This window comes from Acomys minous (genome assembly GCF_964271855.1).
Source record: "Acomys minous genome assembly, chromosome: 13".
In the NCBI taxonomy this organism is placed as follows: Eukaryota; Metazoa; Chordata; class Mammalia; order Rodentia; family Muridae; genus Acomys; species Acomys minous.
The window spans coordinates 85,234,284-85,306,372 of NC_140495.1; the positions used below are offsets into that span (position 1 = coordinate 85,234,284).

Genomic DNA, 72,089 nt, shown 5'->3' on the forward strand with positions numbered 1-72,089 from the left:
ATTATTATTATTATTATTATTATTATTATTATTATTACTCTGTAATGTGTCTTGAAGTCTTGATTAGTACGTCCTCCAGCACTGTTATTTTTCTCAGGATTGCCTTGGCTTTCTGGGGTCATTTTTGGTTCCATATGAATTTTAGAATTTTTTTATATTTCTGTGACAAAATTTTTGAGTAGGTAGATTGAGATTGTACTGAATTTATAATTGGCTGGATGTCCATTCTCACAATATTTTTTCTTCTACTTGCTGGTGCCTTTTTCACTCTCCTTACGTGTTTGAAGTTTATATTGTACAGGTCTATTGTCTTTGATGCAGTTGTAAATGTGAGTGTATTTATGATCTCTTAGTATATTTGTTGGTGGTGTATACAAAGGCTACTGGGTTTCATAGTTGACTTTGTGTCCTGCCACTTTGCTGAAATTGTTTATGATCTAGAAGTTTTCTGGTGGAATACTTAGGATCTCTTCTGTGTAATATCATATCATCTGCAAATCAAGATCATTTGACTTCTCTTCCTATGTCTACTTCTTTTTTTTTTTTAAATTTTTTTCTATGTCTACTTCTTTCTTTCCCCCTTTTCTTTATGATATTGTTCTGCCTGGTGAGAAACACAATATCTTTAATTTTGGTCAATCTGTATTTTTCCAAGTAATTCTTCTTTTTCTGTCTTCCAAGGCTTTCAAGTTTCTAGTTGTGAAGCTATGGCCTCACTTTCCTTTGTAATATGTTCGCATGCATCCTGTCTCCTTTTTGTTTGTTTGTTTATTTTCACTTCACTTTTAAGGCTTATGGCTGAAAAATCACTCAGCCTATCTCATCGAGAGCATTTGTGTTTTCTCAAGACTATGTCTGCTAGAGAAATGCTCAGTGGTTAAGGGCACTTGTTTCTCCTCTAGAGTCCCTAGGTTCATTCAGCTCCCAGCACCTACATGCTAACACACAACTAAAACAGGGGCAAACAGATCTAAGTTCAAGGTCAGCCTGGTATAGAGAAAGTTACAGGTAAAGGCTTAGATCCCGGCTTGGTGGTGCACACCTTTAATCCCAAACAATGCAGGTAAAGTTAGTTTGTATAAGGAAGCATCCCTGTTTGAAAGTGATGTGTAATTGAGCAGCAGAAAAAGAAGTGATGAATTAGAGATTTGACAGAATAGGATACTCTCACGAGAAGAGAGAAGCTACTTAGGGGACAATGCAGAGAGAGAGAGAGGAGGCCTCGTTACTGGGAGAGTAGCAGAGAGACAGGTTGCAGAAAGAGAACAAGCTAGACTTAGGGGTAGACCAGATGAGCCAGAGAGTGAGATTGGGTCAGGAGATTAGAGCACATTTCCAGAGTTAGTTGGAGGCCAAGAGGAGCAATCAGAGGCTGAGAGAAGAGCCAGATTAAATAAGTTAGCCGTCAAAGGAGTTTGAGCCAGAATGACTGAATTGAACCAGCCAGACCAGAGTTCAGAAACAAGAAGTGAGGATGTGCTTATGAAGCAGTAAATCTCAGAGGCTGAGAACATTCTAGACCCAGGTTAGATCGTACGGAAGCCAGAAACCTCCTGGACTAGGCATAGGTTAGCAGGCAGATGCAGTAAGCCTTGGAGCCGACAGTTATTTCTGGTGAATAAAAGTTTCCTTTACACATATAAAACAAAAGATAAACAAAATCAAGAAAACAAAACAAGGCTGTGGCTACAAAGGTGTACAGACTTTGATCAGTTCTGGGCCCTCACCTCCTCTACCTATATAAAAGAAGTCAAAGCTTTAGACTCTGCCTTTCTTCCAGTGATGTGTTCTGAATAATCTTCTAATGATATCACTAGCAGAAATATGTCAGCACTTTAGGAGATAATGATTATAATGTATCATTTTAAGGAACTTTACTTTTTAAAGTTACTATTCTCTCTCTCTCTGTCTCTCTCTGTCTCTCTCTGTCTCTCTCTCTCTCTCTCTCTCTCTCTCTCTCTCTCTCTCTCTCTCTCTCTCTCTCTCTCTCTCTGTGATGTGGATGTGCAAGCATGCATACGTATGCTATGTTGACTAGCTTGCAAAGGTTAATAAGATTGTACTTGTCTGTGCTCTTATGGGTCTTTCAATTATATAGGTTTAAAATATGTTATAAAGGTGGTACATAGAGGCAGGTGATTATGTATTAGAGGTTCTTGATAATAAATAGCATTAATGGAAATACTGAGGTATTTCTATTCTATATTACTGAGGAATCTTTGTATTTTAAGTTATAGAAAGGAACCTGAATCTTCACATTGTCAAGTAGCTCAGAACATCACACTGCTAACAGTTTGTTTGTTCTTAGTTAGCTTTTAACCAAGATGTAACACAGATGGGCACTCAGGAGGAATGCAAGACTCAGCAGCCTTGGACATGTGAATCATCCACTATACAGAGGATGGAACATAGCAGAAAAGCAATAATACAATGAATGTCAGAGTCAAGGCTGGTCATCTGACTCGAGGGACAAGACTAACCTTTGGAGTGAATTCTTGCCTTGTTTCTGGTTCGCTGTCAAGTGTGCTAGCTGGAGTTGATCCACACAAGGGAAATTTAGGGACAATGCTTTACTGGTTTCCCAGAATGCTGGATCTTTGAATGAAGTGCAGTTTAAAGAATCATTTTCTGTCTTTGTTCATTGGTTTCTATAGTAGCAGGCAAGACTGATCACTGTATGCCAGTATAATAGCAGCCATAAGGGAATGGGATTGCTCATAGAACTGAGAGAGAGAGAGAGAGAGAGAGAGAGAAAAAAAACAAGGTCAATGAAAGAGGCAGTTGTGGGAACCCCTAAAGGCCATCGCCAACGCACTTCTCATGAGTTGAGTGGATACTAAATATATTTAGTTTTCTTATAATTAAAATCTGAGAGCTGCCTGTGAGGGTATATGCATGCAGGTATCCATCAGTATCAGTGCCTGCCTGAGATAGAATTACATTCCTGTTCTGTATGAGGAGGAAGGTGTATAAAGCAACATAAAACAGCCCTCATTTTGTTTTAAATAAGACTAATGTTAATTGTTCTCAGAACTGGACCTTTTCCCTCAAAATTAAAGCTATTCTTTTTCTTTTGGATTTAATAAAGTCTTGCTGGCTGAAGCCGGTTGACATGTGAGAGAGATGCTAGACTTATGGAAGGCGTGTAGCCTGATCTAAAACCAAACCCTGAACCCTTTTAAAAACAATAAAACATATTTTACAAAAAAAATCTGAGAGCTGAGTATCTGGCCTGCCTAGCTTAGGCCATGTGTGTACACCTTTGGTCCAGAAAGAGTGGCACCCTTGATTGATAGTCTTATAAATCTGTGTACATTTAGGGAGTGATACTTCCCCAAAGGAAGTATTGTGGATAGCAGAAGGGTGAATTGGATTTTGAAAGGTAAAAATATATAAGAACATGAAAAGAAGATGAATGCATGACTAGAAATGATGGGAGGAGACATGCATAAGGACAGTAACAGGGATATTAATAAAGCAATTTGAAGGTTGTAAAGGAAAATAGAAAGAGGGAGGGAGTGGCGGAGAGGAGGGAAGTCATAATGTCTTATTTAAAACCACAAAAAGGAAATGACATCTAACTTTCTTCTTCTAGGGAGATAATATCTTTTAACATGGATTATGTGAACAATGAATATGAGGCAGAAGAATATCAGATAATTAGGATACCAGGTAAAGTTAGGAGTTAGATAAAGGATATCAGATAAAGTTAGGAGACTGGATTTTTGGACAACATACACTATAAAATATATATTTTTTCTATCCAAATAATCACATAGAGACCTATTACATTTACTAATAACCTTCAAAGCACTACAGCTAGGAGGCTGTCACCGTCTATACTCATCTGGACTATTTCCCAGTCATGTTCCCTGTAATCTGCCATCCAGTCTCTCCCTGGTTGCTCCTGCTCCATCTGTGTCCTCATCATGGCTCTCCAGAGGCAACCTCCTCATGCCGCCTCTTCATGGACACCTTCTCTTTGACCTTCTGCTCAAATCTCTTGTTCTCTTTCTTTTCCACCTGGAACGCATCACTGGGATTCAAAGTCCTTCCCGAACTTCCCGCTCCTGCCCAGCTACTGGCTCTTCAGCTATTTATTCACCCATGAGAGGTGATGGAGAACAAGTTTTGTTTTGCACAATATTGGGACAGGAGATTCTTCAACAGTAATGACATTGCCCATGTTCGGATACAACCAGATCTCTGGGCACAGAAATCAGCATTCAAATGCACACTGCACAAAGCCATGCCCCAACAACACACTCATTTTGTTTGATTTAAAGATTGGACAGCAGTTTCCAAATTATCCTTTGACAATCTTTGTCGAAACTGAGATCCCATGAAAGTTTCTACAAAGGTAAAAACATTTTCCTAATAGTGAAATGATACTTATTTCTCATATTAATTCTCTGGGGAGTACAAGGTGGGCTCCTCCATCACGTATCTCATCATCCAGACATTATTTTGATGCCAAGTGGAACTAGTAAAGCTTAGTCTTGAGCTTAGCAGTTTCTCAGTTTTAATTTACAATATAGAAAAGTTATAACCCACACAAACAAAATCTCTTTAGGACTCTGTGACTCTAATATTTGAATATTTGAAAATCACTTGTGTTTAAAATACGTAGTATAAAGGTGGTCATAATACCATGCATCAATCTAGCCACGTGTTAAGGTCTGTATCGTTATCTGATAGTGATCTTCAAAGGGTTTTGGGCATGAGAATGTCATACATGGTGCTGCTTTTCAAGAATAATCTGGAAGTAGAGAACAATAAAGGTTAAAGAAACAGGAGAAGACAGTGGGCAACGGATTACAGGGCTCCTATACAGTCCTAGCTGAGGGAAATTGTTGTATGACACTTTTCACAGGGAGTACTGAACAAATGTCTATTCACTCTATATCAGGAACCAATAACAGATCAAAGTAGTAACAACAACAATGTCCAACTTGGTGAAACAGTAAGTTTATTGGATTTACTTATAGAAACATAAACAACCCAAAGACAGCGACATCATTAAAGTCTACAACAGTATGTATGACAATGCATGAAAACTGCAACCCAGATGGTCTCTGGATTCTTGTAGGCATTTTGACACATTGAGGGAATGTCCTCAGTGTTTTTATTGTTTATGTATCCCTGAAGAAAGAGGATCTTTGTACATCTGCTATGTTTCATGGACTTCCTGAGCCTTTGAGTTGTTACGTCTTCTGTCTTAATGTCTTTCTCACCAGTATGGAGTGTTCTACATGGAGCAAATAGCTATAGAACAAGCACATATTTCTAAAGAAAGAAAGAGGCTAGAAAAGGTCAAAGAGGCACCCAAACTCTTCTGGACGTGGTTCTTACTTACCACATGATCATGGAAGTTTCTGGAATGTAAGGTATTACCCTTGAGTGGTTTTGACATTTAAGCTTTGCTGCTTATTATAATTATTTTTCTATGGCAAATTGACTGGGCCATGGAGTGCCTAAATATTTGGTTAAACATTACTTTGGCAATTTCTGTGAAGATTGATTCTGGATATGATTAATATTTAAACTGGTAGATTGAATAAAAAGATTATGTTCTGTAATGTATATGTATGGGCCTTATCCAATCAGCTGAATCCCTGAAATAATTAGCTATTGTGAGAGACTAATACTCTCTTGATTAACTTTTACTTGATTTTTGAGTGATCAGGATCAGACACAGGACCCTATGCCTGCTACACAAGTGCTATATAGTGAGACACTTCACAGCACACTGCTTCCCACAGCCTTTCACTCTTTTTTCTATGAAGTCTGCTGGCCTTTAAACTAAAGGTGGGACATAAACTCTGTAAATGTTGCACTTTCTCCCTTCTGTGATTGTGTGAGCTATTGTGTTCCTAGGTGTACATATGTGCGTGTACATAGTACATGTAAATGCACTATTGCTTCTACTTTTTAAGATAGTAGTTAAAAAATCTTAAGAAGAAATTTTCTGATTGAGTCATTTGTCAGGAATCAACTCTTTAATATAGTTAGTCATAAGAGATCCATGATTTTATTTATAATAGTAAAAAGAGCAGCAGTAGTACATGGCTGGATCTGGCAGTAGAATAGCATAGCCCCTATCTGTGTTAATCAAACATTTGCATTTTATATACAGTATAAGTTTACCTGCTTGCTGATAACATGAGTTCCAAGACATAAACTCCCTCCTCAAAATTCACATTATTTAACCTGAAAGCCATGTTTGCGTGGGAGCGATTCTCTTACCTGTGCGGTGCGATTGTAGAAAACCGAATACATAATTTATTTGTTCAAATGTTCAATGATAATGAACTTCAAGCCTGAAGTGGTGTCTACTGTTAAAGTAAGGACAGCAACTCAGAAGGAACAGACACTGTAAATTGAATTTGAGATAATGTATAGTGATTGATGGAGATGGGGGCATTGACTACTTAAATTCTGATGTACATATTGCCTAAAGTTTATCTAACCGTTTGGAAAAATTAACCCTGCCTTGCTTGAACAAAAACGATAGCCCCACATTACTAAGGGCATGCTCTTTCAGGACAGCTCCAGCTCAGACCTTCTGGTTTGTATGTATGGTCCAAAGTGCATGGTGGCACCAGAAATAGGGACTTGGCCTTTTGCCTTTGGGAGGCAACTGAGGGTAACTGTTTTAGAGTTCTCTCAGACAACCTTGAGAATTCAAAAAGCAAAGTTTTATGCCTGGTGTTGGGGTTTTTGTGTCTATGGCTCTTGGAGTGGGGAGTTTCATTCTTGAACCACTGCTGAGGTTTGAACATCTAGCAGTGTTCACGTATTGGAAACTGAGTCACCAGGGCAGTGGAGTTAGGCATAAGCACATCATCGTGGGAATGAGTTATTTATCACAGGTTCTTGGCAAAATCATGAATTTGACCCCCTTCCAAACCCCTCTTTACCTTCCAGATTCCATCATGGGAGGAGGCAATAAGAAGGCTCTTGCCAGGTTGTTGAGATGCCTCAATGGCTAAGAATACTGGCTGCTCCTCCAGGGAGGGGTCTTAGATTCAATTTCTAGAAACCACATGGTAGCTTATGACCATCTATTAAGGGATCTGGTGCCCTCTTCTGGCATACAGGTGTTCAATCAGACAGAGAACCTCTACATTAGAAAAAGAGGGAGTCTTGCCAATGTGGTCCCTTTTCTTTAGTTACTCAGCCTTCAAAATAGTAAGAAATATACTTTTTACTCTGTATAAACTAACTAGGTGTTTTGTTATAATATCATACAATTGACAACAACAGTTGTTAAGGAAGCCAGCTATCCTATTATGCTCAGTGCTCACTTCTTATTCTCTGCCTTTTAAATGTGCTTTCTTATGTTGAAATCCTGTTCTCCTGTGTGGTGCTCTATTCATGAGTTTTGCCTCTAAGAGACAACTGTAGGGTATGGTGTTCCATTTCCCCCCTAATGTGCAGGAAAGTACATGGTTGTGGGGTAGGTATCAATGGGAATAATCATACAATGTAACTGAAATCATACTGTACAGAGTCCGATAACATTTTGATGAAATAGGATATAGGACCCACAGAACCATGCAACAGCCCGGCAATGGAATTAAGATGTTAAATATACTTTAACATGAGGCTCATTTGGCTAAAGAGTAGTCAGGAAATCTAGGGCGCCCCCTCTACCCCATTTGCTCTCAGATCTCTGTGCGGAAAGTGAGAGTACTCCCTGCCATCTTCTTCTTGTAGTCTTCATCAAAAGCCTCACTTTGGGCAACAGTAAAGTAGTTCTTCCAGTCTCCAGGCATTCCTGAAACAAAGTGAAATCTCAGGGATTGCTGCAGGTGCAGGGGGAGGAGTGATCATTCACCACTAGGACCTGCACCAAGATGGACAGGTACGCAAGCCACCTCTCCAACTCTACAGCTGTTAGCTAAGTCAGGTAGCATGGGACATCGGTGGAAAATATTAGTAGGCTATAGGACCACAAGACTTATTTGACACCCCAGGATGCCAGTCTTACCTACCTTTCCTCATGAAAGGGGAGATGGAGTGGTCCATGATGTTGGAGGGTAGAGTGGTGTAGTTGGCCATTGGATTTTGCTTCATTACATCAAAAGAGGTATGATAGATGATTTTATTTAGAACATCCTGTGATATGTCTTTTTCCAGAAATTTTATTATCTTCACAATTTCCCGCTTAGGGTCCTGTATATGAAACAGTTACACAAAATAAATCATTTTGGTCTTCCTTCAGAGATGCTGTTTAGTCAGTATTGACGAACAGTATTTGGAAAAGGACGTATCAAGGGGCTGGCTGAAATTTATTTTAAGTAGTTTCAGTGCAGGGCACTGACTATCTCAAGTTCAAATTCTGCCTTCCAGGAGATTCACTTGTAGCAGGGGGTCAAATGTCCCCAGAGATAGGACCTGAAACCTTGGGAGGGAAGCTATGCTGTATCCTGGGTGTCAGGGATTGTATGGAAATCACAGGAAGCAGCGGCTCTGGCGACTTGTGTGACTAATGTTGGAATATAACAGACAGCAAAAAGAGGTTGTGAGTTATGAGACATCTAATAAGAGAATAAATAAAAGCGTTATTAAGTTGGCTCAGACAAGGTTGTAAAGGCTTACAGCTTGCCTCATTGTGATAAAAGATAAGGAACGAAAGCTTCTGGTAAACACATGCTGGACTTCTTAGCTCTGGTATAGATGGGGTATTGTAACACAATATACCAATCCACAGGCCTGTGAGTATAGGTCTGTACTCTGTTAATTCTGAGATTTGCCAGGAAAAAAAAAACCCAAACAACTCTACCTTTTTAGGCCAAATTTTAAGCAAGCTTCATTAAATATTAAATACTGACCAAGAGATGGACTTTGGTCAGGACAATTCTCAGGAATTTCCTAGCTGGAATGGCCCCAAGCCTTGCGTTTCAGAGCTTTATAAGTATAAACTAATAGGCCACTTTATTTTGCCATGAGGCTATGTTATTTTCTAAGAACTACAATTCCGTGGGCACGTGGGGCTTCCACTTTGCTCATTCACACTGAAGCAAGCAGAGAGGTCACTCCAGTGTCCCACTGTGCGTGTCTTTACTACTAGTATTCACATGGACTAGAGTTTAGTTAATGTTGGACTGTAGGGGTGTGGAAGATGGAGAAAGAAGCTAACCATTTTGTACTCAGCAACTATGACTGAATAAATCGCTACCATTGCTTTATGAAATAGACAACATATTTTTTAAGATAATGAAACATGGCTTAACAGTGTCTGTAAACTTGATTTGACTGCAAAATTTGTTCTGTTTTCTGAGGAGGAAAGATACTGTGAAAACTAGGAGTAGAAAGAAAAACAAAACAAAACAAAACTTAGAAGCCAAACAAGTAGTTACAGCTTCTAAAGAAAAATTGAGTTGCGGAGTTTCTAGGGGAAAACTGAATTGCAGAGTGTCATGGACATGAGGATGTCCTTAAAAGTATTCTGCAACTGTGTGGGACATTCTCCACAGCTGAGTGTAGAGTGGGGTCTGACTTTCACACGTACTCTTGTGCCCCATATTTGACCACTTCCCCTGGATGGGGAGGCCTGGTGGCACTCAGAGGAAGGATAGCAGGCTACCAAGAAGAGACTTGATACCCTATGAGCATATACAGGAAGAGGAAATCCCCCTTAGTCACAGTCATAGGGGAGGGGAGTAGGGGGAAAATGGGAGGGAGAGAAGAATGGGAGGATACAAGAGATGAGATAATCATTGAGATGTAATATGAATAAATTAAAAAATATATTAAAAAAAGAGTATTCTGCAAGGGTGGTGGTGGGTCCCTGTGGTGTCTGCGCAGTTCAAAAAATGAGGTCCTCATTACATTCTGAGGAGGGTGATTGTGTTCCAGAGCTACACAGAAATGTTTACCCCTGAGAGTGGCCTCATTGGGAGGAAACACTTAATGCAATGTATTAGAAATACCCAAGCTGAGATCATCCAAGATGGCATCGATTTCACACTGTGTCTGATCCGCAGAACAGCAGTGACTGCACAGCCACCTGAGGACCATACTGAGAGCTTCAAACCACAGTGGTGGTATTTCTCAGAAAGAAGGAAATCCTGTCATGTGGATCGTCCTGTGCCCTCCCACCACAGGAACATGGAACCACGCTTCAGTGAGCTCCCAGGGACCCCAGGGCACAGCAGCTTTTCAGGTTGCAGCCCAGTGCAGTGCAGCCAAGAAGATGACATTCGAGGACAGGGTGCTGTTCGAATGGAGCCTGAGCAAAGACTGTACCACTCATACCACAGGCCTCACAGATCTCCTCTCACAGGCCTTGGGGCCATGCTCAGTGAAGAGAACTGGATCATGCAGAGGTGGTTACTAGGGGCAGCTCTGAGGCAGGGCCCATGGTGGATGGAGCACGCTATGGAACCAGAGACTCACTCTGGAGGTGCAAATCAACAGAGCCACAGGTTCCCCAGGACAGGAAGCTGAGCTGGGCCAACATCAGTGGTTTCTGCGAGCTACTGAACGAAGACTTTGAGGGCCACCATTTGCCACCTGCTTGATGGCCCACAAGATCCAGTACCCACAGGAGTAGGAGGCCATCCAGGCCTTGATGGCCAGCAACAATCTAGCAAATTGAACAGGAGCAGGAGAGCTGGCCCTGAGGACATGGAAACAGGAGAGCTGACACTGAGGACACAAGAACAGGAGAGCTGGCCCTGAGGACGCAGGAGCAGGTGAGCCAACCCTGGGGACATGGGAGCCTGAGAGCTGGCCCTGCCTTGAGGACACAGGAGTTGGAGTGCTGGCCCTACCCTGATGATATGGAAGTGGTGAGCTAGCCCTTCTCTGATGGCATGGGAGCAGATTAGCTGGCCCTACCCTGAGGACACATGAGCAAGTGAGCTGGCCCTGTCATGATGACATGGGAGTGGATGAACTGGCCCTGCCCTAAGGACATGGGAGCAGGAGAGCCGGCCCTGCCATGATAACAGCTGGCCCTGCCAAGATGACACTGGAGCAGGAGAGTGGGTCCTGCCCTGAGGACATGGGAGTGGGTGAGCCATCCCTGCCCTGAGGACATGGGAGCAGGTGAGCCAGCCCTGCCCTGATGACTCAGGAGCAAGTGAACTGGCCCTGTCCTGTGGACATGGGAGCAGGAGAGCAGACCCTGCCCTGAGGACATGGGAGCAGGAGAGCCAGCACTGGCATGATAACAGCTGGCCCTGCCATGATGACACTGGAGCAGGAGAGCAGGTCCTGCCTTGAGGACATGGGAGCAGGAGAGCTGGCCCTGCCACGATGACATAAGAATAAGAGAGTGGTCCCTGCCCTGAGGACAAGGGAGCTGGCCATGATCCAGGGCTCTGAGTGGATCCCACCCCAACATCTACCCTATGTATGACCTGCTGGAACACATGAAGGGATCTGCAGATTCAAAGATTAAGAATTTCTTTGGCACACCAACAATGGGATATCTGACAGCAATCTCAGTGAGGATCTGGTAATGATAGTGTAGGACTCAAACCAGACCCATGACTTGTAGCAATGAACATTTGAAAGTAAACATGTGGACAAAAAGCTATTCTGCATGATACGCTTCTGTGACAAGATTTTTTGTTTTCTTGTTTGTTTATTTTACTGGAGGAGGAGAGGGACTTGGGTGCATGATGTGTAAATCATAGACATTCAATAACAGAAAAAAAAAGTATTCTGCAAACAATCTTACATCCCAGGGTGTCACTGAGATATTTGAATATGAGACTGTGGGAAAATGCAGTGGAGATGACTCTGTCCTCACCTCTTTCATGTCTTCATAGAAGAGGTACAGAATACGACGTTGGTCTTTCACATCCCACCATCCCTTTACATGGTCATACCAGGAGCCCCACAGCACTGAGGAGGAAAGAGAGGGTGTCACTGTCACCTTAAAATGTATCAAGTGAGGATGGCTGTGTCAAATAAGAGGAAAATTAATAAATACAAACAAAATGCAAAGTTCCTGAATAGAATTCTAACTTTCATAAGATAGATTTACACACACACACACACACACACACACACACACACACACACATACACACACACACACACATGCATACGCACACACACACACATGCAGGCACACAGACACATACACACATAGACATACACACACACACACACACACACACACACATGCAGGCACACAGACACACGAAAAATTTTCAGTCCAGTCCTCTTCCCCAAGTCTTACCAGATGTAGAACTCCTTCTCTTCCCACCCAACTTTGTGTCTTTTTATTCCCACCAAGGAAAATTTGTACTCCCCAAATGTTCTTGGATATAGTGTCTTCCATTGGATTATAGAGAAAACTGATTCATTATTTTCCAGCCAGTAGCTCATTTGTTAGGTGAGGAATTCTATATTCAATTTCTCTCTTAATGTTAAGATTTTGCATGGGTTGGACTTTCACTGCACTTATGAATAGTCTCACAATTGCTGTGTCCAGAAGTTAGTTTCCTTGTAATCATTCAGTGTCCTTGGCTCTTAGATGCTTTTGATGCCTCTTCCTTTTGTAAGAGTTTTGAGGGAGATGACAAGGTACATTCTTAATTCCTTGTTCCTTATTCCCATCCTTTAACTCTCTCTGATGTGCAGGGTTGTTTTATGACTGAGTTCAACACCTTTTTCTTGCCTCATCCGTGGCACGTGGGCAATTATAATAATTATTTATATATAATATTATTTTTAATGTAATATATATTATCTCCTAGCAGGATGATTTTGAAAAAAACTTGAGGAAATATCTTACTACCAGGTATATGGACAACTTCGCTCTCTGTGATGGTGAGTGGTAAGATGTATGCTAGACATTTTTTTTTGAGACAGGGTTGGCTTGACTGTCCTAGACTCGCTTTGTAGATCAGGCTGGCCTTGAATTTGCAGAGATCTGCCTGCCTGTGCCTCCTGAGTGCTGAGATTAAAGGTGTAGGCCACCTCACGTGGCACTGGTCATTTTTTACTGGCTCTGTCAACCTTGTCCAAAATGTGGAACTTAGCTTATGGTTGGACTTCATTCAAATAGACATTGTGAAGTTTTTTGAGGATGGTGCATTTATTTCCTTGGTGTACTTCCTGTTGGTCACTGTGGTTGACTCTTGCCACTGTCAAAGCTCTCAGTTACTAGTGAGGGTCCCTCTGATAACTACAGGGGCTAGTGTACCCCAGAAACCCCAAGATCTCTTGCTGACTTTCACAAATTCTGCTCACATCTGTCAATAGTCTCTTTACTAAAGTAATTATAGATGACCTTGACAGAGTATACCATGTACTTCCTTGAATGACCTTGAGGGATGCAAATATCTACTGAAAATCTTGTCTGTTGTCATCAAATGGGATAGGAAATAGGATACCTTCATTTTCTTTCACTCACCTTTTCCATCTTTGAATGTTTCAATGTATTCTTCCAGGGTACCTGGGTCAGGCAGCATTTTATTCATTCTTGAGAAATGATAGTAGGATACCAGGCAGTCCTTGGCATTTCTGGCCACATAGATAATCTAGATTTGTCAAGTAAAGGGAATCAGAAAGAAAGAGGAAACAAGAGAGAAAATTATCCTTATTCAGTATGGACACTCATGTTCTTTGTAACAGTTGTATACAACAGGTTAATATGTTGGAGGAATTGGGTATGTATGTGTTCTTATCATCAACATGACTACCTTTTATAATTTGCTCAAATCATTCCAATTTATAGCTGTAGTCTTTTCTTAAAGGATTTTTTTTATTGTATATACAGTGCTTTGCCTGAATGTATACCTGCATGCCGGAAGGGGCCACCAGATTCCATTACAGATGGTTGTGAGCCTTCATGTGGTTGCTGGGAATTGAACTCAGGACCTTTGGAAGAGTAACCAGTGCTATTAACTTCTAAGCCATCTCTCCAGCCCTATAGCTGTAGTCTTTTGTTTTTGTTTTTGTTTTTTGAGACAGGGTCTCTCTGTGTAGCCTTGGCTGTCCTGGACTCACTTTGTAGACCAGGCTGGCCTCGAACTCACAGTGATCCACCTGCCTCTGCCTCCCGAGTGCTGGGACTAAAGGCGTGCGCCACCACGCCCGGCTCTATAGCTGTAGTCTTAACATTATTACTAACTATATTCCTTTTTAATCTTAAAGGTGTTGTGGTTTGTGAGATAAACGGTACTGTTCCCCTAAACTAACTTGGAGAATAAGGAAGCTACCTGTGTAGCCTTACTTAAGTCATACTGCTGCAAGAAAATTCTGCAGACTGGGCGCCTTATACACAACAGAAAGTAATGTCTCACAGTTCTGGAGGCTGAAGAATCTAAAATAAAGGGAGCATTGTCTGCAGTAAGGCCTGCTTCCTCACAGATCTTAAGTAAGAGCCCCTACATCATTCACAGGGCCTCACATTCACAACATGATCACTAAAGACCTACCTCCTAATCTCATCAACATATGAGTTAGAATTTCAAGATAAGAATTTTGAGAACAGAACATTGAGGCCATGGAATATGGTGTTTCTCACCACAGGAAAGTCCTCTCTAGTTTTTGCTTAACAAAGAACCTAAGTAGGATACAGGATGGGAGAAGCTCAGGCTGCGAGCTACCCACTTCTTACCTGTAAGATGAATGCCAACCTTACATATGAATTTGTTTCCTTGCTTTTCATTCTCTTGTGCCAGTGTTAAGTCCCCCTTGGAGAGAATCGTGAGGCCATCTTTGTGTAAAGAAGACAGTGGTATAATCTGACAAAGGGAGGTAACACCTTGTCTTCTTGTCTTGCTGTCTGTTCCCTTTCTTTCCTTATTACCTGACTCCATTTCTAGTGCATGGCTGTGTATGTTTTCACTAGTGTTAGTGGAGAGAGTGACTGCTAAGGACTGATATGAGCAACTTCCCCCCAAATGGCCAGATGTAGACTTGATCTCCAGGGTCGTGCTACAAGGAGGGACTGTGGCCATTTCAGAGACAGGGCCCAAAGGAAGATCCACAGGGGATTTGGGCTGTACAATCCAAAGATACTGTGGACCTCTCCTTTTCTCTCCCTCTTTCTTTCTGACCCTCCCATATCTTTTATTTCTACTTTGAGATTCAACCTCTCACTTTGGACTTCACTTCCACAGCATATGCTACTCTTGCTAGAGGCTCAATCAATAGGCTGCCTAATCTTAAAATTGAACCTCCAGAAAAATAAACCTTCCTTACCTCATCAGTACCTTGTGCCAGGCATTTTACTGTAAGTAATACTGCAAAGCTTCTTGTCTGATACAAGCACACTGGTGTTTTCTTAAGCACGTTTGTCTGTTGCCTCAATCGTCAGTTTTCCTTCTGATGAATTACCAGAGTGTGTGTTTGCCAACTGTATTTTTTGCCAATATTCTCAGTCCTGATTTACTGTTTCTCTACTTCCATTCTTGATACCACATTTCTATCCAGTGTTTATGAAAGAACTTAGGAACCCAAAAAGTGTGAGGTACTATATTTATCATATATATATATATATATTTTTTTTTTTTTCCCCAAGGCCTCCTGTATTCCAGACAAAGCTTCCCGATTTAATTGTCAACCCTTGTTTTACACAGTGTTTTTGTGTTGGGTATTATATTCAGATCTGAGAGACTCGATACAAGAGAAATCCTAGGCACAGGGTATATATGCAAGAGAGCTTACAATATGGAATCAAAGTCAAATATAATTTATAAGAGTATGATGATATATATTAGTTTCTAGTTGGTTCTGTAACAAATTATTATACATGTAGTGGGTGATGAAAATTAGGTGTATTAACTTGGATACCTGGAGGCCATGTTTGATTGGCCAATAGTAAAGTTGTCAACAGAGCTGTTTCTTTTTGTTGACTCTAGGGAAATGTGTTTTCTTATCATTCTAGCTTTGAAAATTACCTGTATTTCTTATCTGCTGACCCTTTATTAGGATCACTTTTTCTTCTTGCTTTGGTTGTTATATTTGCTGTTCCTACTTGCTTCTTTTATATATGCCTCTATGGTGAAATCTAGGGCCCAGATAATTTGGGTTGTTCATTACATCCTTAATCACACCTGCAAGGCCCATTTGGCAGTAGTAACATTCCCAAGTTCTGTTGCCTAAGATACAGTAGCATTGAGTAGCCATGGTTACACCTACAATACCATCATGAAATGAAGAGTTTAGGCAAAGATATTAGAAGTCATTTATTATTCACATCTAAGTGGATAAAGAAAGGGACTGCCATCAAGGAAGCTTTCAGGATGCATCAGACTGATTTTACAAAGAGTGTTAGTGTTATGACTAAATAGGTGTGTGTGTGTTGTATGTGGCTCTTCTGAAGTTGGGTCTACAAGGTCAGATAGCCTTTGCTGACCAATTACCATGTTCTGGACAAGGCCATATATCAAAAAAAGATACTGTTGGCTAAGGAGTTGGTACAGTAGAAATCCTGAGGCAGGTAAGGCTCTCTGATGGTTGGTTTTAGCAAGACTCTGAAAAGCTTTGTTCAATATTGCCTGGTGCTATAGTACAACCTGTGTTTTCAGATCCATCTGGCTTTTTCTTTGTAGGGTCCCAACAATCCCCAAATGCACTGTCTTGTTTTCCTTTTCCCAGATAGACTGCTCTTTCATTTATATCTTTTTGGCCCCTGCTTCATAGGGGTTCCAAACTAACATTCTACTTTCAGCCAGAAACTTCTTGTTTTGTATAATTGATTTTTCTCACTTAGCACAGGTTAGTGGGCAGATGATCAGAATCCTCTATGAACATTTCAAATGGTACTCAGCAGTAATATTCTGAAGGAAAGGTGGGTGTAAAAATGAATACATAGGTTTTGGGGTAATGCTGCCACCTGTCCTATAGTTTCCACTGGTTGTTTCTGTTTTTAATGAATGAAATTGAGCTGGTCTTACCTTTGAGTTTTCTTTCCAGAAGGAAGGTGGCACCATCTGGACGGGCAGATGAGTCTTCAAGGTTCTAGGGGAAGGCATTTTGTTAGCCAGATCCAGACCTAGGAAGTAAGATCATACTGTTTAGCTAGGTTTTTTTCTCCCCAGCTATGTGGATCCAACGTTGTGTTAAACACTGGAAATTGTATTGGGCAAATGATTGACTATAGTCTTACATATAGAAGATTTATGTCTCCCTTCTTCTTCAGGGCAGCTTTCCAGTTAATTCTAGAGGGTCCTACACAGTGACAGATGGAACTACACCACCCTTCTACTTAGGTATACGTACCTCTTGCCCTTTACCTAAACTTTAGATTCCATGTCAGGATCCTGAAGGTGGACTGGGGTAGTCACTAGAACTTCTTATTTATTTTGTAGTGGCAGTGAACTATAGTTATGCCTCCTGTGAAAGTAGCCTAAGAATACTTTAAGTGCTAAAGCTACATTGAGTAAACTGGTCTCTGGACCAGCCATAAAGTCCTATACAGTGTGTTCCTGACCTCAAAGCTATAAGAAATTCCTGAGCCCTAAACTGTTGTCCCTCCACTTCTGTAAACAATACTTCCTTGTTGTATACGTAGCAATTGCAGTTCTTGCCTTTGAAAACTCAAACATGTTGGGGGTTGTGGCTGCCTCTTGCCACTCTGTCTGGGTTAGCCCTGCCGGTAGTAAGTAAAGGCACCATATAATTTGACTTAATCAGACCTCTCAGGTTTTTGTTTTTGTTTTTTAATTTCATTTGGGAATACCACTAAAATCCCTGAGGAAAAGATCCCTGGTCCTTAAGGTGGGTGCCTTCTAGATAAGAATAAGAGCCTAGGGAGGCCAGTGAGAGAGCACTGGCCCTCAGCTCCAGGAATTGATTACCCCACCTACGAACTTGCCCTCCTTCACTGAGCATGTTACATAGGCATGGCACTTCAGATGCTTGCACACCATGAGCTATCTGCCTTGTGTTGACCTAGGCTGCTTTCAGACTCCTTTCTGGTACCATTTGAAAGTATGTTTTAGAATGAAGACTATAGAAATGATCTTCCTCTGGGATGAAAACAGATGCTGCACAATGATTATAGTCCCCTGCACCCAAGTTGGGGGAACTTACCTGAGTTAAGGGGTGGAGGCAAGGTCCACTCAAGGAAAGGGTGGCGGTCATAGGTGTTGGCCCGCTGGCACTTTTGCACATCCCCATTATTTTGGATCATGTCTACAATTTCCTGTGTCCAGGTGGTACCTAGAAGCATCAGTTATTTTCAGTTCTGCCAACTCATGGCACAATTCAATTCTTTTTAAGTCAATTGCATATATACACAGCTGTGCTCAGATTTGCTGGGTTCTAGATGTAATTGACTCACCTGTTACATTCTCTGCATATTGTGTGAGTGTGTGGGGGGGGTGGGGTCATGTGCTCCTTGCCACTGTGTGCTTGTAGCGTATGCTTTCTTATGGTTTCTCTGTGTTCTTACTCCCTGGCATTCAGTAAAGTAAGTTGTCCTCCATAAATGGAGTTTGAGTGAATAAATATGGGGCCAGGCAAGTGTGGATTGAATCAGAGTGCACTTGCTTTAATAAGTTGACGTTCCTTTTGGAGGAGCCATGACAGACACTCCTTCTTGCCTACCTACTCGTCTCTTTCAAATTAAGAGATACTTCCATTTTCAAGGTTACAGATTTTAGTCTTTCTTGCACCAAGATACAGTAACTGCTTTTAGTGTGGCTGTTTCTAATAGGTAAACCCAACACACTAGGCATAAACATAGCCAAAAGATAGCATTGCCACAGCAAGACTGGAGAGGGGACAATGTTCTGGAGGAGCGCACAGGAGGGCTGCTTACTTATTGCTGAAAGGCCAGAGAGATGCAGTTGGGTAGAACTATGGCAGTTTGGCCATGAAGAATGGAAATAAGAATAGAATTCACCTGCCCTAAGAATTAAGCACGGTCTGGAGGAGACCAGGGCAGGTTTCTTACACCTGGGAGTGCATGTAGGGTCAGAGGTGCTGAAAGAAATACTGTATCAAAGCCAGACACAGAGGGAGGGAGAGAGGAGAGGTAAGAGAAAGGAAGAGGGACATGGGGGAGAAGGAGAGAGACAGAGAGAGACAGACCATTGTCCAGATGGCCTTGCAGGTAACTTCGTGATTTTCATGTGGGCACATCCAAAATTTCTGTTCTAAGAAAAAGTGCATGCTTAAGTTCAGTATGGGGAAGCCACATGTCCAGTGAAAGCCAGACAGAGAGCCTATAGCACCCAGAGGCTCTGTTTAGAAACTCTTAAGCTAGATATTAGCCCAGTGAGTAACCGGAGTGGAGATGCTAACCAATATGGAGCACTTTAAGGGCCCTTTCCAAAAATATAGCTGCATTTTGATGTCAAAAGTCCCTATTACTAAATCAAATGTCCAAACTGTTAATCCCATCACATTGTGTGGGGTGACAAAAACAAATGATATGGGGGGGGGAAGCCCCCACTAGTCATTCACCAATGTTTCCCGGGGGGGGGGGCGGGAGGAGAAACAAATTGGCAGGTTTTTCCATGCTTATCTTAGGTTCCTGAGTTTCCTTCCCCGAGCAGGCCCCTGGCGTGCCTTGTCTTTCTGATCCTAGGATTCTAGTAACACTTCCTTCTCTATTTTCCCACAGTAGGTGTGCAAGGGCTCCTAGTAGTACTTACAGGCTGCAAGTGCCCAAGTCCTTGCCGATCTAGGCCATTAGAAAGAGCAGGTTAGGTGCTGGAGAGGTGTATAGAGAAAGGAGGCCTGGGCAGCGGAATTTACCCCAAGAATTTCCATCTTATTTCCCAGAGTATGTGCTTTGTAATGTTTGTGTCAACACTTTGTAGTTTCCCTCTGTCTTTGGGGGCATGTGATGGTTGAGCCATCTCTTTCCTTCAAGAACTTAATGAAAGGAGGATGCTGTAGGCTGTGGCATTGACACTTAGAAGTTGGGCTGGTTGTTTTGTTTCCCGGGACTTGCCCAGATAAAGCCCCACACATCCATTTTAATCAAGATGTCCACTTCAGGAAGCACTTGCTCTGTGTACGTGGTTTTTTCCTGGGACCATTCCTTGCACCCACCTGCCTTTGCATAGGTTGCAATGAGGAGGTCATCCGGCTTTGCTTGGAAGTTCCAGATTTTGTCCCAGTTATCACTCATCATCTTGGACATGAGGATGCCATTCACTTCTTTGGTCTCAGGCTTGAGGTGCTGCTCGTCAAGGTGGAGGTCTTTCATTTTTTCTAATGACATCTTAGAATGGGGACTTGACAGATGCTGTTAAGAATGTGAACTCATGTTAATTTCGATACTGAAGCTTAACCATGAAAGCAATCTGTCAGGGGGTCAGAAGAGTTACTGGCATCTTTTGTGTTCACTGAGCAAGAAAAGTAAAATTGTAGGCATGTGGAGCATTTGGAGTAACTTGGTTTAAAGAAACAAACATCTCTGAGGGGACAGCTACCAGGAGGAAGACAGCTATGAAGGAATCTGCCAGTGTGTGTTGGCTGCTTGGAAGCAGCCGGTCTGAGGCCCTACAAACAGGCAAAGACATGGTTTGTGCCATAGATCGTGGCTTCCTGTGAGTTTCAGGGAACACGGAGTGGAATAGATGCAAATAATTGCCAAAGCAGGTGGAGGTGGGATCATTAAATAGTTCATAGTGTACAGACATGACTGCATGAACTACATTGTTACATTCCCTTTCTATGGAACGGTGTTCACTGAAGGGTCATGGTGTTGCAGTCTGACTGACAGAAGTCTTTCTGAAGTCTGTAGTGATAAGGGTTTTAGCAGTGATAGGGCTCAGCTGAAGAGCAACCACCACCTAAAACTATCCGATCTTTCTTGGGGAACAAACCCAGTGGTGTGGGGGCAATCTACCCTCGCATGTATTGAATGAACCGCTGTGAATGTGTGCCCCTGTAATTCAGTTGTGCCAGGTGCTGGCAGCTACAGGAACTGTACTGGCAGGATGTGCAGTATGGTACTTTCTGTAGCTCCACAAGACCTGCTTCCTGTATGTAAATGTTTGTTGTTTCTTCACCTTCCCAAAAAGATGTAAACAGCGTGATCAATAATTCTCTAAAATTGTCATATTCAAATCCAGCTGCCCTGAGAGAGGTCACATAGCTCTCAATCTGGCCAAAGGCAGCAAAGGTTCATATTTTCACCCACACTTCTCAGTGTTTCATATAGTAATATAGTAATATAGGAATGGTAATGGTCACTGTTTATAAGAGGTAGATGTTCTCTGAGAACTCTGCTGTAATTTATAGCACACAGAGTGATCCAGCAGCAAAGGCTAGAGCATGCTGTGCTTTTGTATGGCTACAAAAGGCGTACTGATTAGTTCAGAGGGAGTAAGCTGTAGAATGTTTCTCACTATGCTCTTAAGCCTTTTTTTGTGTGTACAAAAGGAGAGAGCTTTGGTTGAATAAAGAGCTGAAGGCTGGTGCTTGGAGGGGAACTGGAGCAGAGCGGTGAGGGAGAGCAGCATCAAAGAGAGCCAGTGGGGGGGGGGTAGAGATGCAGTGGCAAGGGAGCTGGGTTGAGCCTAGGTGGCTAGCTGAGGGACTGCCCCCAGGAAAAAGGCTAACAGACGTCTCCAGGCCGTTATCATTAACCTCCAAGCAGGATCACAAATGTGTCCATAATAGAATGACGAGACATATTTCTATGATGAACAACTTTGTTTTGATTTCTTGAAACCTTAGAATTAAATTTACATCGATTTATGTGTATGTTATATAACTGTAGATATTCCAAGCTCTTGGAGGCTGAAGGAAGGGGACTTTGAATTTGAGGGCAGTCTGGACTACATAGACACACACACTCACAACCTTCCTTATATAAAATTATAGAACTGTAACACATCAGCCATAGCATTTCTGATTTTATTCTAAGTTCATAAGAATGATATTGACATGTTTAGCAAATGCTTATGTGGCTAAGGGTTTGATACACAGAAAAATCTAACAGGTGAAACTTGCAGTCAGAGTTTAATGTATTAGTGAGGAAGTTTGTATGTGGATTCAGTTTTATCAGGTATGTAAGTGAGAGATCGCAGTTACCATACTGATAAGCTTAGCTTATAAGATTTCAGATGATTTTGGAGGTAGGATAGTTATCTGCAGAATGAGGGTTCACACTGTCACCCATAGTTCTCAGTGTTGCATATGAGTTTATCAAAGTAATGGTAATAGTCACACCATTTATAAGAGATATATGTTCTCTGAAAACTCTTCTGTCATTTATAGCACACAGAGTGACCCAGCAGCACAGGCGAGAGCATGCTGTACTGTAGCTTGACAGCTGTTTCCTGTCATAGTGCAGTTGTGTGGTCCTACACTGAGATATCTAGCCTTCCTCTTCCTCCTAGTGAAGTTTATCGCCTTGCTTTCCATTCCTAATGCTAACATACAGGTGGCCCCACTAGCCTGATTTCAAGGGCCTGGCAACATCTAATGTCATCACCTATGGCTGCCACCAGTAAAAAGTACATGCCAGCCACTCCATGCTCTCTTACTCCTCTTTTTCTTATTTTCTTTGTCTCTGTCTCTCTGTCTCTCTTTATTTCTCTCTGTCAAGGGCTCCCTTACATTTCCTCCCCCTTTCCCCTTTCCCACAATAAATCTCCTTTATCCAGATTAAGAGCATGGCATCTTAATCTTAACATCCAAGGCCAAGCATTTAGTTGTTTATAGGCAGCTACAGATATGTCTGGGAATGTGGGAGGGATAGTGCCCTGGTTCCTGCATCAGTGGGCTCTGCTGGGCCAGCTGTTCTGGACTCAGCAGCGTTTTGTGACTTGAGAAGGTCCATTTAAGGTCTTGTCTATTTGAGGCTTCCAAACTAGAAAGGGCTCTGGGATAAAGAAAGCACACATGGCAGCTATCCTTCAAGAACATGTTCTCTCCTGTTTGAGGACCCTTCTGTTTGAGGTTGCAGCCCTCACAGTCCGGATAGCCTTTCTGAGCTTGGTGATTGATGGAGGACTCTCTCTCTCCAGCAGGACCTCCTACACTTTTCTCGACCTCATCTGGAGAGTACTTTTAGGCATAGATGCCCCTGACCACATCTGATATATGGCCTTTGCCATAGTTCCCTTCTAGCTCTCCTCTTCCTGCACCTATAGGATAATCAGGTACTGTGCTCCAAATCATATGATAGGAGAGTGATGCCAAACTCAAATCAGGCATCTTTGGAATTCCTGGTTCTAACCATATAGGTACACCTATTCTGGGAGCCCCCATGCACTCCCCAAGGACTATAAAGTATTTTTTAACCCCAAATAAAGTTGGACTGTCTTGCTGAGGTGGTTTCCAGAAGTCATTTCCACTGTGCTCTGAGTCTTTTGAGCCCTGCCCCTCACCTTCTGCTCCTCCTGCCCTCGTGGGCTGTTGACCAACAGTTCCCTCCCAAAGAACTGGAGGCCCACACTCCCTTTCCATTCTGGAGTGACCAACATACTGGTAATGTGTTGAGATTTTTCCATGGATTTATTTCATGAAGGTCAGGAGGGCTGCAGGTAACTCTTGAAGCAGGTCAAGGTAAGAATGTTTTCTGAAATTTTGCTTTTATCTCCAAAGACTAAATGGAAAATGACACTCTGTGAAGTAACAATAAGACATGTGGAAAATCTCAACACCCACTAACAAATACAAGAACCCTGTGTGAAAGTGGGCCATACTAGGTGATTTCTACTATGTGGTTTTATCAAGAAAGTGAAACTATGGAGACACTGGAGGCCAATGGGATCTCCAGCTCAGCAGGAAGATAAATAGAGAGAGCATAGGGGAGTGGAAATGGCTGCATGAAAGTATGATAGCGAATGCTCGTCTTTATACAAACTCCATAAGATGTGTTGTGTGAAGAGCCACCCAGGCATAGAAGGATATACTTGTATCATTCCAGAACTGAGATAGAAGGAAGATCAAGGTTACCCTCACCTACATAGTGAGTTTGAGGACAGCCACAGGGGGCGGGGATGGGGAGGGAGGGAGGGAGGAAGAGAGAGAGAGAGAGAGAGGAAGAGAGAGAGAGAGAGAGAGAGAGAGAGAGAGAGACAGACAGACAGACAGACAGACAGAGATATAGATAACACCAGAAAAACCAAAAGATCACAAGCACACAAGCAGACTATCACCACCAACACGACAATTAAAAGGAACTGTTATTAATCAGTAATGTCCATCAACATCAGTGGTCTCAAATTTCCAATACAAAGACACAGGCTAACAGAATGGCTTGTGTAAAGAGTATCCAACATTCTGCTACATAAACGAAACACCTCGGCAACAAGGATAGACATTACCTCAGAGTACAGGGATGGAAAAAGATTTTTCAAGCAAATAGACCCAAGAAACAAGCTGCAGTAGCCATTGTAGTATCTAATAAAATAGAAGCATGGGAAGGACACTTCGTATTCATCAAGGGAAAAATGCACCAAGAAGACATGTAAATCCTGAACATCTAAGCCCCAAATACACACACTCATGAATGGACAGATCATCAAAACTAATTAGAGAAATAATGACACTAACAGAGGTCATGAATCAAATGGTCCTAATAGATGTCTACAGAACTTTTCACCCAAACACAAAATAATATACTTACTTCTCCACACTGTACAGAACATTCTCCAAAATCAACCATAGAGTTGGTCACAAAGTAAACCTCAACTGATATAAGAAAATTGAAGTAACCCATTGTTATTTAACTTGCCACTATGGATTAAACATAGACCTCAGCAACAACAGAAATAACAAAGAGCCTGTACACACATGGAAACAGAACAACTCCCTGCTCAGTGACCAATGGGTCAAGGAAGAAAGAAATGAAAGACTTTCTAAAATTCAAAGAAAATGAAGATACAATGATACCTATACTGATGACACACCATGAAAGCAGTGCATTCATAAAGAAATTGGAGAGGTCCCATACTAGAAACTTGACAGCTCACCTGAAAGCTTTAGAAAGAAAAGAGGGAAACACGGCCTAGAGGAACAGATGGCAAGAAATAATCAAACTCAAGACAAATCAATAAATAAGTGAAAAGAATAATCCAAAGACTCAATGAAAATGAGAGCTGGTTCTTTGATAGTATCAAGAAGATTGACAAACCTCTAGCCAACCTAACTAAAAGGCAGAGAGACAGTACCCAACATTAACAAAATCAGAAATGAAAAGAGAGGCACAACAGACACTGAGGAAATCCAAAGAATCATTAGGTCTTACTTCAAAAGCCTGTATTCACCAAAATTGGAAAGTCTAAAAGAAATGGATGAATTTTTGATAGATTTTTATCTACCAAAGTTAAATCAAGATCAGGTAAACAATTTAAACAGTCCTATATTCCATAGGGAAATTGAAGCAGTCAAGAAAAGTCTGCCAACCAAAAATATACCAGCACTAGATAGTTTTAGTGCAGAATTCTGCCAGACTTTCAAAGAAGGGCTAATACCAATATTCCTTAAACTGCTCCACAAAATAGAAGCTGAAGGAATATTGCCAAACTCATTGTATGATGCCACAGTTACCCTGATACCCAAATGATACAAAGACTCAACAAAGAAAGAGAATTTCTGACCAATTTCCCTTATGAAAATTGATGCAAAAATACTTCATAAAATACTATTAACCTGAATACAAGAACACATCAAATTCATCATCCACCATGATCAAATAGGTTTCATCCCACAGATGCAGGGATGTTTCAACATATGAAAACCCATCAATGTAATCTACCACATAACAAACGGAAAGAAAGCAATCACATGATCATCTCATTAGACGCAGAAAAAGCCCTTGACAAAATCCAACACCCCTTTACGATAGAAGTCTTGGAGAGACCAGAGATACAAGGCACTTACCTAAACATCGTAAAAGCTACATACATCAAGCCAAAGCTTATAGCAAATTAAATGGAGAGAAACTCAAAGCAATTCCATTAGAATTAGGGACAAAACAAGGTGGCCCACTCTCTCCCTGCCTCTTCAATACAGTACTAATTAGTTCCAGCTAGAGCAATAAAACAGCTAAAGGAGATCAAAAGGATAAAATTCAGAAAGGAAGAAGTCAAACTATTGCTATTTGAAGATGATGTGATTGTATACATAAGCAGCCCCAAAAATTCCACCAGAGAACTCCTACAGCTGAAAAACCCCTTCAGGAAAGTAGCTGGAAAAAAGATTAATTAAAAAAAATCAGTAGCCCTGCTGTACACAAATAACAAAGAAGTTGAGAAAAAAAATTAAGGAAACCACACCACTCATAATAGCCACCTATATGACAAGAATTTTAAGGCTCTGGAAAAAGAAATTGAAGAAGATATCAGAAGATGGAAAGATCACCCATGCTCATGGACTGGTAGGATTAATATAGTGAAAATGGCCATCTTGCCAAAAGCAGTCTACAGATTCAATGCAATTCCCAACACAATTTTTTTAAAGATATTGAAAACAAATCTCAACTTCATAGGGAAAAACAAAACATCTGGAATAGCTAAAACAATTACATACAATAAAAGAAATTCTGGAGACATCTCCACCTTGACGACAAGTTATATTATAGAGCACTAGTAATACAAACTCCATGGTATTGCCATAGAAATTGACTGATTGATCATTGGAATGGAATCAAAGACCCAGAAATAAACCCACACACCTACCTACCCTTGAGTTTTGACAAAGGAGCCAAAACCATACAATGAAAAAAGACAGTACCTTCAACAAATGGCGCTGGTCTAACTGGATGTCTACATGTAGAAAAATGCAAATAGATCCATATTTGTCACCCTGAAGAAAACTGAAGCCCAAGTAGATGAAAAACGTCAACATAAGACCAGATACACTAAATCTATTACAAGAGCAAGTAGGGAAAGGCCTAGAACCTGTTGGCACAGGAGACAACTTCCTGAACAGAAAACCAACAGCTCAGGCCCTAAGATCAATAATTAATAAATGGGATGTTGCAAAACTGAAAAGCTTCTGTAAGCCAAAGGACACTGTCACTATAATGAAAGAGCAATCCACAGATTGGGAAAAGCAATCTTCTTCAGTCCTACATCCAATAAAGGACTAATATCCAATGTATATAAAGAACTCAAAATATTAAACACTAACAAACAAAATAACTCAATTAAAAAATTTACACAGAGATGAACAGAATTTTCAACAAAGGAAATCTCAAATGGCTGAAAAAGACTTAAAGAAATCCTCAGTATCCCTACTTATGATGGAAATTCAAATCAAACAGATTCTGAGATTCCATCTTATACCTGTCAGAATGGCTAAGATCAAAAACTCAAGTGAAATAACATGCTGGCGAGGATATGCAGAAAAGACAGTGTTCCTCCATTGCTGGTGGGAGTGCGAACTTGTACAAATTACAAACTTGGAAATGCATCTGGCACTTTCTCAGAAAATTGGTAGTAGCTCTACTTCAAGATGCAGCTATACCACTCCAGGGTATATACCCAAAAGATGTTCCACCATATAAGGGCACTTGCTCAACTATGTTCATAGTAGTTCTATGCCTAACAGCCTGAATCTGTAAACAACCTAGATGTCCCTCAACTGAAGAATGGATAAAGAAACTGTGGTACATTTACACAATAGAATAATATTCAGCTATTAAAAACAAAGATACTATGAAATTTGCAGGCAAATGGACGGGTCTAGAAAATATCATCCTGAGTAAGTTAACCCAGTCCCATAAAGACACACACAGTATGTACTCACTTATAAGTAGATTTTAGCCATACAGGACAGCAATAACATACTGCATTGTATAGTCCCAAAGAAGGAAATTAACAAGGAGGATCCAAGAGAGGATGCTTAAATCTCACTCAGATGGGGAAATAGATTAGACAGAGGCAATGATTAAAGAGAGGGAACAAGACAGGAGAGGGGGAAAAAGGACAGGAGAGGGAACACGAAGAGGGTGGACATCAGACCTCAGGAGAGCAGGAGTGGAAGGACAGAAGGCCTGTAGAGAAAAGAGTAACTAACTGTGTGTAGGAGCATCTCTTTGACAAGCTGGAGACCTAAGTCAAGGCAGGCTCCTGGAAGGATATGAGGAAGACTCTAGCAGAGACTTCTAGTGGCAGGGGCCATAGAGACTGTAAAGGACTCGCCCTAACTAGACAAGACTCCTAGTAGGGAGAGGGTTACACCAACCTGTCCACAAAAATTTTGACTCAGACTGTCTCCTGCCTACAAGATGTGCAGGAATAAAGATAGAACAGATAGAATAGAGATCGAGGGAAGGCCTATCCAGTGCCTGGCCCATGCCAAGACACTCCTGTGCCCCGTGAGAGGGAGCCAGCCCCTGACACTATCAATGATACTCTGCTATGCTTGCAGACAGGAACCTAGCAGAGTTGCTTCTGAGAGGCTCCACCCAGCAGCACCTCAAAACAGATACTGAGACTCAATGCCAAACATCAGGTGATAGATAGGGAGTCCTGGAGGAAGGAGGGAAGGAGCTGGAGGTGACAGGAGCTTCACAAGAAGACCAACATAGCCAACTGACCAGGGCCCAGATGGGCTTGCTGAGACTGAAGAATGAACCAAGGACCGTGCATGGACTGGATGAAGGACCCCAGCACAGATATAGCCGATAGGCAGCTCAGACTTCATGTAGGCCCTCTAATAATGGAGCAGGGCCTGTCTCTGATATGGACTCTGTTGCCAGCTTTTTGATCACTTCCCCGTGGTAGGACTATCTTGCCAGGCCACAGGGTTAGAGTACATAATCAGTCCTGATGCAACTTGATGAGCCAGGGTGGATGGGAAGTGGGGCTTCCTTTTTCTGAGGAATAGAATGGGAAATGGGGAGAGGGAGGGAGGTTGGGACTGAGAGGAGAAGAGGGATGGGGCTATAACTAAGATGCTAAGATGTAAAGTGAATAAACAAATATATATAACAACAAATTTCAAGTTGAGCTAAAAAGATATAGTAATAAAAGCAGCATGGTATTGCCATAAAACAGACATATTCATGAGTGGAATAAAATTGAAAACAAATAAATAAATTGGCACACCTATGGACTCTTGATTTTTTTAATAAAAAATTTAAGAAAAAATTTTGTCATTTCATATTTTTCTGTCTCATTCTTCCCTTTGCCGTTATGAATATGCATTCTTAAATATGCTTTTTAAAAGCCAGAATAAATCCTAATACTCAGGAGTTAAAAAATACCAAGGCAGGATATTCATACAGTTTCAGATTTCTAAGATGAAATGTCTCATAAGATGAAGAGATCTGGATGGAACACACGTTAAGTATGTATTCTGAATTAGGATCAGTAGCAACAAAAGTCCTTGATATTATGTCTGCTGCAGCATAGCCCAGTGTCAATACTATGGCCTGAGAAACATTCTAATGACATTCAACCCAAATATCATCATGAAGGCAGACACACCTAGTGTCTGAGTATTGAGCATAATATGGGACAACTGACTTGGATCCCACAAATGTATCAACATTATGTATCAATAGACAATGATAAAATAGAATGATTTTTTGATCATTATAAGAACGAGGAATTTGGTTCTGAATTAGGCCCACATGTATGTGGAAAGTTCTGTATCCCTCCATGGCTGTAGTGAAAGCTCTGGACAAAGCCTGCTGGTACTTTGGAGTTCCACAGTGCCCAATGGTTTTCTTGAAAGCTGCAGATTCATGGTGGAGACCAGAACTGACCATGGGTTGGGCCCGCAGGCATGTGTAGAGTTTCACAAATCACAGATGAGGCACGGGACCCAGACAGGCCCTAACTGACACAGGACAATACCAAACCTCTGAAGAAGACTTGAGGTAGAGCATCCCATCAGAAAGTCTTTCAGAAAGAAAGGACATCTGAAATGTACTATGATTTAGCCCTCTAGTGAACAATGCAAATGCCACCCCTAAAAAAATTTTTTTAAAGAAACACTGCAAATGAAAGAGCTTCATTTGATGCACCAAGATAGGAAAGATGTTTTCTTCAAGGCTGTCAAATACAAATAGCCAAAACACTAAGACTGTAACATTTATATAATTTTTGATTATGTCACGGTTCTTCTTGCTAGAGGTAATCTATTGTATATATGTATAATACTATAAATGTATATGTACAAAAATAAAATAATTAAAAAAAAGAAAGAGCTTCATGACATTAAAACCCTTGTTGGTAAGGAATACTAAAATCCCCAACTGGATTTTCAATATAAGAGGTTAACCCTGACATTAAACAAGTAACTAGACTGATTGTTTTTATATATTTAGAAATCTCTCTCTCTCTCTCTCTCTCTCTCTCTCTCTCTCTCTCTCTCTCTCTCTCTCTCTGTCTCTCTGTCTCTGTGTATGTGTGTTTGGGGTTATTTTTTTAGTGTTCTTTTAAAAGAGGTCATGAATTTAAGAAAGAGCAAGGAAGTGTACATGGGAGGGACTGGAGGGAGGAAAGAGAAGGTGGAAATTATGTGACTATATTATAATTTAAAGACATTACAAAAGTAGCTCCAGTTGGCATTCCCCCATGTTCCCTGTGGTGTAGCTGTTTAGCCTGCTATGCTCACAGCTGCATCCTGGTCGCTGGAGACCCTGAAGTGTTCTTTGCCACCATACCCAGGTTTGGGTTAATAAGATGTTTGCTGCACATACCCAGTTTCATAGTGTTTGTTGTAGGAGGACTTTTCAAGCTCTGATTAAAAAAAAAAAACCCCAGAGCTAGAAGTGCCTTAATCTCTTATTTGTGGCTTAAATAAAAACCCTATATTTCGTAAACTGGCAAAACAAAACAAAACAAAACACCAAAACTCTTCAGGATATATGCACTTTTTTTTTTTTTTAGTTTTCTTTCAAGTTCATGTACTAAGACAAAAATAAATCACATTTTTATAGAAAAATAAACTCTAAAACTGATAGTGGATGTAAGCACATTTAACTTAGCAAACATAATTTCAATGACATATAAAAACAGTGATACTTAAGTAAAGTTTGCTACTGAAATCTATAAATAAGCTGGTTTCTGGCTTTTGGCCCCTAGAACTATGTCTGTACAGCTTAACACTGCTAGTGCAACGATGCCACATAATGGAGGCCTGCTTCCTGCTCTGGATGGTAAGAGACTCGCATCAAGTATCTACTCTTGACATTTAAAGGCATAAAAGGATTTTCCCCCTTGAGTTATAGCTTGCTTCCAGCCTAGTCTCGCTCAGCCTGCATTTATTACTACAGACATAGCTTGGCCTGTGAATTCTCTGTGGGAGAATGACCCTGGCACGGAGACAGCTCTCTTGTGCTTTTGGAGGGGGAGGTGTTCACCCTCAACTACTCTGGGAGTTTTAGAACCCCAATGGATACTCTGTAGCTACAGCCAGTTAAAAGGCTCTGACCCAGGAACTCAGCAGATTGCTGGGTCCAAGTCATCTTCCTGTGGCCATGTGACTGCTTCCTACCAGGCCATAGAAGGCTTCTTTCTTAATCTACTTACTACGTCATTATTCTCCTACGTGTGGCTCTATGCCAGGGTGAAAAACCCAAAAGCCTCTTTGCTTTGGCCTAGTACAGTGATTTCAAGGAGATCAGGGAAGGTCCCTTTCAATTTTATTACTATAGTCCAGGGAGGGCCAGTGTTCAGCTCTGAAGGTGCCAAGAACTCACAAGACTCTATATCTTGTCAGTCAATTAAGTCCTACTTCCACGAATCAAATGCCTTAGTGTCTCTAACAGAAAAGGGTGCCTTCAGTAGTCAACCTGTCTCTGAGGTGAAGGAGGATGCTTTTAGAGAGTCTAAGATCCAGGTACTTCCGGAAAATATTGCTTCAGTGTCCCAGTGTCCCTGCAATGTCATAACCTTTCAAGGCTTCAGCATCCCGAGGGGCTGGTAGGTACATGTCCTTATACTATCCTTGGGAAAGAACTGTGCAAACTGACCTGTGAACCCAGATGGCCAGATGCAAGTGTCTGCAGCAAAGACCCGAGTTCCTTCTGAGGAGAGCAAAAAAGAAAGCTACCCTTTTATCAGGAGAAAGCAGAAAAGGTTTAGCTTGGACAGTCAGTCAGATTGTCTGGGCTTTCCAGGTCAGGCCACACTCCAGAACAGCTAGTACATGGTGTCTCCTCAGACAGAACATGAACAGAATTTGTGCTAGTTTTGTACACTGAGGAGATCTTGGCCCTGTTTTATGCCAGATGCATTTAACCTTGGTGTCTTTCTGCAGGGAAAAAAATTCTTGACTGTTCTTGGTCAAGGTGATTTCTGCAAATCCTTTAGCTATGCCTCACTCTTACATCTAACAATAAGACCAAAAACCCAGAACTTGAAAAATTTAGGGCTAGAGGCACAACACACTTTCTCCTTTATCATGAAAATTTAGTGATTTTTTTCTGCACTGGAAACAGTGACTGGCCCTTGCCCTTTTCCTGACTTTGCCATCTGTTCCTTGAGGGAGTCCTGCCTGGGACCTCAGGAAGATAGTTGTTAATACTCACAGGATTCCAGGTGACGTTCCTTCTATACCTTGATCTTTGCTCCCTGTTGGTTGACAACTGATGACTTCACTGTCTTTAGATTGCTCTTCTAGGGTAGCTGTTGAGTTCTGCTGCCTAACGCATGCCACCTGCAGGGGAGTTTGTGGACAGTTTCTGAATTAATCCTGTTCTCTCCTTCCTTAAATATAGGAGCCTGCTTAGGGCGGGGCATAGATCCGGCTATACCAGTTTTGCAGAGTAATGCAAAGGTAAAGAAAGAAACAAGGGCATGCCTCCTGCCTCTGTATGAATACTGCCAGACTCCCTGATAGCCTTTGCAGCCAGTGTCTGTTCCTTTGTTAGGCAGCTAGTCAGACAGTAGCAGGCATGGGGCCCCTAGAAGGTGGACCCCACTAATTTGTTTTGGGCTCCACCTCCTCATCCTGGTAACACACCAATCTTAGGAAAGGAAAACATCACGGTTGTCTTCTTAGGATTTGGAATACTACATGAAAGAAGCAGGGAAGCAACTTTCACAAAATTTAAAATACTGGATGAAAGGAAGTTTAGCAGAGGTAGGGGGGCTTCCAGGAGGCCCCTGAAACGAAGGCTATTTCCTCTCAATAAAGCAGGGCTGCTTTTCACACATTTAGTTTACTTTTATTAAATGCTTTTATCTGCACTGTTGCATGATTTTGTTTTTTAATCAAAGGATTGATTGGGATATGAATTGTCATGTGGCTCTGGGAGGATATATGACATTAAGAAGCCATACCTTCTACTGAACTTTCTGCAAGGCTAATTAACTGTTTAGGACTTCAGCGATGGTAGTGCGGTTGGAATTTTGCAGATCCTGAGGCTAATTACAAGTTATATTGGACACCTTAAATAGCTACTCCTTGCCCACCTCTATGTCATACCTAACATCCTGTGAGTAACAGATAAAACCCTGTGGGGTGTATTAACATAAGAAAGCACCCAACTTTCACTAACCAAATGGCTAAGGATGCCACCAGGTAGCATCTTAGGTCTACAACAGAGATTTCTTCCCCTTGCATTTCCATCAACATATTTCAAATTTTGTTTGTTTGTTTATTCACTTTATATCTTGATCGTAGCCTCCTTATTCCTCTCCTCCTAGTCTCGTCCTTTCTCTGTCTCCTTCCCCTACTCCTCAGAAAAGGGGAACCCACCCCACCAACCCACTCCAGTCACATCAGGACTGAATGCATCCTCTTCCCTCTGGCCAGGCGAACCAGCCCCACTAGGAGAGAAGGGATCAAAGTCAGGCAAAAGAGTCCATGTTAGAGAAATCTCCTGCTCCACTTATTAGGGGATCCACATGAAGACTGAGCTGCCCATTGGCTACATCTGTGTTGGGAGCCTAGGTGCTTCAGTTTCTGCAAGTAAGTTGGCTTTGTTAGTCTTCTTGTAGAGCTCCTGTCTCATCCAGGTCCTTCTTTTTTTTTTTTAATTAATTTATTCTTGTTACATCTCAATGGTTGTCCTATCCCTTGTATCCTCCCGTTCTTCCTTCCCTCCCATTTTCCCCTTACTCCCCTCCCCTATGCCTGTGACTAAGGGGGACCTCCTCCCCCTGTACTTGCTCATAGGGTATCAAGTCTCTTCTTGGTAGCCTGCTATCCTTCCTCTGAGGGTCACCAGGTCTCCCCATCAAGGGGATGTTGTCAAATATGGTGTACCCAAGTTTGTATGAAAGTCCATTAGTTAGATCTGGTTCAGGGTTTGAAGTTTACTGCACATATTGTCCTTGGCTGGTGCCATAGTTTGAGCAGAACCCCTGGACTCAAATCCTCCCATCATAATGTTCTTCTTGTAGGTTTCTAGGACCCTCTGGATCCTTCTATTTCCCCATTCTCCCATACTCTTTCTATCCCACTTTCATGGGATGTGCCCTTTAGGCTAGTGTCCAGATATAAGTGAGTATACACCATTTGAGTCTTTCTGCTTCTGGGTTAACTAACTCATTATGATCCTTTCTAGTTCAATCCATTTGTCCACAAATTTCGGGGATTCCTTGTTTTTTATAGCTGAGTAGTATTCCATAGTGTAAATGTACCACAGTTTCTTTATCCATTCTTCTACTGAGGGACACTTAGACTGTTTCCATGTTCTAGCTATTATGAATAAGGCCATATTTATCACCCTGCATGAAACTCAAATCCAAGTGGATTTGTCTGAAAGGCTCCATCCAGCAATGGGTGAAAACAGATGCTGACACTCAAAGCCAAACATTGGGCAAGTGTAGGGAGTCTTGTGGAGAAGTGTGGAAAAGATGGATAGAAGGACCTGGATGGATATGAAGATTTGGGCCCAGGGGTCCCGCTCAAACTATGGCAAAGCTGGGGCTCCTTTCTTTTTAACCTAATTTTAGTTTAAGGAGGATTTTGCCTGTACAACTTTAATCTGTACACACTAAATAAACTGTTCAAAGCCTCTATACAGTAGCTAGCATTTTGAAAATGACTTTTTAAAAAACACTGCATACTTTGCAAAGCAGAAAATATTTTATGTGCTAGCAACAACTGCCTTCTTTGAAAATTATGCTATGTAAGTATCAGAACATATTTATTTCTCTTCTTATTTTAATTTTCTATTTTGAGTATGCATTAGAAAAGTAAAAATCACATATAAACTCTCAATGATTATATTTCTAAAGTCAAGATAATTGATTACCTCCTGTGTTTAATTTCTACAATGACTAATTTTTAAAATTCAACATTGACACTCATGAAACTTTAACACTGCAATGTGAAATGCCTATGTATTGATGGCAACAATGTAAGGGATAAAATGAATGTATAGAACATGAAAGTATAAAATGTTAAGGCAGACTTCATTTTCTGTAAGTCTGACCAGAAGCCTCAAAGCATATCCAGATTATCAGACTATACAGGCCTGAAGCAGATGTGCTGGACAAGGGCTTACTTCAGCCTACGATGATCACCAGGCAGAGCTACTGACACAAAGCACTCACGTGCCAGAAATGAAGCATTACAAATGGAAAGGCAGTCTCTAAACCATGCACATTTCTGTACCCTAAGTTCAATTACACCCATAAGCAGAAAGTATTAACATGCCACATAAGATAACTCAATCTTTTTGGTCTTCAAAGAAATATACTTTTAAGAATAAAAATACATCAATCTGCATTAACAAGTCATACCCATGCTAAATGAAGTTTACTTAGCAACTGAAAGTCAGGATCCCAAGTGTGCAGAACTATCTTCAGAGAACTTGGAATGTAGCATGCATAGTTCAGCTTAGATCTTCAGTGTCTTCTTTATCATCTTCAATATCATCAAACTGCATTTCATCTTCATCTCCACCACCAAATGTGTCTGTTTAATTGATTTTAACATGTTCTGGAAGTTCTCCATATGCCTTCAGACTTTCGCTTCATCTGCATTGTACTTTTAGATTACATCATCCTTGTTATCATGATAGTCTCATAGAATAATTAATATAATGTCTGAGGTATTTATTGAAACCTTTTTTTTAAACTTTCCCCTGATGTGGCACAGACTCTTGTAACGATCAAAACACATTGCTTCCAACTGTCCATTTTCGAGCATTTGATCACCTTCACATACGCCTTTTAGAAATAGTTTAATTAATTTATTCAGATTACAACTAAATTGTTATCCCATCACTTGTATCCTCCTGTTGCTCTCTCCCTCCCACTTTCACCCTATTCCCATCCCCTAGGTCTGTGACTGAAGGGGACCTCTTCTCCAACTATATGGTCAAAGGCTATCAAGTCTCATCTTGGTAGCCTGCTTATTCTTTCTTTGAGTGCCTCCAGGCCTCCCCACCAAGAAGAAGTGGACAAATAGAGGGCAGTCTCCGCTCTCTACACAACTGTGGAGAATGTCCTGTTCATTGGCTAGATCTGAGTAGGGGTTCAATGTTTACTGCTTGTATTGTCTTTGGTTGGTGCAGTAGTTTGAGCAAACCCCCCGGGCCCAGATCCACCTGTCATGATGTTCTTCTTGTAATTTTCTAGGACCCTCTGGGTCCTTCTATTTCCCCATTCTCCTACATTTCTCTCACCTAGGGTCCCAATAGGATGTCCTCACATCTATCCCAATCTCCTGGTAAGTGAAGGCTTTCATGGGACATGCCTTTTGGGCTAGTGTCCAATTATAAGTGAGTATATTCCATGTGAGTCTTTCTGCTTCTGGGTTAACTCACTCAGTATGATCATTTCTAGTTTTATCCATTTGTCCACAAATTTTAGGTGTAAATGTACCACAGTTTCTTTAAGAATTCTTCAACTGAGGGACATTTAGGCTGTTTCCAGCTTCTGGCTATTATGAATAAGGCTGCTATGAACATGGTTGAGCATATGTCCTTGTTGTGTGGTAGATTTTGCCCATCCTTTTTAAACACCAACTCTCTTTTTTCAGATTCATTTCAAATTTTACCTCTGCACCTGTTTTTGCCTCTTTTGCCTTTATTCTTTGGTATGATGGTAAGGGAAACCATGGGAGATTCTTGGTGTGACTTTGATGTGACTCTTTTCCAAGAGGTACTACTAGGACAGATGGCACGAAGTGTCTAACAATGGTAGATCTGAAGCATCTGTGTAGCTACTGTACTTTCTGGTATAGAAGATCCATAAGCAACAAACAGTGCTCCAGAGTCCTGGCTTCTGCTTTCAACAAAATAATACTTCTATTTCTCACCTAGTTCTCAGGAAGGTGTAGTGTTCCCAGTTGTGACAAAATGCATTGGAACCCCCTTAGCATCACAGCCCAGTGAGCAGGATGACCAGACAGTAGCCAGCCATGCCCCTTCCCATGGAGTTCCCTTATGGCCTCTGACTCTCGTCCAGGAAGGCCAGCCATGCAATGTGGAGGCCTCACACACTTGCATACACTCACTCCCTCTCCAATTTCTTCATGAAAGCACTTAGTGCTCTTGGCGCTACTTTCATTGTGTCCCATAAATATGAGTATGTTAGTCCCTCGTTTTAATTGAATTCTAAAACGTCTTTAATTTTTTTTTCTTTATTTCATTCCTGAGTAAGTTGTTCAGTTTCGATGAGTTTGTAGGCTTTCTGTTGTTTCTGTTTTTGTGAGTTCCAGTTTTAATCCATGGTGGTCTGATAAGGTATAAAGGGTTATTTCAATCTTCTTGTGTCTGTTGAGGCTTTCTTTGTAAGCAAGTAGATGGTCAGTATTGGAGAAGGTCCATGTGGTGCTGAGAAGAAGGTATACTCTTTTATATTTGGGTGAAATGTTCTCTAGATATCTGTTATTTCAATTTGATTCATAACATTAATTAATTTCATTATTTCTCTTTAGTTTCTATCTTGTTGATTTATCCATTGATGAGAGTGGGGTGTTAAAGTCTTCCACTATCAATCTGTGGGGTTCACTATGTGATTTAAGGTTTAGTAATGTTTCTTTTATGAAAATCAGTGTCTCTGCATTTGTGACATAGATATTCAGAATTGAGAATCCATCTTGGTGAATTTTTCCTTGATGAGTATATAGTACCATTCTCTATTTCTTTTGATTACCTTTGCTTAAAAATCGATTTTGTTAGATATTAGAATAGCTTCTCTTGCTTGTTTCTTGGGTCCATTTGCTAGGAAAAACTTTTCCTAGCCCTTTCCTCTGAGGTTAATGTTTATCTTTGTTGCCAAGGTAGGATTTTTATATGCAGAAGAATGTTGGGTCCTGTTTACACATCCATTTCTGTTAGCCTGTGTGTTTTTATTGGAGAGTTGAATTCATTGATGTTGAGAGATATTAATGACCAATAGTTCTTAGTTTTTAAAAAAATTAAGATTTTGTTAGTGGTAATATCTTTGTGTGGTTGTCTTATTTTGGTTTTGCTGTAATGAACCTATTTATACCCTGTGTTTTCTTGGGTTTAGTTACTCTCCTTGGATTGGAATTTTCATTCTAGTATCATCTGTAGGGCTGGGTCTGTGCATAGATATTGTTTAAAATTGATTATGTCATGGAATATCTTAATTTCTTCATCTAGAGTGATTGAAAGCTTTGCTGACTATAGTAGTCTGGGTTGACATATGTGGTCTCTTAAAAGTATGCAAGACATCAGCCCAGGGCCTAATGACTTTTATAGTTTTTGTTAAGAAGTCAGGTGTAATTCTTATAGGTCTGCCTTTATATGTTACAGCTTTTAGTATTTTTCTTTGTTCTGTAGATTTAGTGTTTTGATTATTATATGGTGGGAGGAATTTCTTTTCTGGTACAATCTAGTTGGTGTTCTGTATGCCCCTTGTATGTTTAAAGACATCTCTTTATTTCAGTTGGGGAAATTTTCTTCTGTGATTTTGTTGAAAATATCTTCTGGTCCTCTGAGTCTAGAATCTTTTTCTTTTATTCCTATTATTTTTAGATTTTTGTCATTTCATGGTGTCCTTAATTTCTTGGTTGTTTTGTATCAGCATTTTTTCAATTTAATATTTTCATTGAAACATATATTGATTTCCTCAGTTGTTCCTGCCACACCTGAGATTGTCTCCTCCATCTCTTGTTTTCTGTTGGTGATGCTTACCTGTATGGTTCCTAATTTCTTCTCTAACTTTCCCTTTAAAGGATTTCCTTGGCTTGTTTTTTCATTATTGATTCTATTTCCATTTTCAGGTCTTGAGCAGTTTTATTCATTTCCTTCACCTGTTTTTATTGTATTTTCTTGTATTTCTTTAAGTTATTCATTCATTTCCTTTTTAAAGGCCTCTATTTGTTTGTTTGAATATCCTGAAGACATGGAGGAATTTATTTATTTCCTCTTTAAAGGCCTCTACCATCTTCATAAGCATAGATTTAAGGTCATTTTCCTGTTTCAGCTGCGCTAGGATATCTACAACCTGTTGCCATATTGCCCTGATTTTTGTTGATTGTGTTCTTACACTGACATTTATGTATCTTATTATCCCTGGCATTAGCTGCTTATTCCTGGAGTCTGCTGGGCTTCTTGGGCATGTGTGGGGAGCCTTAGGTTGTGGAGTTGGGACTGGATCTCCTCAAACAGCCTACAGTTCTTCTCTGCTGGTTATGTCTTAGGGAATTAGGGTGTGAGTTTCTAGCCTGTGTGCTCCTAAGGTCCTCCAAGTCTCTTCAAGACAACTAGTAAATCTGTGAACTGTAGGCTGTATCTTTCCTTCTATGGAATCTGGAGTCATTCTCAGAATGGTAGGAGTAGCCAGCCTATCTGAGGATGCTTCCATGTGTCTCTAGCAGCCAGAATCTTCTCCTCTCTCTGGGGGAAACACGAATAGATGTTGATGTTTTGGGGTCAGCAGCACGGTGGCTTGCTTACTCCATAATCAAACTGCACTCCTGGTGCCCCACCAGGTGCCACCATCTTGGAACGGGACCCTGTATGCTCCTCCTGGCCAGCGTTCTTCACAGCAGGATTGGTAGAACCATAAACCAGAGGCTATGACCATGTCTCTGGTATTCATGAGCTGTCCTTGGTGAGGTGTGAGGACAGGTGTCTCGATGCTGAGCTGTGCTGGAGCTATGCCTTTCTGGAACCCAAGAGTCATGTTCAGGCATGTGGAAGGCACTGGGTGCCAGGAGTCTAGCACCATGTGTCTCTTGGACCTGGGAGCCATCCATGGGGGCCAGCAACTGTACATCCCTAGCTTCTTGGATGGAACCTCTCATCTGGAAAACACAGATGTTGGTTTTTTGGAGTCAGCACCAGGTCACTCACTTGTTCCACAGTCTCTGATCTTCTGCTACTCAGGTACCATAAGTTCTGGGTGCCACCATCTTCTCCATCAACGTTTTAAAGAAGTGAATTGATTTACAAGGTTGCTTTGTTACACAAAAATTTTATTCAACTGTACTGCATTGGACCGTGGGATTCAAGATAACCTGAATCAGTGCTGCAGACTCCAAAGCACCAACATCTGTTCATGTTTCCCCAGAGAGAGGAGAAGATTCTTGCTTCTAGAGACACATGGAAGCATCCTGGGCTTGGCTGGCTACTCCACCATCCTGAGGATGACTCAAGATTGCAAAAAAAGAGAAGATCCCACCTACAGTTCACAGATTTACTAGTTGTCTTGAAGAGACCTGGAGTGTTCCAGTACTATGGACACTCTTATTTGACTAGAGAGTAGACTATTACTTATTTTCTTTGGGAGTTGTATTTGAAAGCTTATATAATTAGAGGCATAACACTGTCCACCTTTTAATAGAATTAATCTATGGGAACTTGTCAATCATCTGGATAATGACATTTCTCAACATTTTGTAACTTCAAGAAATATGATACACCTAAAATCATGAAGATTCGATAAGGGACTATCATTTACTGATAATTTCACATACACACCATGGAAGTCCTTCCTCAGAAATAATTTCCTACAGATTATTGTAGGCAGTATCGTTGGTGAACCTGTATAGTTCATTTTCTAAACCCACTATTTTTATGTCATAGGCTGTATATACTATTATTACTAAGTTGATGTTCCATTTTCATTTTAAATCACATAAAAAGTTTAAAAATTAGAATTTCCATATTTATCTTGTTTATTTTTATTGTCGTTACTGTTCAAAGAACTTGTCAGCTTCCAATGAAATTAGCCAAATGATAACACTCATTAAGGACAGATCTACACTGACTCTGATTGCTGAATGCTTTGTTATCTTACTATAACTTAAAAGTCTTTACTAAAGTTTGCCTACTATGTGTCCTAATGTTTTAGGTAAGGAACCTAAAGTCATGAGAACTTTAAAACCCCACTTGAAGTTGGGCAGCTGGCTCAGGATCAGAAATCAGATGCATGAGGCCCAAAATTTCCTTTTAAATTAAATTATATATTTAAATTATATATTCACTTTACATTCCCATCATAGCCCCCTCCTTCCTCTCCTCTTGTTTTCTCCCTCTCACCATCTTTCCCCTGTCCCCTCTCCCCTTTTCCTCAGAAAAAGAGGAGAGAAAGGGGAGCTCCCTTGCCCAATAAAACCACCCTCACATCACGTGGCATCAGAATTGAGCTCATACTCTGTGAGGACCACAATGCAGCCTGGTTAGGGCAAAGTAATAGAAAGTGGTCAAAAGAGTTCATGACATAGAGAGCACCTGCTTAACTTACTAGGGGACCCATGTAAAGATCAAACTGCCCATTGGTTACATATGTGTAGGAGGCCTTGGTCTAGTCCATGTATGTTCCTTGTTTGGTGCTTCTGTCTATGTAAGCTCCCACGGGTCTAGGTTAGTTGACCCTGTTGGTCTTCTTGCAGCATTCTTGTCTCCTCCAAAAATGATTTTTGGTTTTTTGTTTTGTTTTGTTGGTTTTTGAAGACAGGGTTTCTCTGTGTAGCACTGGTTGTCTTAGATTTGCTTTGTAAACCAGGGAGGCCATAAACTCACAGAGATCAACCTGCTCTGCCTCCCAACTGCTGGGATTAAAAGCCTGTGCCACCACCATGTGGCAAGGTCCATAGTTTCTCAGCCAGTACAGTTGTCTCTCTAACATTATCGCAGACCTGAGCATCTCTATGTTTTATGCTGAATATATAAAAGCTAATATCCTCGATCTATTGGACAAAATTAGATTAGTTAAAATAATTATCTAAATCAACTATACTTTAAAAATTTACATTTAAATTAAATTTAAACTAATAATCTTTGGAACCTGCCAAATTATATTTAAACATTTAAAAATGTCAAATATCTTATAAAAGTATTTGCTTAAAGCATCAAGATTCTGAATGCATGTGTCTGGTCCCAGTTGACTCTGAGATTGTGTTTGTTCTGGGAGGAAAGTAGAAGAAACAGTACACTTTTTCTTTTTTGACTATCTCTGCAAACTGTTCTGGATGTTCAGTGACACCGTTAATATTGATGAACACTTAAAATTCTAAAATGTCATTAAAGATATGCCTTAATTGTGAGCTCTAATTTCTGTGTACAAATGCCTTGAGCATCTCACTGCACTTATTAATATGATGTAGAGTGAATTCTTAGAAAGAAAAGACCAGAAAAGCTAGACTGCCATTTTCATCTGAACACATTTGAAAAGGAGCAGCTTGTGAGGTTCAGGAAGTAGAGAGATTGGGACTTATTCAGATGGTTCAAAACCACAGGGCAATTCTGTTTTAGTAAATGCCATAGACATGAGAGCTTCATAAACACTTTTCATCCAAATGCCCTCCATATATCACTGGAAGCTTGTAATGATGAATGAATACTTACTATGGGCTAGACATGGCATGAGTGTTGATATCATGATGAAATACTTCTATTCCAATGCACAGACACAGGTAACAACATAAGATTGTAGCTGGTGCTATGCTGTGTGAAAATCTATGTAGAGTTAGTGAGTAATGGGTTTGATGGGTAAAGTCAGAGAAACCCTCTGAGACTTGAGATGCCTTGATGGTGAAAGCTTTGGCAGAGGGGATGTAGGCAGAAGGAGCTATAGATGATAAACCCTGGGGCCTGACCTGAGGCTGGATTCAGAGAAAGTTCAACCAAGGTCAGTCATAAGGGGTTGGTGATGCATCTTAGAAAGGGAGTTGAGATAATTTGGGTTTTGTTCTAAATCAATAAGTTTTCATTGAAGGATTCAGAGTCTATGCTTAAAATTGAGGCTTTGCTTTCTATAGATCAGAGAGCATTTTGAGTGCTGCTGAAGAATCATTTATAAGGGACAGATGTGCAATGGTAAGGTCAACTCAGAAACTCTTCTGTAGTCAAATAATTGCTTAGGAGAACTTTTCACCCTCTGAGACATTTTTTTTCATAGATATGCTCTGCATGTAATGTTTTGGCAAGGGCTATGGGAATATGTGAAATGACTAATATTATTTAACATTATTATAGATTGGCATTGTCCATGAGCAAGAATAAATCTCATATTGCATCTATCTTGCCTGTTGACTTATTTTCAGTGCAAACACCTGTTGGGATGGATAGGTTTACTTCTTGGACACCTGCAGGGACTTCTTGTTTCTCTCACCATGGGAAATGTTTCCAATGTAAGGCAGACTCACTTGTTTGGGGACCTACAGGATTTCTTTATTTGTGGAGATAAGCCGTATCGTGTGCAGTCACAAGAGGATTAAGGAATTGTTTACCAGCTCATAAAGAGGTATAACAGGATCAGAGCCTATGATTATGGCCCAAAGGAAGAGAGCTAGGTGTAGATTTCTAATTATTTCCTCCTTTCCCACCAAATGAAAAGAGAAAAATGCAGTTGTGTGAAATGAACTTCTCAGAAAGCATCATAACTATAATTGTAGGTGAGGATAAGGAGCCAAACAAACAATAAAAATTAGTCTAGAGGCAATTGTAAGCATTCTGAAGTAGTAGCCCAATACCCAAAGATTTGATAGAATTTCCTATGAAGCCTGAGGGTTCTGACATGAGGAGCAGCATTTTGCCTGTAAATTCCTTGTGCTGATTATGTGTGAGATTTTGGAGTGAATATTACCAAGCATGTCTAAGAAAAAAAAGCACCATAAGATGTAAGGATGTGACTGGGATGGGATTATCTCAAGGTGGCCAGCTGGGCAAAAGCACTTTGATCTAGGAATCCAGAGCAAGATGGAAACCAATTGGTTTTGGTTAGTTGGACACTCATGATGGAGACACTGGCTTTTCCATGTTGCTCTACAGGCATGGCTCCAAAGAAAAGTGTAGTATCTACAGAAGAAAGACAAAAATGGACACTGACACTGTGAGGGCAGGAGGCCAGGGAGAGTAGTGGGGAGGTATTTCACTTTTAGCTGTCAACCTCACCTGGCATATTGAGCAGGAAACTACTGATAAACTCAGTACATCACACCTTTGTCCAAGATCAAAAAGAAGTTCTGGTTGAGGTGCAGTCTTGGTGAGAAGCCATTTTGTTTAGCCATAACCACCCCAAGTTTCCAGTCAGATAAGGTTTTGTTATGTAAAATTTGCTTCCCTGCGGTAATGACTTAGTTATATGTTTAGATCCTCATACCTGGTACCTCAGAACATCACTGTGTTTGGAAACAAGACATTTAAGAGGTCATTATGTTAAAGCAATGCCTTTAGAGACATGGCTTTCAACCTTCCTGATGCTGTGACATTTTAATACTGTTCCTCATGTTGTGATGACCCCAACCATAAAATTATCATTGTTGACATTTCATAAGTGTAATTTTGCCATTGATATGAATAATAATGCAAACACCTGTGTTTTCTCATTATCTTTTTGGGGTTGTAACCCACAACTAGAGAGAGTTTTAGTCTAATGTGACAAATCAACATGGATAGGGCATCTACCAGGCAAGGAAAGTGAAAGAGAAACTAGCTATGTGCACTCCTTGATTGTGGACTGCTAGCTTTCAGGATGATAAGACAAAAAAAATCCCTCTTGTTTAAGCTGCACAACCTTGATTTTGATTCTGTCACTCCTAAGAGCCTGATACAAACCTGTTTATTACACAATATGCAGCTAGCAGGCAAGAAGAATGGCTTGTGCAGGCTAGTCTGTATTACGGGGTATGTATGTGTGAATGTGGAAGAACATGTGGCTGAGAAGCCTCTCTGACGTGATGTGCAGTAGTTAAAGAATGTCAATAGCTCATCTTACCAAAAACCATCTACAAATTCAATGCAATTCCAATAAAAACACCAACATAATTCTTTACAAACTTTGAAAGAACAATTCTCAAATTCACATGGCCAGAATAACTAAAATAATCCCACACAATAAAAGAACCTCTAGAAGTAGCACCACCCCTGTTTTCAAGCTGTACTACAGAGCAATAGTAATAAAAAGTGCATGATATTGCATAGAAACAGAAAGGTTGATCAATGGAATTGAATAAGACCCAGAAATAAACCCACACACCTGCAGACACTTGATTTTTGCCAAAGAAGTGAAAATTGTACAATGGAGAAAAAAAAGCATCTTCAACAAATTGTGCTGGCTTACCTGGAATTCTGTATGTAGAAGATTGCAAATAGATGCATATTTATCACCCTACATAAAACTCTTATCCAAATGGATCAAAGACTTCAACATAAAACCTGATACACTAAGCCTAATAGATGAGAAAGTGGGCAAGAGCCTTGAACTCATTGGCCCAGGGAACAACTTCTTGAACAGAACACCGACATCTCAGGCACTTAGATAAGCAATTAATAAATGGGACCTCATAAAACTGAAAACATTCTGTAAGGCAAAGGATACTGCCAATAGGACAAAATGGCAGCCAAAAGAATGGGATAAGATCTTCACATTCACCAGAGGATTAATATCCAAAATATATAAAGAACTCAAGAAATTAGATACCAACAAACCAAATAATCCAATTTTAAAATGGGTTACAGAGCTAAACAGAATTCTTAACAGAGAATCTTGAGTGGCTACAAAGCATTTAAAGACATGTCTAATGTTCTTGTCATCCGAGAAATGATTTTGAGATTCCATCTTACACCCAACAGTATGTCCTAGCTAAACTCTAGTGACAGGCACATGGTGGTGAGGTTGTGGAGAAAAGGAAACACACTCCTTTAATTTTGGTGGAAGTGCAAACTTTTACAGCCACTTTGGAAATCAATCTGGTGGTTTCTTAGACAAATGGGAATAGTTCTACCTCAATGGACAGTTATACCACTCCTGGGCATATTCTAAAATATGTCCCACCATACCATAAGGATACTTGTTTAACTATGTTTATAGATGCTTTATACATAATAAGCAGAAACTGAAAACAACCTAGATGTCCCATAACTGAAGAATGGATAAAAAAAAACTGTGGTATATTTACACAATGGAATACTGGTTAGCTATTAAAAACAAAGAACTCATGAAATGTGCAGGAAAATGGCTGGTTCTAGAAAATATTAACCTGAGTGAGGAAACTCAACCCCCCCCCAACATGCATGGTATGTATTCACTTGTAAGTGGATCTTACAAGTCATAAAGTACAGGATAACCACACTACAATCCACAGACCCAAAGAAATTAAGTAAGAAGTAGGGCCCAAGGGAGGATGCTTGAAACTCACGCAGAAGGGGAAATATAATAGGCATTAGAGGTGGGTGGATGAAGGTATGGGTAGGAGAGAAGATAGGAGTGAGGAGTGGAGTAGGGAGTGTGTGTGTGTGAGAGAGAGAGGGGGGGAGAATATGGAAATCAGAGGTGGAGGCGGGCATTTTTGGGATGTGCCAGAAACCTGGGATGGGGGGGTGGATACAGGTGACCTAGCTGAGACTTCTAGCAGTGGGGGATATAGAGCCTGAAGTGGCAGGACTTCCAGTGGAGGAATAAGGACAGCAACCTACCTACTAATTCTTCAACCCAAAATTTGTCATATCTCTAAGATGTGCAGGGAAAAAGATGCAACAGAATTTAGGGAATAACCAACAATAGACTGGCCCTACTTGAGACCCATCCCATGGAAGAGAACCAATCCCTGACACTGTTAACATTAATCTTCTATGCTTGTAGACAGAAGCATAACATAATTCCTCTGAGAGGCTTCACCCAGCAGCTGATGAAAAAAGAAGCAGAGACTCACAGCCAAACATTAGATAGAGCTTGGGAGTCTTATGGAAGAGTTAGAGGAACTATTTATGGAGCCAGAGGGGTCAAGGACTCTATAAGAAGACTTACAGAATGGCGAAGGACACTGTCAGCAGAAGAAAACGATAGCCTAGAGATGGGAAAAGATCTTCACCAACCCTGCATCTGACAAAGGGCTAATAACCAAAATATATAAAAAAAAAACTCAAGAAATAAACACCAGCAAACCAAATAATCCAATAAAAAATGGGGTATAGAACTAAACAGAGAATTCTAAACAGCGGAATATTGAATGGATGAGAAACACTTAAAGAAATGCTCAATATCTCTAGTTATCAGGGAAATGCAACTGAAAATGACTCTGAGATTCCATCTCATACCTGTCTGAATGACTAAGATAAAAAACTCAGGTGACAGAACATGCTGGCGAGGATGTGGAGAAAGGGGAACACTCCTTCATTGCTGGTTGGAGTGCAAACTTATACAACCACTTTGGAAATCAATCTGGTGCTTTCTCAGGATATGGGTAATAACTCTCTCAGGACCCAGCCATACCACTCCTGGGAATATACCAGAAAGATGTTCTGCCATACAAGGACATTTGCTCAACTATATTCATAGCAGCTTTATTTGTAATAGCCAGAATCTGGAAACAACCCATATGTCCCTCAACTGAAGAATGGATAAAGAAACTAGTACATTTACACAGTGGAATACTACTATTCAGATATTAAAAACAAAGAAATCTTGAAATTTGCAAGCAAATGGATGGAACTGAAAAAGATTATCCTGAGTGAGGTAACCCAGATGCAGAAAGACACACATGGTATATAATCACTCATAAGCTGATATTAGCCACTTAATACAGGATAGCTACACTACAACTTAGAGACTGAAACATCACCCAAGGACCATGTATGAGATGGACCTAGACCCACTGCTCAGATGTCTCCTTGTGGATCCCACTTGTGGAGAATAGGGACTACTTCAGACATGCACTCTGGCCACTGAACTTAGATCACTTCCCCCTGGCAAGATGGCCTTGCCAGGCTACAGAGGAAGAAGTTACAGATTGTATAGATGAGACTTGATAGGCTGAGGTCAGATGATAGGGGAAGAGGGCTCCCCTTTCTGAGTACTAAGGGAGGGAGGGAGAGGGGATGAGGGAGGGTCAGAGGGTCATGTATCCTTCATGTTCCAGCACCAAGTGTTTCAATTGCTGTTCCTCATCAGAACAAGACAGCTCCCAGGACATTTTCAAGGAAAGCTTTCAATCCCAAATTGTCCAACATTTCAGACTGTCCCATGGAGGACTCTAATTAAGTGTGGGACTTCTCAACATTTAGAAACTGGACCACAAATGCTATTCCTAGCTTGTTTAACCATACCTCCATTTTATTTAGGCCCTTACTATGTATTATTCATAGGAAATGAATAATGACACCCATTTCCTTTAAGGGAGGTCAAGTAGGTTATTGGTTGCTTTCTTGGGCTATAGAGGGTTATTATCAATGGGAGTTGGTTACAAGTTATTATTGGTCTTCTTTAGAAAGAAAACAAGGTTAGACTCATGGATGTCTCTCTTTTCCCTGATCTTATATTCTTAGGTTGGAGATAGGGGTTGAAAAGAAAGATGGGGGAATATAGAAATATGTAGGGAAGATAGAACAAAAAGTAGATTAGTGAATCTACTCCTCAGTGCCTCAATTGTCACTCACAATGTTTTTTTGTTTGTTTTTGTTTTTGTTTTGAGACAGGGTTTCTCTGTGTAGTCTTGGCTGTCCTTGACTCGCTTTGTAGACCAGGCTGGCCTTGAACTCACAGTAATCTGCTTGCTTCTGCCTCCCCAGTGCTGGGATTAAAGGTGTGTGCCACCACCCCCCAGGTCACCATGTTATTTTTAGTTCATTGCTATAAAATTTTGTATATAGATGCAAAATAAGTTTAATTCTAGATACAGTGGTATAGAATTCAAATGTAAGTTTATTCATCACACACATTATAGATAAATATTTCTGTTCTAATGTGAGGTATTGTATCCATATAACTCAATTATAATACAAGAATTACTTCCAATACTTTGAAAGTTCTAATGCAGGCTGTTTAGGATAAATAAGTTATACAAGTTAATTGTTAGCTGATCAAATCATGGCCATGTCAGTCAGTAGTCTGCTTTTATCACAAGAATATACATCTTAGGTGCAGCAGATAGATATGATTCTATAGAAAGATAAGGTAGGATAGTTAGATAAGGTTTTCAAAACCCTCAGAGACATGCAGAGTATGGTATTTAAAAATGTTTTCATTACTTTGAAGATTCACAGACAATGAGACAGGTTAACTCCTGGCAACACCCAGCCTACCTCAAAGAGGATGATGAGCATCTAAGTACCTCCTAATGGAGATGGCTTCAAATGTGGCAAACAAGCCACTGGAAAAATGTCCTCATTTCTACCACAGACAGGCTTCTGCCTAAAGAAGGACAAACTAGGATACAGGCAGAGTCGATTGCCAAACTCTGCCAAGACAGGGTAGGCAAGTCCTCAGTACTTCTTGCCTTACAAATATGTCTGTCAGATATATTGGGCCAGAAGGCTGAAAAAGATGCTCCAATGTTAGAGAGTTTTGGGTGACTATTCATGTAGCAATCTGTCTCTGTCATCTTCCTATTTGGAAAGCTACTAACCTGTACTCTCAGCATAATCAGGTAATGAGGTTTATTCCTTCTCAAGTCTCTTATGGGGTTAAAGACCAGGTAGCTTAGTTTTACAATGAAACTTAGTTGTTTACGGGTTAAGATGTTTTTAGGTCTAGATAGATGTTTTAAGTTGATAATGACAAGACGTGATGGAGATTGATTTACATTCAGAATTTTAGACACACCAAGATAGGAAAGATGTTTTCTACAACACTGTCAAATACCAATAGCCAAAACACTAAGAATTTAACATTTATGCAATTCTTGATTGTTTCATGGTTCTTCTTGCTATAGGTAGTTTATTGTATATATGTGTAATAATATAAAAAACAAAAAAGTTTATGGTAACCACTTAAAATGATTGTATCAAAAATAGTTATAGCATTGATGCAACTATTAATCTCAATAAATGTAATCTGGCCCTTAAAAGAGCAAAACATATATGGTTACTAACAATAAAAAAAAAAAGACTTACCAAGTAAACTAACCAGTGTCCCTGGGGGCTCAGAGAGACTGAACCACGAACCAAGGAGCATGCTTGGTTTGGTCCTAAGCCCCCTGCACAGATGTAGCAGATGTGCAGTTTGGCCTTCAGGTGATTTCCCCCATCAGGTGGAGTGGAGTTACCCTCTCTGACTCTGATACCTTTCTTAGGATCCAGTCCCCCTAACTGGGATGCCTTCTTTGGTGTAAATAGGAGAGGATGCATCTAGTTCTGCAGCAACTTAATGTGCCCTGCATGGTTGGTATCCATGGGCCACACCCTTCTCTGAGGAGAAGGGGAGGGAAGAATAGGAGGAAGACTGTATGAGAAGGGAGACTTGGAGGAGAAGAGCAGCGACTGTGATCAGAATGTAAAATGAATAAATAAATTAACAGAGAAAAAAGAATGCCAATGGCCCATATACAAATAAAAAATGTGGTTCTACCTGTGTGGGCTGCACAGGAAAAGGCCCGGCCAACTATAAAAAGTGTGTCTTTGGCTATACTAAGGACTGTGGGCAGTATGGAGTGATGCATGAATGCTCATTAGCAGAAAAATCACGCAAGAAGAAAAATGAATATGGCTACAATACTCCTGTGGAAATTGTCTGTATGTGTTCTGGAGGTTTTGAAGAGACAGAAAATGCTTGTATATGCAGAAGAAATCCCCACACCACTGCTTCTCATGAGGATCTGTGCTGGGGCCTCAGGGACAGAAGACAGACTCACCTCTTAAGTTATTGAGAAGATGCCCCATGGAAAATGTGGCAGTGCGCATAAACTCTGCTTCTTCAAGAAGATGTGGAAGGAGAAACTCCCTACATTGAAACAGGTGAAATTCACTCAGGCTTTTAAAGTCTACATTTCTTGGTGGCTGTTAAGAAGATTCATATAGTTTGATGGTATTCTTTATAATAGAGTGACCACAGAAGGTAAAAAGGGAAATGATGCAGCTAGTGCTGCCTTCCTTCAGTGTTGTTCTGGAACTTGCCACCAATCCCAGATACTTCTCCTAGAGTGACTGGAGTGAAGAGTATGCTTATAATAAGTTAGGACTATATGTATGAACATGTTTTCCCAGTAGTCAGGGATGTAGTTAACCCTTGTTATTCTGCATTCCCACAACACTTTGCAATTCATACGTTCAACCAGTGAATCTCTTAATGGGCATCTTTTCCCCAACCACTAAGGTCATGAACTTCTCCACAGATGGGTGGTACCTAGTAGCCTTGATGTTCTACTTCCTGTAGTGGCAGGGGGTATGTTCTAGGAACTCTATACATGTTGGATAAATGCATCGGTGCATATATGTACAAACTCAAGCACTTCATAGACTTAAAAGTTTTGCAAACCAATGATGTCAGGATAAAAGTGTGGCACTTTACATTAAGTTTGACATCCTGAAGTTAATTTCCAGAATCCCCATGGTTCAAGGCAAATACTGATTATTCCAACTAGTCCTTTGACCTCCTTGTGTGTGCTTTAGCATGACTGCAAATGTACATACACCACAAAAACTTTAAAAAACCATAGCAACCCAATTAAATATATTTTTGTAGCCTAAAAATTTTGTTAGCATTACATAAATATTGACAGAAATAAGTTTTTAAAAGGCATGGGCAAAATAAAAAAGAAAGAAAAAAAAAGACAAAAAGACATGTGCATCTTTCCCATGTCCATACATCAATAGTATGTAAGATTATGTCTTTGATGTATATATTTTCTTTTTATTATTTATTTATTTTTAAAAAACTTTTTATTGGTTCTTTGAGAAGTTCACATCATGCACCCTAATTCTACATATCTCCCCATGCCTTCATGCCTTCATATCTGCCCTCTGCTGTTTGTACCGCCTCCCTGAAAGAAAACAAACAAATAATAAGCAAACATGCAAACAAAACATCTTTGGACAGAAGCTGCAATATCTCATACAATATACACTTTTTCCCAAACAGCTTTACTTGCAAATGTTCATTGCAATGAGTCATTAGTCTGATTTGAGACCCCTGGCTTCTGCTTCGTTATCAATACTGGATCCTCACGGATCTCCTCTGGGAAATCCTGTCATTTCTCTGTGTCATGGAGATCCTAAAGCTTTGGATCTGTAAGGTCAGCCCCTTCATGCATTCTAACTGCTCATTGATAGGGTAGTTTTGGTTTTGGCCAGTTCAAAGCCCTGGATCTGAGTCTGAGAGGAATCTGACTTGGAAACAAAATAATCTAAATATCTCTACTTTAGGTGAGTTCTTTGTTTTTTTGTTTTTTGAAACAGGGACTTGTTATGTACTTGTTCCTAGATGAACTTTCAATCTTATTGTCTAAGCCATTGAATAATACAAATATTTGCAATAAAGATATGAGCGTATTTGCCCCCATTTCATTTGTCTAGATTTCCACTAGTCCTGCCAACATAGACCCACTCAAATTCATGTCCTCTGTAGTGCTGTGTCTATGTTTATATGCAGCCAGCACTGCAGCCACATGTATCTGAATTCTGATAGCTGTATGTAATTGATGCCCAGGCTAGAAGAAGGCTGGGCACTGAAGCTGTACACAAGAAATAGGTAGATTAGCTGGCCCCTCATGCTCCCTGTTGGATAATAAATAAAAATACATGGTTGAGGAGTGATGCTTGGGCCTCTAGTTGACATTCACTAGCATCTAGGATTCAGTTGTTTTCTAATAAGAATGAGGAACCTATTAGGTTTTTTTTTTTTTGAGAAAAGTAGAAAATATTTGTGAAAAAGCTGTTTGGTTTGGACAGCTTGGAATAATTTCAGAATTAAGAACTCGCCTAGTGCTCTCTAGCCAAGATTTTAAGTTCACATATGTGTCAATGTCTGTGTAATACATTGTCCTACATTTCCTACAGAGGCCAGAGGAGTTAGAAATCCCTGCAGTTGGAATTATGAGGGGATTGTGATCTGCCTCATGTGTGTGTTGGTAATAAAATTGGGTACCTCTGAAAGAGACTTAAAAAAACGTGGCCTTCATTGTTTCAGAAATGACTGAGTCTTATGCCAGTTCTGACTGTAGAGTGCTTAGTCACACCAGAATATACATGTAAGGATGGTTTCTCTTTTAGTCATGGCTCTGTTGTGATGAAGAGAGATCATGACCAAGTCAACTCATATAAAAATTCTTTAATTTGAGACATGCTTATAGTTTCAGGTATTATTGTATTATTTTCATAGCAGGGAACACAGTAATAGGCAGGCATGGTACAACCATCTCAAATCTAGATCTTGATCTCTATGCTAACAGAGAGCGCCTGGGCCTGGCATGGGCTTTTGAAACCTCAAAACACACACATCCTCCAACAAGGCCACACCTATCCACTCTAGACTGCACCTCCTTCTCCTTCTCAAAAATGTTATTCCTTGACGACTAAGTATTAAAATTTATGAGCCTATGGGGGACATTCTCATTCAAACCACCCCACTTTCAAATGTTAGAATCATAATAGTACAATTGCACCAATAGTTTACACTTACATTACTGTGTTTTTCCCTTTAGCTTACTTATAAAAACTAAAACTAAGTACTTCAATTTTAAAAGTTAGCTTTGTGCCAAATACTTAAACTTACTGACACTGAGAATAAGGACGTTTACTATTGCATACCTAAGGCATCTTGGAAAAGTGTGCTTACTAGCCACTTAGTGATGTTGGCAAGTACCTGAGATTATTCTATTTTTCTGTTGTGCTGTAGTTGTGGTGGCATTTGAGACTCAGCATGAACCTTGGTGCACCCAGGACAGCTGAGCAACTATGCTTGCAGTCTCACCTGAACCTTTTGGCTTACACTAGACTGAATAAACTTGCATTCTGTGAGGGATGTAAACTTTTGGAGCTTTGTGCAGGTCTTGTGTTTTGGATGTGAACATTTTCCCAAGGGCTCATTGTTGGTCATGCACTGTTCCTTAGCTAGCAGATCTAGTAGGACTGGTGGGGACTTTTCAGAGGTAGAGTAAAATGGGAAGAATTTGGCTCATTGGAGGCATGACCATGAAGTGGATATTGAGACCCCTTGGCTTTGTACCTTTGCTTTCTGGCTGTCATGAAGCAAGCAAAACATTTTTCTTTATGATATTTAACCCTAGCACAGATACACACACCATAGAGCCAATTGAGCACAGACTACAGCCTTCAAAACTATGAGCGCAAATAAATATTTAGTACTGGTAAGCTGTTTAGTTAGCTGATAGAGTCTCCAACTATCGCAAAAGAGAGCCTATCCATCATCTTCTTGTAAGTTCACTTGAATCTAGCCTAAGGCCAAGAAGTGATTCTCCTATGGAGGCAGAGGACATTGACGACCCAAATTCTGCATTCTTTCCACAGGAAAAGATCTCACTATACGATATTTGAGAGAGAGAGAGAGAGAGAGAGAGAGAGAGAGAGAGAGAGAGAGAGAGAGATGTGTGTGTGCCCTAAGATCAGAATTGAAGAAAGTAAATACATGTTCTTGTCTTCTTTTTATATGTTAATATTTCTGGATTAGAACACCAAGATCAAAAGCAACCTTGGTGAGGGTGGTCTCATTTGCTTATAGTTGTAGATAAAGAATAAGGAAGGAACCTGGAGGCAGGAACTGAACTTAGAGGCCATGAAGAAAAGCTGCTTAATGGCTTGGTCTGTTTGACTTGCTCAGTTACCTTTCTTTGCTTACTTTTTACTTTTAAATTTATTCACTTTACATCCCAGTTATAGCCCCTCCCTCATCTCTTCCCAGTCTCCTTCATCCTTCATCCCCCCTTTCCCCACCCCTAGTCCTCAGAAAGGGGGAGCACTCCTTCTCTATCATCTGTACCCAGCCTATCAAGCCTCATCAGGACTGCATGCATCCTCTTCCTCTGTGGCCTGGCAAGGCCACCATGCCAGAGGGAAGTGATCAATGAATGGGCACCAGAGTCCAGGTCAGTCGTAACCCCTGTTCCCCATTTTATGGGACCCATGATGAGACTGCGCTGCCTATCAGTCTCTGCAGTACCCCACCACCCAAGGTCCATTGGTCTCCTTGTGGAGCTCCTGTCCCCTGCAGGTCCTTCCATCACAAAACTCTTCCATAGGACTCCATGTGTGCAGTCCTAAAGTTTGGCTGTGGGTCTCAGCATCTGCTTTGATCCCCTGCTGGGCTTTTAGAGGACCTCTATGGTGGGCTCTTGTCCTGGTCCTTCTCTCCAGCCGCTTGACCTGTCCATTCTAGTTGCCCTTCTGAATGAGAATTAAACGTCCTCTCTAGCGTCCTCCTTGCTGTTTAGCTTCTTTAGGTCTGTGTACTATAGTTTGGTTATTCTGTGTCACGTGGACTAATATCTGCTTATGAATGAGTATATACCATGTGTGTCTTTCTGAGTCTGGGTTCCCTCACTCATGATGGTCTTTTCTAGTTCCATCAATTTGCCTACAAATGTCAAGATTTCCTTGTTTTTAGTAGCTGTACCACAGTTTCCTTATGCATTCTTCAGTTGAGGGACACCTATTCCGAATATAGCTGTTATGAACTTAGTTGAACAAATGTCCTTGTTGTATGGTGGAGCATCTTTTGGGTGTATGTCCAGGAGTGGCATAGCTGGGTCTTGAGGTAGCACTATTCCCAATGTTCTGAGAAATTGCCAGATGATTTTCCAAAGTAGTTGTACTAGTTCACACTCGCGTCAGCAATGAGGGAGTGTTCTCATTTCTCCATGTCCTCACCAGCATGTGCTGTCACTTAGGGTTTTGATTTTAGCCTTTCTGATGAGCGTAAGATGGAATCTCAGAGCCACTCTGATTTGCCTCTCTGGGTTCTGTCATTCAGTAGAATCTTTACCTCATTCATGCATTTATCCAGAAAGATGGCTCAATAACAGAGTGTTGATGCGCTAAGTGTCTGAAACTAGGCTTGTGATTTTGCAGTTGGTGACAAATTATAGTACCAATTTCTTTACTAATGACTAACGCAGGAGACCTAGGCCCACTATGGATGGCTCCACCCCTATAAATTGGTCCTTAGTTGCATAAAAAAGTGAACTCAGTGAGCCATGAAGACCAAGCCAGTAACCAGTCTCTCTTCATGTTATTGGCCTTTGCCCCCTGCCTGAGTTCCTGCCACAAGTTCCCTAAATGATGTACTTTGATCAGGACATGTAAGTCAAGTAAACTTCCTTCCCAACATTGATTTTTATTACAGTGTCTATCAGGAATAGAAAGTACACTAGGACAATATCCTAGACTGGCCTCAATTGTGGGATCCTACTGCCTCTACCTCCTGAGTGCTGGGATACAGGTATGCACTAAAACATTAAATAGATCTACAGAAATGTTAAGATGAGATTGCCGGGCGTGGTGGCGCACACCTTTAATCCCAGCACTCGGGAGGCAGAGGCAGGCAGATTGCTGTGAGTTCGAGGCCAGCCTGGTCTACAAAGTGAGTCCAGGACAATCAAGGCTACACAGAGAAACCCTGTCTCGAAAAACCAAAAAATAAATAAATAAATAAATAAATAAATAAATAAATAAATAAATATGAGATAGATGTCATGTAAAGACCCAGGAAAATAGAATTCCAGTGAGAGTATTTTTTTTTAACAAATAGAATAATAGAAAATATCTTCAAGCAGATGGATGAGACAGATGTTGTGATAAGGAAAAAAAAAACTAACAAGAGATGTGGCCTAAGAAGTATTCAGGGCTGGGGAGGAGCTTGACGGGTTGGTTGTTAATGCTTTGAGAAACTATCAGAGGATAGGAAAAGAGGAACAGCATCATCTGACTTGAGATAGTTAATTGTTAGGCAAATAGGAGACCAGTAACAGTGATTGCAGGGACATCAGTTTAGGAGACTGGTAGAGCTCTGTCAACACTGTGGATTGTTCCATCACACAGCTGAACCCCTAGGTGAATATAGCCACTTTCCTGTGTACAACATGATTCATGAGGTCAGAATGTAGGCGAACCTCTAGCTGCCAGCAGAGACACCCACTTGTAACTCAGGACCTGTATCTTGGGATCAGAGGATATGTGACACTCTGCGCCTTGCCCCCAGAACACATTCCATCACACACTTCCTGGAGCCTGGCTTGTGAGCTCAGAAGGGAATACCATTACAAGATGGCTCCGTGGGTAAAGTTGCTTGCTGTTGAGCCTGACAACCATGTGGTAGAAGGAGAAAATGAGCCTCTGCAAATTGTCCCCTACAGCATGGCAAACACACTATGCCCAATACTAAACAAGGAAATAACATATAACAGGTTTGAAGAAAGGGGAAACATAAGTGATTGATATACATGTATAAATGCCTGTTGTTATCAACAGGCATCAGTAGTTACAAACTAAAACTACATTATGATGCCATCTCACCACAGTCAGAGTGGCAGATATTAAGGAAACAATGACAAATGTTGCCTAGTATGTAGGCAAAGTGGATTTTATATCACACCTGACTATATAGTCAAAGGTTTCCAAGATACTTTCACATGTTTATTGCAGCCCTGGTCATCATAGATATTTATGGAACAAAGCCATGTGTCCAGCAACAGGAGACTGGGTGAATAAAATATATACACACACAATGGAAGTTTCCATTTGTTAAAACAAAACAAAACAAAACAAAACCTTTGTCATTTGTAGGAAATTAGATGTCACAGGATCGTCTTAGTTAGGTTTACTATCACTGTGATAAAAATACTATGACTTAAAGCAACTTAGGAAGAAAAGGGTTTATTTCACTCAGACAGTTCATCATCAAAACAGTAAGGGCAAACCCTCAAGTAGGAGAGGAACCGGGAGGCAGGAGTGGATGCAAAGTCTTGGAAAGGGGCTGGCTACTGGCTTGCTCAGCCTGCTCTCTTATAGAGCTACCAGTCCAGGGATGGCACTGCTTACAATGAGATGAGCCCTCCCCATCAATCACCAATTTAAAAGACTGCTCCACAGGCTTTTCCACAGCTCAGTCTTATGGAGGCATTTTATTAATTAGGGTTTCTTCCTCTCAAATGAGTCACCTATCTGTGTCAAATTGACATAAAATTAGTCAGCACAGGGATGCGATCTTATTAAATGAATATTTCAGGAAGACAAATATTATATGCTTTTTATAATTTTTAGTTCCTAGGTGTAATGCAAATACATAAAATCGCATATGTATATTACATGAAAATAGACGTGATCTTATCTAGGGGAAGAAAGAAAATTGGGGCACTAAGGAGTTTTGTGTACAATCAATATACACATTGAATAATTTTAAAAAAGAAAATATAGAATTACATTAGTTTAAATTTCAATTTCACCTATTATTAGAAAACATGATCAAACTGATGTTAAAACTTTACATCATATCATAAAGGTTTTTAAAATGCTCACACAATATTAGAAGTGATATGTTACAACAATTTAGGCAAGAAAAAAAAATAATAGGAAGAATCATTATTGTAACAAAATTTGGAGCAAGGTTTGGCTGGTGAAAGAGAAACTCCAGCGAAATAGAAGTAGAAGGACCCAGAGGGTCCTAGAAGCCTACAAGTAGAACATTATGATAGGCAGATTTGGGCCCAGGGGTCCCGCTCAAACTAAGGCACCAGCCAAGGACAATACAGGCGGTAAACCTTAAGCCCCTACCCAGATCTAGCCAATGGACAGAACACTCCCCACAGTAGAGTGGAGAGTGGGATATGACTTTCTCACATACTCTGGTGCCTTACCTTTGACCATGTCCCCTGGACGGGGAGACCTGGTGGCAAGCAGAGGAAGGACAGCAAGTTACCAAGAAGAGACTTGATACCCTATGAGCATATAGAGGGGGAGGTAATCCCCTCAGGAACAGTCATAGGGGAGGGGAATAAGGGGAAATTGGGAGGGAGGGAAGAATGGGAGGATACAAGGGATGGGATAACCATTGAGATGTAACAAGAATAAATTAATAAAGGAGGAAAAAAAATAAACTTGAAAAACAGAAAGTGCCTTAAAAAAAAAAAAAGGAGGAGCCACTAACCTGGAGGTTGAGACGGGGTGAAGCTGGGGGAATTTCTGGGTCCCAGCATTGCAGGGGTTGACACTGGTGACCCACGAGTGCCCTCAGAGGCGGTCCTGGAGCACCTGTCCATGCTAAAAACTAGCTATGGCACGGAAACCTCTTGAACAAGCGAAGAACTTTCCTTCTGTAGTGTCTCTCTTGCGCCCTCTATTGACAATGCATAAAAATGCCTGTCCAGAAAAGGAAAACAGTGCCAGGGTTATTTCACATAAGGCACACACGGAATTTGGAGATGAGGGGAAATAAATTGATAGCAGACACAGAATGAGATAATTTTATGAGTTCCAGTAGTTTTTAAGTAGAGTTTATAGCACAGCATTTTAGCTACTATGAAACATTTTCAATTGTATTTGTATACGCAAACAGGCAATTAACTAGAAACACCTCCAAATATAAACAATTGATTGCCACGTGTACTGATAGCTAATATTTTTCAGAAATAAACAGAGAACTCAAAGGTGCAAAATGTTAATTTTCTGGAAGTTTCTGCTCTGCTGTGGTAGTATAACAGCTACAGAGAGCGATTGTGTTCAAATGTAGTAAAATATATATAGCCTGACCCTTGCCATTTAAACAATTTTAGGAGTAATATTAAGGCATTAAGTATGCTTGCAATGTAATGTAGCTATTACAACTCAATTATCCAGAAATTTTTATTACTCGATATCAAAACTATGTAACTATTATTTGATTTTTTCTTTAAAACAATACTTTATTTTATGTATGGCAAAAAGATTTACATATTAAATTGTGCTAGAATGATTTGATAAGGTTTTAAATATTTATTTTTAAAAGATTTTTGTACTGGTTTGAGAATTTGGTAAAACGTGTCAAGACGACCCTCCTCCAACTTGTTGCACACCCACCCTCTGCATTCTGTCTACCCTCCTGTCCCTACCCACCCGACGGCAAGTTTCCTTCTTTTCGCTAGGCTCACTGAGTCCAGTTTGTTTTGCCTGACGTCTTTTGTGAATGGGCTCTCTCTAGAGTGTGGTCAACCGTTGAAACATGGTCCAAGATGGAGTCGTGCAAGGAGAATCCTGAGTGCTCGTGAGAAAATCCAAGAGAACACGACCTGAGTCTTGTGACCTCTCTTTCTTCAAAATGTGGAATTGTTCTTGAAATGCGTTTTTGTGTTTCACCACGGTGCACTGGATGGGAGTGAGTGTACCGCGGATTGTGCATCATTGCTTGCTGCTGTTATACTGTGTGCACTGGGCTGGAGAGATGGCTCAGTGGTTAAGGGCACCACCTGTTCTTGCAGAGGTCCTGAGTTCAATTACCAGCAACCACATTGTGGCTCACAAACATCTATAATGTTATCTGATGCCCTCTTCTGCAGATAAAGCACTCATATACAATAAATAAATCTTTATAAAAAAGACTGTTTAAATAAAAAAAAACTGTGTGCACTTAGCATAGTAATACTAGTAGCCATCCCCTTAGGCACACAGCAACAGGTTCGCGGCCCTAGAACAGTGTATAAGGCCGTCCCCTTAGGCACACAGCAACAGATTCGCGGCCCTAGAACAGTGTATAAGGCCATCCCCTTAGGCACACAGCAACAGGTCGCGGCCCTAGAACAGTGTATAAGGCCGTCCCCTTAGACACACAGCAACAGGTCGCGGCCCTAGAACAGTGTATAAGGCCGTCCCCTTAGGCACACAGCAACAGGTTCGCGGCCCTAGAACAGTGTATAAGGCCGTCCCCTTAGGCACACAGCAACAGGTTCGCGGCCCTAGAACAGTGTATAAGGCCATCCCCTTAGGCACACAGCAACAGGTTCGCGGCCCTAGAACAGTGTATAAGGCCATCCCCTTAGGCACACAGCAACAGGTTCGCGGCCCTAGAACAATGTTTAAGTTCTATATCCGGGAATGGGCCTTGATCCCCTCAGAAAGCAGCTGATCATTCACATTGTATCCATGCCACTGTTGCACCAGGGGGCGTATCTTGTAGGTTGTTGTCAGGCCACAGTTGTTAGCTAACAAAGTTCGCGACTAGGTAATGGTTACTTTTCCCCTACAGAAGCATACATAGTACCTTTTAGTATGACAAAGATAAGGAGGACAGGAGGGGTGGGGAAACTTCCAGGTGAGTGCCACCTGGGACTTTAGTACTTTGACTAAAGTACCTGGTGGCATCAGCAATAGGGTCTTACCGCCAAGTTCTAGAGAAAAAGCAAGAGGATTGACCACAGCCAGTCATGGCTGGGGTCTATGGAAGCTCACTGACCATCAACCCATTTGTTAGCCTGTGGTGTCTAGTTAAACACCATTTTCACTCAATGTACATTACTTGTAAGATGACTATAACAGAATGATTTAAGACAGTTTTAAACAAAAGCAAAAGGGGGAAAAAAACCCAAATTCCACAACCTCTTTGTCTCAGAATAGACAAACACCACCTTTTATAATGAGACCAGCAAGACGAATGAGTTTAGTGACTAGTCGTGCCTACTTGGTCTCCACTTTAGATTTTTAGACATTACTCATACTTACACCTTCTTACAATATATACACGATTGCATTAGAGGCTAGAATTAGCATATGAGGGAGAATTTTTTTTCTTTTTGTGTTCGGGCCACCTATTTCAGGTCCATTCCTTTCCTCCAAAATTCCATTTGTTTGTTTTTTAACTGGATAATATTCTATTATGTCTCTATTTCATAACTTGCTTTCTCATTTATCTGTTGGTGGAAATAGAAGCTGGTTATGTTTTTTTTTTCATGAGAGTTATCATAAATAGAGCAGCCATAAATGTGGATGTGTCAATCTTTCAATGGTGGGATATGGAATTCCTATCTCTAGGAGTAGAACCTGTGGGTCACATAGTAGTTCTATTTATTTTTTTGAGAAACCTTCACTGAATTCCATAATGACTGTACTAATTCAACTCCTACCAGCAGTGAATAAAGGTTTTTATTTTTCCATATTAACTTTTCCAGCACAGGGCAATGAATCCTCTGGAGCAGAAGTTGCAAGCAGTTGTTAGCATGGGTGCTGGGGACTGAACTTAGGACTTCTTAAAGGACAGGAACTGCTAAGACTTCTCCCCAGCATCAATGGCTGTCAAGGTAACAACCATTCTGACTGGTGAGGTAGTTTTGATTTTCACTATTTTGACCTTTTGCAGTCCTTCGTATATTCTGGATCTTAGCCTCTTGTCTTAAGAATATGTAGCAAATATTTTCTCCCATCCTATGGACTCTTAGGTCTGTTGATTTTTTTTTCTGTGCAGAGACATTTTAATTTTATGTAGCCCCATTTGCTGAAAACTTGGGGCTAGTTTCTGTGCTCTTGCAGCTTTACTCAGGTTTTTGCCTACCCCAGTGCCTTGAAGATTACGGTCCATGTTTTCCTTGAGCAGTTTCTGCATTTCAGATTTTAATTAAGTCTTTAATAGACTTTGAATTGATTTTTGTTGAGAGTAAAGGATATGAATCTAACTTCATTCTTCTGCAGGTAGATATATCCAGTTTTCCTACCAATATTTGGCAAATAAACTTTTCTATTTCTTTTATTTCCCACATGCTTTTACCTCTTTTGTAAAACTTAGGTGCCTATAGCTTTGACACTTGACGTCTGGGTGCTCTCTTCTGTCCCGTTGGTCTAATTGTCTGTTTTTAGTACTAGGCTGTCATTGTTACTATAAGTTTGCCATATTATTTGAAGTCAAGCATTGTGATATTTTATTGATTTTTTTCCCCTTTAGGGTGGTTTTAGTGATTTGTGGTCCTCTGTGGTTCCATTATGAATTCTTGAATTATCTAGATCTGTGAAGTATAATATCAGACCCTTTCAAAATTTAAACATTGTCTGAAAACACACACACGCGCGCGCGCGCGCACACACACACACACACACACACACACACACACACACACACACAGAATCTGTTTTGATCATGTCTTCCCACCTTTCTTTTCCCTCTAATTCACCCTACATACCCTGCTTTTTTCTTTCAGTGGTATATGCTCTTTTAAAAGAAAGCTTACTGAATCTACTTAGTGTTTTCTGAATGCATGGGTGTAGGAATAGCTATTGGAGCATGAGGAGCTTCTGAGGCGCTGCATCCATGGAGAAATTCACTCTCTGTTCCTCAGAACCCTTCAGTTGTTCCATAGAGAGGGTGGAGCTTCAAGAGCCCTTCAGCACTCACGCTGGGACTCTAGTAGGCTTGATCTCGCATAGATTTTATGCACATATTCCGTGTCTCTGAGAGTATATGCATGCAACAGCCCTGTTATGTCCTACAAGTAGGGTTTTCTTTTTTCTTATTTTTTTCTTTTTCTTTTTTCTTTTTCTTTCTTTCTTTTTTTGCTATAAGCAAGTACTACTGTGACTTTTCAAATCTTTCAGCCTACTCTTTTGAGACAGTGTGATATAGATTTTTTTTTTAATAGCAGAGCCCTCCACAGTTTTTCATTTCCTGTACTTTGACAAGTTATAGCCTCTGTATTAATCACCATTTGCTGCAATAATAAAAAGTTTCTCTGATAAGAGTTGGTAAGTGCGCTAGTCTGTGAAGAAAAAGATAAGCTTAATGAGGAAAATCATTGATATGCCCATTTACGAGAATGTTAGGACCAGGTTCTCATATAGGGCCTGTGACCCTGTCCGCCACTAGACTGCAGCTCAATTAAAAGTACTGGGAATGCACTTTGTCTTGGGACATGGGCTTTAAATCCACTCAGTGCGCTTCGTTACTTCCATAACAATTGTGTCCGTGTTGCACAAGTTGGCACATCTCTCAAGGCCTATCATGATTGCAGCTCACAGGGTCCACACCCGGGTAAGACTGTTGATTGCGTTCCCCCCCCCCCCGCCCCCCAGGTAGTGAGCATAGAACCGTCCTGCATTATGAAAATAAGCCAGTAGGATGAAGTTTACGTCTGGGCCAACTTGATGTCCCCGTATTTTCTAATTCAAGTTTATGGTGATATGGTATCTACAGCAGTGGAGCTTCACCAGCAAATTCTGGAGAGTCTCTAAGAGCAGCAGCTGTAGCCTGCCATGGCCAGGGGTGACCAGGGAACACTACTGACCAACAACTTGAAAAGGTGATGCTTTTGTGACACTGGGATTCTTATGTGATAGTTTATGGTGTTTGGGAGAGGCATTGTCTGCCCATAAACAATGTATATTATATGTCTGTGTGTGTGTATGAATATGTCTATATGTACATGTATGTGCCTGAAAACAAAGCCTCTGTAACAGTAGTCTTTCCTATGGAATCTTCGGAGGTGTCTAGTATTACTTATCCCTTTCTATACTCCCTCTTCTGCCTTCCCTTCCTGTCTTTAACCCAATTTAATCCTTTCTGTTCCTTTATTTCCCCCCCTTCTTCTTCTTCTTCTTCTTAACACCTGTATTCTATTCCCTTCTCTTGAACTATTACACTTCAAAATACTTGTGTCTTGATTTCTATGGGTCCTCCAGCTTTTCCACATACATCTAAAGATTTAATGTTACACATTAGAGTGCTTGTCTTTCTGGGACCGGGCTACATCATCATTTATGTTTTTGTCATGGAAAGTACTCTGGGCGGTACTGACTACAGCAATGAGGGTTTGCACGTGTGGCATTTCAGCACACCTTTGGAATACATCTTTCAGCACGCCTCTGGCTTTAAACTTCTGTTATTCTAATGGGCCTTTCTTTATAAGTGACTTCGCTTTTCTCTTTTACAAGCTTTGATATCCCTGTCCTTGTGTGTATTTTTTTTTTTTTTGTAATGTTTTAACTGTAATGTCATGGGGAGTTCTTTTCTGGTCTTGACTTTCTGGAGTTACATATCTTTGGTATCTGATGACATCTCTTTCTCTAGAATGGAAAGATTTTCTTTTATAAAAATTTACTTTATTGAAAATATTTCTTATTCCTCCCCTGTGTTTTTTTCTTTCTTCTATGCCTCTAATATAAAGTTTGTTTTTTGTTTTTGTTTTTTTTTTTATGGTGTTGAGGCACTTCCCCCTTGTTCTGTTTATTGTCCCTTTCAAATGTATTATTGATCTTTTTAGAATGATTGGTTCTTCTACCTTAGTCCGGATCCTCTTATTTTACATGATCTGTTCTATTTTACTGAAGTTTATGTTTGGCTTTACAGTTTTATTCTGACTATTATTTCAGTTTGAGTTTTCTTTACTGGTTTTAGGTCAATTTTCTTATGTTGGATTGACTTCCTTATTTTACTCATCTCTTGCTTTTTTGTTTTGTTCATTTTTTATTTTTGGAGTATATTCATTTATTCCTTGAGTTGTTTGAACATACTTACAATAATCCTTTTGAATTCCTTGTATGGAGTATCTCATAGGTGTTTAACATTTGTTTAAAATTTATTTGTTTTATTATCTGTGGATAAGTATGTCTAGTTTCCTGCAGACTTCAGAAGAGGGTGCCAGATCCCCTGAAACTGGAGTAAAGATGGTTGTGAGGCATAGTTGGGTGTTGGGAACTAAATCTTAGTACAATTGCTCTTACCTACTGAGCCATCTCTCCATTTCTTATATGTTGTTCCATTATTATGGGATTGATGATTTTTAAAGAAGACCAGTTGTCTTGGTTTTAATGATATTTCTGCACTGGGATTTATGTGTCTGTAATTAGTTTGTTGGTTTCATCTTTCTTTCTTTTGCATATTTTATTTTAAAATTTCAAATTCAGGCTTGGAGAGATAGATCAGTAGTTAGGCAGATTTATTGCTTTTGTAGAGGACCTGGGCTTGTTTCCCAGCACCCATATTGTTAGTGGCTCACGAGTGCCTACAACTCCAGTTTTAGAGGATCCAATACCCTCTTCTGACTTTTGTGAACATACATATAGGCATACGAAACTCACATATAAAATATAATAAATACATACATATTTTAAAAAATGTTCCTTTTCTCTTTCAGTGGTGGCATTTGCAATGTTCAGTGAGTGCACTTAGTCCTTTATAGAGAACAAGTTTACATGCCCATTTATATATGATCACTGCAAAGCAGCAGTTTGGACACTAGAGGGAGACTTTAACTTTCTGTTTTTGATTTTCAGGCATCAGCAGCGTGTTCACAGAAAAGGATCTGTTTCCCACTAGTGATGAATCCAACCTAGCTTGTAGTGGTTTTTAGACTCACATGCTGCAGGTGACAGAGGGAGTTAAATTCCTTTTATTAGCCTTCAACAGTAGCAGGAACACCACTCTTTTTTTTTGACTGCTGAAGGGCTTTGTATCTGATCCCTCCCACCTGCTCTAGGCCTGCCTACCTTCCCAGCCTCAGTCTGTAACTCTGTCTGCACTTTGCTGGCCTTTTCAAGGTGATACTGTGTTATCTGAAAACTTCAGATCTCACTTGCACTTCAGTATCTTGAGTCCAGAACTTTTCAGCAGTGACCAGGGGAGTGCAGCTCCCAAATGTGCATGGGTCACATTTCATGGCCTTGCCTAAGAAATGAGAAAGATTCGTTTGGTTGGCTTGTTGGTTTGTAAGAATCAATCTGATTAGGAAGTTATATGCACAAATGGAAGAACAAGAGACTTCCACATCCAGATTATATACCCAGTGGGCCAGATCCAAATATTGTCTGGCTTATGTGACAAGTACCAGGCAGACCAAGATAAGATAGCAAACAAATACACAAGGCGTCAGTCTGAAGTCTATGAGCCATTTTGGATGCACTAAGATTTGGTGTTTGCAGTTTGTAGTGGACTCCTTATAGAATTCAAGTTCCAGAAAAAAGCAGATAGCCAAAACAATTTCAAAGTACCAGTGACATGCGGGTTAATGGGATCATAAGCCTCCTGAAGCACCCTGAGGCATCCGCTTTCCCCTCCTTCCCTGGTGCCTTCACTCTCAAGGCACAACCATCATTTCAAATTCTTTATTACATCTTAGTTTTCTCTCTGGCTTTTAATAAGACATAAACATGTAGATTGATGATAGATTTATTTTTATTTTTAATTTTTTGGAAAGTGATAAATTTTATGTTTGTTTTTTTTCACTTGATTTAAAGGTAATGGGGTGAACATTTTCACAATAAATTTGTTCTCTGTGTGCAAACTTTTGGGTGTTTTCTTTTGCTACTGGCTAGAAATGGGGTTAGAGTGCTTCTACACATCCATATGCTGTAGTTCTCTTGTGTTTTCCTTAGACATTGTCTCCATGGTTTTTCCTGGGATACATAATGGAATATCTACTTAATATCCTACTTATGTAGGACACCACAGACCAAAGAAAGAAGTCTGTCCAAGTCCAGCTTGGTGAACTAATAGGTTTATTGGATTTTCAGGAGAGACAAAGGGTGACTCATAGGCAGCAGTATCACTATGAGGTCTCATGCCAGAGTAGGGACTAATGAAAAACAGACCACGGACCAGTGTTATTCACCCATCCACCAAATACCATCTCACTGAGGCCTCCTAGCTGTGTCTCTCTACGTCATCCAAAAGTGGATGCTATAAATGTTCTCTCATGACTGCCTTCTCCAGAAGGCAGTTCATCTTGCTGTGACTGAAGACAGCAATGCTCTACAATATAACCTGGACTTAAAGCTAAGGAAACACTGCAGAAGAGGAGTCAGGAAGGCTGTTAGAGCCAGAGGCCCATGAACTCTACTGCAAGATTGTGTTTCCTAGAACTGTCAGGGAAGCTACAATTGTGACACCTCAGTAATGTGGCTTCCTAAATAAGAATATCGAGGAGAATGTTTTAGAAGCCTTTTGCAGCCAATAGAAGGGAAAATCCCATGAACAGTGGGCTAGATTTTCAGTATTATACTTAGACCTCTAAATTTAATAGTATTCTATTTCATTTTACTTGTAACAAAAATTAAAACACTTTTAATATGAAGTAATTTAAGAATTTAAATAGTTTCTTTAGCACGTGTGTAGGCATGGTATCTAAAGACTAAACTCCCATCATGGCTAAGGGTCATAAGTTGAGAATAAAAATAACCTGATTTTGTTCCGCTGCTTGCTCCATGTGTGGTTTGGAGATTACTGAAACGTTATTCTGAGTATGTTTTATGTTGCCAAGCCTGAGCCTGACAGTAACATCTGTCAACTACTGCCCCGTATGTCCTGTGCTCACTTTGCTGCCTATGTGGGAGTGGCCTATGTGGAAGGATAAGGTCATTATCTTGGATAAGAGAACAAATTGGGGCACCCTCAGTACTGCCACGCCCCATTCTAAAACTCCTCTGGACTAGCTCCCCCTTCATTTCCAGTTCTTACATCTATGCAGTAATGCTTTAGCTGCCTTAGGTTTGATTCTGACCTACATTCATGCCTTTTGTGTTGTGAGTCCGCCTGGGTTTTATAATTATCTCTTAAGCCTCAAGGCTTTCCTCTTGTACTTTACCTCATGCTGATGCTAGACTGTTGTCCCTTTGGCTCGATCATTTGCTACATACAGTGGATTTATTATTATTATTATTTTTACCCTCAGTCCTCTCTCATTTCATCCTTTTGCCTGATCATAAAATGAGTTCGTCTCATTTTATGGTAAAATACAATTTTTTTTATCTATCTGTCTGTTTGTATATTATGTTTGTCTATCTGCCTGTCTGTCTCTATATCTATCTATCTATCTATGTTTCTATCATCATCATCATTTGTCTATCAATCATTTATCCAGCATCTATCTCAATTTCAAATCAAGTAATCTAATACCCTCATAATAAAGTGATAAAGTACTTTGATTCTGATAATTTTTATGTTTCTTAAAGTGATTGTATTTCTTTTCTTTTTAAAAAGTGTTTTTCTTAAGGTTTCTTCCAGCTGATTTAGGACAAATAGTACCTTTGTAGGGTCCCGAGTAAAATTGGGGAAATAGTTAAGGAAGCTAGGAACAGCATTTGTGGTCCAGAAGACCAGATAGTTTAGTTATACAATGAAGCTTAGATGTTTAAAGGTTAAGATGTTTTTAGATGTAGATAGATGTTTTACGTTGATAATGGTGAGATGTGCTAAATATTGCTTTACATTCAGAATTTTGGATGCACCAAGATAGGAAAGATGTTTTCTTCAAGGCTGCCAAATACAAATAGCCAAAACACTATGAATGTAACATTTATATAATTCCTGATTGTTTCATGGTTCTACTTGATGTAGGTAGTTTATTGTATATCTGTGTAATAATATAAATCTATATGTAAAAAATAAAAATATTTCTAAAAAGTGTTTTCAAATGTAATAAAATGGAATCATTACTCTCTCCATTCCTCCCTCCATCTCCTCTTAGGTACCTTCTCTTAGACTCTTCCAACAACCTCTCTCCACTTTCAAGTTCAAGAGCCTCATTTCCTTTGATTATATTTGTTACAAATATAAACACACACACACACACACACACACACACCTGCTGAGCCCATCATTGTTTGTGCATACATGGTGTCCAGGCTGGCCACTCTGCACTGGACAGGAAGTAAGAGGGCTCATTCCACTCCATGTATGATGTTCAGAGCGTTGAAGCATTAATATGGTTATATTTTTTATTGTCTTATGTGAGAGTGACAATAATGAATACCGTAAAGGATTACATGAGTCTTAAATAATGACATATGTGTGTTGGGTATATAATAAGCATTTGATAAACTCCAAGTCTTTGTATTGTTTCTGTATCAGTCATCCTAAGACAAACAGCAAGAAGATGATTAGTAAAAGGTAATGAATGCTTTTGGTAAATCTTTCTACTAAGCATGGCTAAAGGAGCTAATGTAATTTTTACTTTAGAATATAATACAATAGAATAGAGTAGACTTCTGGCTATTGGATGCTTCTATCGACAGTTGCAAACCACAAAGAATTCTTGTGTATCCTGAAAGAACAGAACTGAGATGGCACAGAGTCATTCTTGGGACTGAAAAGAAGGTGTATTCTTCATGGGCCATTGGCATTGGAAAAGTTTGAAATTTATTTGTGAAAATGTTTAATTTCACCATTGGTAGGGGTTTTGGTAGGGGTTGCTTAAAGGAGTATGCATTAAAGGCTTGTTCCTTGGCCTGTGCTGCTGGTGCAAGTGGGGAGGCCTTTGAGAGGCGGGGTCTCCTGGGAGGAAGTTGAATAACTGAGGCCACGCCTTCCTGACTGTCATGAAGTGCATGCGCTCCCTTGCACACTCCTTACCTTACCTCCCTAAGAGCCTCCAAAGCTCTTGGCTAAAAATTCTAAAACCATACATCAAAATAAGCATTTCCTCTTTGTAAGTTAATTTTTTATGTTGTACAGAAGTTCATTAAATGAGCATGGGAAGAGGGCAGGGGTACCCCAGAAAGAGACAGAGACGGAGGAAAAAGAGAGGAAGAGTAAGGAATTTTTCTAAGTGCTGTGTTATAGTAACAAAAAGCATAGTGGCAGAGAACGCGGATGAGCAGTTTTTTGTGGAGTAGCATGCTGGGTGCCTTGGGCATCTACCAAGGAGCGGTACAGCATGGCTTATACCGTACATATACTTTCAGGTTTTAAAAAATTCTACACACTTATTTCCATAGTGACTGAATAACTTTACAGTCTCACCAACAGTGAATAAGAGTTTCCCAAACCATTTTTATTTATTCCTTTGAGAATGCTCTGTTCAGATATATAACCTATTTAAAAATATTGAGTCATATATATATATTAATTATTGTATATACTAGTTATATATATGGAGTCACACCACACAGAATTATAATGCTCCTACCCTCAAGAGTCAAAGATCATCTAAGAAAACCTTCAGTATTCCTCTCCAAGAGGCACAGACTATCTAACAAAAACCTCAGTTCCAGGCATGGACAATCTCTCTTTGAATTGTTGCTCAGAGTAGTTTGAGGCTTCCAAATGATATAGACTGTTGCTATTACCATTGTTTGCCTCGAAGAAATTGGAGATAAGACTTTATTGATGAAAAAAAATCTTTGCAATATATAGAGACTATTTCTGAGGTCTACAACTGATCACATGTAGAGACTAAGAAAGCATGGAGTTCCCAACCCTAATTGATACATTTAAAATGAAACTTAAAACTCAAGGAAAATCACAGAATACAGGGTGGATAAATTTTTACGAGCTAGAAGATGGCTGCTTCTAGGCAGTGTTGTCTAGCAAAGACATGGAAACTGTACCCATAAAATACCAACACTATGACTTTCTTAACAAGAACTGTGCAATAACATTACCAGTTAGCATGCCAACATGGAGGGGGTTTTTACAAAGCTTGACCCCAGATGAAAAACTGTGGGCTGCTGAGAGAGGGGCAGTCAGTTTTCTTCAGAGACAAACTCCCTGATAGATTATCGAGCCTCGAGTGGTCAGCCTTAAACAAATATACAAATGAATAACACTAATAGACCAATGTGTGTGTGTGTGTGTGTGTGTGTGTGTGTGTGTGTGTGTGTGCGTGTGTGTGTGTGTACGTTTAATCATAATAGATCAATAATTTGGGAGAGAATTGGGAGGATATGGGAAATTTGACAGGGAAGAGTATATGTAAAAATGATGTGCAATACTCATGCATGAAACTCTTAAAACATGAAACTGGGTGCAGTGGTGCATGCCTATAATCCTGGCACTCAGGGAGTCAGGTGGATCTCTACACAGAGCCTTGTCTCAGAAAAAGAAGGAAAGAAAGAAACCAAAAAGAAAAAAAAAAGAATTGAAAATTCAGTTATGCATATGTATATGAAGTATATTTTCTACAGTAACTTAAAAATTAATACAAACAGAAATAATTAAAAAATGAATGCAAAAGAACATTCATATAAAAGAGAAATGCATGGATATTTGGGTAGTATCCTAAAAATAAACATCTATATTTTCTACTAAGATGGCAAATATCTCTTTTTTACTGTCTTTACACTCCACAAAGAAAACCACTGTCTCTTTGTGATTTATTGCCAAGACACAAGTACACCTCTTGTTTCAGTAGTATTTGTTGGATGCAGTAATGGGCTCTTGGATCTTCGAACCATGTCAACATAATTCACTAGAGAAGGCAGAGGTGTGTGTGCATGAGAAATGATGCTGTTTCTTCCAACTATTTTGTTA

At 40.3% G+C, this 72,089-nt stretch overlaps 1 protein-coding gene across 2 annotated transcripts; it reads right to left on the reverse strand.

Annotated features, from left to right (window-relative positions):
• Positions 1 to 4,807: 4,807 nt before the first annotated feature.
• Positions 4,808 to 59,112, reverse strand: SULT1C3 (sulfotransferase family 1C member 3). 2 transcript variants are annotated; one of them, XM_084754684.1, is made up of 8 exons: positions 59,043 to 59,112; positions 19,984 to 20,179; positions 18,013 to 18,141; positions 16,875 to 16,972; positions 13,382 to 13,508; positions 11,768 to 11,862; positions 7,998 to 8,178; positions 4,808 to 7,780 (listed from the first exon to the last, which is right to left on the reverse strand). In XM_084754684.1, exons 2-8 carry the CDS (start codon positions 20,153 to 20,155, stop codon positions 7,668 to 7,670), a joined length of 915 nt encoding a protein of 304 aa, XP_084610810.1. In that variant the 5' UTR covers positions 20,156 to 20,179; positions 59,043 to 59,112; the 3' UTR covers positions 4,808 to 7,667. The 2 variants fall into 2 exon arrangements, with proteins under 2 accessions (XP_084610810.1, XP_084610809.1); XM_084754683.1 differs by lacking the exon at positions 59,043 to 59,112 and adding an exon at positions 32,384 to 32,482.
• Between the last annotated feature and the right edge of the window lie 12,977 nt (positions 59,113 to 72,089).

Coding starts and splice junctions, on each gene's coding strand:
- SULT1C3 (XM_084754684.1), bottom strand. CDS start 20,155: ATGTCATTAGAAAAAATGAAAGACCTCCACCTTGACGAGCAGCACCTC. Junction 11,863..13,381: donor AACATTCAAAGATGGAAAAG/GTGAGTGAAAGA, acceptor TTTCCTCCTCAG/TGCTGTGGGGCTCCTGGTAT. Junction 8,179..11,767: donor TCTATGAAGACATGAAAGAG/GTGAGGACAGAG, acceptor TTTCATATACAG/GACCCTAAGCGGGAAATTGT.